Genomic DNA, 70,019 nt, shown 5'->3' on the forward strand with positions numbered 1-70,019 from the left:
TTTCAAGCCCAAGAGTAGCACCTCTACAAGTCATATCAGGTGTTTCAAATGCCAAGGGATGGGGCATTATTCCAGAGACTGTCCTAACAAGAAGATGTTTCTTCTTCAAGAAGGAGTAGAGATGTGCTTGTAGACAGTTCAGAGAGTGAACCAGAGTCTGATTTAGGTGAAGAAGGTGAACCAGCAGTCATGGGAGAGATGTTAGTAGCACGCAGAGCTTTAAGTGTTCAGACTCATCTAGATGATCGAGGGCAGCGTGAGAATCTCTTCCACACCCGGTGTATGGTTCAAGACAAGGTCTGCATCTTGATCGTTGATGGTGGTAGTTGTACTAATGCTGCTAGTGAAGAGATGATACAGAAGCTTAATCTCAAGACCACTTCACATCTAAGACCTTATCAGCTACAATGGTTGAATAACAAAGGATCTTTAACAGTTTCGCAGCAAGCGGTAGTGAAACTCACAATTGGGAAGTATGAAGATGAGCTGCTTTGTGATGTGATTCCGATGAAGTCCAGTCATATTCTTTTGGGAAGACCATGGCAGTTTGACAGAAGAGTGTTTCATGATGGCTACACCAACAGGCAGTCATTTGAGTTCAAAGGACGCAGGGTCACTCTTCTACCACTTACACCCAACGAGATATACAAGGATCAGCTTCACATAAACCGCAAGGATACAGAGAAAGTGTCTCACAGCCTGTACATCAATCACAGCGAGTTCAATAAGCTATTTGACCCAGAGATGACCACATTCATGTTTGTCTACAAAGAGACACTCGCTAGTACCAAGCCAGCAGAAGAGCTTCCACGCGAGATGATAGAGATTATAGAGGAGTACAAGGATGTATTTCCAGAAGAGATACCTCCAGGCTTGCCTCCAATACGTGGGATAGAGCATCAGATCGATTTGGTACCAGGTTCAGCTCTACCGAACAGACCAGCTTACAGAACCAATCCTGTAGAGACTAAAGAGCTGCAGAAACAAGTAGAAGAGTTGATGAACAAGGGACACATCAGAGAGAGCCTCAGTCCATGCGCAGTACCAGTCTTGCTCGTACCAAAGAAAGATGGTTCATGGAGGATGTGTGTTGACTGCAGAGCTATTAACAATATCACAGTGAAGTACAGACATCCGATCCCGAGATTAGATGACATGCTGGACGAGCTATGTGGGTCAACAGTCTTCTCAAAGATCGATTTGAAGAGTGGGTATCATCAGATCAGAATGAAGGAAGGAGATGAATGGAAAACAGCTTTCAAGACCAAGCAAGGGCTCTACGAATGGCTAGTCATGCCGTTTGGTCTCACCAATGCTCCTAGCACCTTCATGCGTTTAATGAATCATGCTCTCAGACCTTTCATTGGCGTCTTCGTGGTTGTGTACTTCGACGACATCCTCATCTACAGCAAAGGTCTAGAAGAACACTTAGAACACATCCGCCAAGTTCTAAATGTTCTTCGTTCTCAATCCCTCTTTGCTAATTTTTCTAAATGTTCGTTCTGTACTACTGAGGTTGTCTTTCTAGGCTTTGTTGTCAGTGCAGAAGGAGTTAGAGTGGACGATGAGAAGGTCAAGGCTATTAAGGAGTGGCCAACACCCAAAAACGTGGCAGAAGTCAGGAGCTTTCATGGACTAGCAGGGTTCTACAGGCGATTTGTCCAAGACTTCAGTACTATTGCAGCGCCACTTACAGAAGTTATCAAGAAGGATGTAGGATTCAGATGGGAGGAAGCACAAGAGAAGGCGTTTTCAGCCTTAAAAGAGAAGCTTATCACTGCCCCTATTCTCTTACTTCCTGATTTTATGAAAACTTTTGAGATTGAATGTGATGCCTCCGGAGTGGGTATAGGTGCTGTTTTGATACAGGATAGGAAGCCAGTAGCTTACTTCAGTGAGAAGCTAGGAGGATCGACGCTAAACTATCCTACATATGACAAGGAGCTGTACGCCTTGGTTCGGGCTCTTCAAACGTGGCAGCATTACCTGTGGCCAAAGGAGTTCGTTATTCATACTGATCATGAGTCCTTGAAGAATCTCAAAGGACAACAGAAGCTCAACAAAAGACATGCCAGATGGATGGAGTTCATAGAGACTTTTCCCTACACGGTTAAATACAAGAAAGGTAAGGATAATGTAATCGCAGATGCATTATCCAGGAGGTACACTCTCGTTTCTACCTTGTCTTCTAAGCTTGAAGGTTTTGATAAAATAGTAGAACTTTATGAGACTGACATCGATTTTGCTGAGAGCTATAGCAAATGCCATAAGTTTGCTTTTGAAAACTACTATAGGCAGGATGGATATCTATTTTATAAGGATCGATTGTGCATACCAAGAGGATCCATAAGGGAACTGTTGATTAGAGAAGCTCACGGAGGTGGACTAGCTGGACATTTCGGAGTGTCAAAGACTCTACTTGGACTGCAAGAACACTTCTATTGGCCTCAAATGAAGAAAGACGTTGAGAAAGTCTGTTCTAGGTGCCATATCTGCAAAATGGCCAAGGGTAAAGTACAGCCCAACGGCTTGTACACTCCTCTCCCTATCCCTTCTCAACCTTGGACTCATATTTCTATGGATTTTGTTCTTGGCTTACCTCGAACCAGAAATGGTAGAGATTCGATTTTCGTTGTGGTTGACAGGTTTAGCAAAATGGCTCACTTCATTGCCAGTCACAAGACGGATGATGCTGTTATTGTAGCTAACTTGTTTTTCAGGGAAGTAGTACGTCTGCATGGAATACCTCAAGTAATCGTTTTAGACCGAGATACTAAGTTTCTAGGACACTTCTAGAGAATGCTATGGGCTAAACTCGGAACCAAGCTATCATTCTCAACCACATGTCATCCGCAAACAGATGGGCAAACCGAAGTGGTGAACATGACGCTATCTACACTCCTCAGGACCTTAGTGAAAAGCAATCTCAAGTCATGGGAAGAATGTTTACCACACGTAGAGTTCGCATATAATCACGCTAAGCATTCTGCTACTCTATTCTCTCCTTTTGAAATTGTTTATGGTTTTAATCCACAATTACCTCTAGACTTGATTCCTTTTCCTTTAAGTGTGAAGTGTAGCTTTGATGGCAAAGAAAAGGCTGAACAGGTCATGAGGATACATGCTAAAGCTAAGGAGAACATAGAGAAAAGAACCAAGCAGTACGAGAAACATGCGAACAAGGGCAGAAAGGAGATCGTTTTCGAAGAAGGAGACTTGGTGTGGATTCATCTACGCAAGGATAGGTTCCCAGAAGAGAGGAAAAGCAAGCTTCTACCACGAGCTGATGGTCCATTTGAAGTCATCAAGAAGATCAACGACAACGCCTACCAGATTGATCTTCAAGGTAAGTATAATATATCTTCAACATTCAATGTTTCTGACTTGCTTCCTTATTATGCAGATCCCGATTTGAGGACAAATCCTTTTGAAGAGGGGGAGGATGATATGATCGTGGCCAGCAAGGAGACAGAAGCTGCAGAGAAACCGGAGATCGTGGGAAGGATCACTCGTTCAAGAGCTAAGGAGATGGCCAAGGAAGCTCATGCACTCATAGCTGACGGGTCATTCAATCTACCGAGGATCCAAGTCTTCAACATATCCACCCTGAAGACTTCACCCGGTAATGATAACTAGATAACTTAGGTGTGAAGTTTGTACTCTTTTTCCCATAGTTGAGTTTTGTCCCAATGGGTTTTCTCGGTATGGTTTTTAATGAGGCAAATGGATCACTACGTCGAGTTATTTAGAAGTCATTACCAATAGGGGATAATGTACAAGTCACCATGACTTCTGTACTAATACAAGTGACTTCTGTACTACTACAGATCACCTAGACGCTTCGTTGTTTTCTTATTTCCTTTACACGCCTTGTTGTTTTATTTTGAACTTCCTGTTGTTTGGAGTGTCAAGCCTTAGGGTTAATTATAAAACCCAAAAGTGACGCCTCCTTGTTGGGTAGCGACGAAGTTTTATGTAATAAGTATTGTTGAATCTTTCTTCTCTCAATCCGAACTCGTGAATGCGTTCATTATTCCGAGTTTCTAAACACTTTCTGATTAAGAAACTCTTCACTTTATTTTCGAATCCATCTAACACTTCTCACCATCGAATCATTGCTTTTCTCTCTCGAACATCACCTGCCGTCACTCGCAATCCACTTGTGCATCATCACCATCAATTCACGTCGCCTCTTACCTGTCATCAGCCTCCATCAGAGTTTCATCCTAGGGAGTTCGTATTAAACTTGATGATTGATGTGTAGTGATATGAAATGAGATTGTGTTTGGGGACACGAACATGGGATTTGTTTCGTGCCTCGTGATGGGCGGACCTGGGATTGGTTTGTACCTGGTAATTGGACGAACAGGATATTTGTTTCATACCTGGCGATTGGATGGGATTTGTTTCGTACCTCGCGATTGGATGGGATTTTTCTCCTGCCATGCTAAGCCGATGGGATTTTGGTAATGGGCTTAGTTTTGAAATTGTAATTAGGCTTGTTATTAGATCTTTCAGATTCATTTTTTGCCTATATTCTGTATATTTATTCTAATTCGGTTAAAATAAACCGAAATAGAAAAAAATCGGTTTAGTTCAGAAAACATTTTAGAGCAGATAACTAACCTGAATAAACCAATTATCGAATAACCCGAACCAAATTTTATTTCGGGTTAATTCGGCAAAATTTTGAAAACCGAAATTTTGAAAAACCGAATAACCCGATTAAACTAAACGCCCATGCCTAATAATAATTCTCAATAATATTTAGTAGGAAAAAAACAAAAAAAATGTTTCTAATGGCATTTTCATGTAATTTTCTACAAAATTAATGTCTATATTAACATTTTTACAGCAGTTTTATCAAAGTAGTCTTGAAGTTTGAAAGTATTTACAACCAATGCCATTATCATTAAAACATATTATTAAAAAATTAAAAGGTAAAATTGAAATATGCAAAAATAAGGTATGTGAATCGAGTATATCCTCCTATCCATCCAAAAATCTTGACTCATGTTCCTAAATTATCTCCACTTCCCAGCCTAATTTTCTGCAAAACTAAACAAATTTTTTGTCATTCCAATATTATAGGAAACTCTATATTTGCTCCAACCAATCCTATTTAATTATTTTAAAGTTTTAATTTTAAAATAAATTCCTCCAGATTTCCTGTCTTCAATATATAGAATTTTCTACATTATTAAAAATATAATATAGTTGTAGTTACATCATTATTCAATGACATCTAATTTGCACAAAGTTATTTAATTTCTATAACATTCTTCTTCAAGTTTAATTAGATTTAGAAAAACTAATCACTAATCGATTATGCTCGTGAATCTAATGGAAAGAAGCAAAGATTACATGCTCATGAATTTATATTCGTGGCCATGCCTTTTAGGTATGAAGTTAACTATCTTTTAATGTCTATATTTAAGATTTTTTTATATACAAATGGAATAGTAAATTATCGATTTAGTATGAAGTTAAGTCTTATGTTACCTATTTTACTCTGAATTTGTTATTTTCTATATAGTTAATAAAATTTTATAAAAGATTTAAAATATTATATTTAATAAACTTTAATAAATTTATTATGAGACAGGTCATGATCGATATTCTTATAAATTTAGAATATAATTACTCTATCACCACGACCTGCGCTGTATCGTTAAAAGAAGGTACTCATGGTTTTCATGGTTAAGTCTATGCAGATTAACAGTTGCAAAGTTTCCTTTGCAGTACAAATATGGTTCAGTCTATGCAGATTTATCAAATTTAAAATGGATTCGACCGCACTTTTTCAGTATAACTTTTTTTGGAATAAAAACTTGACCAAAGAAAAAGAATTAGGGGCTATAGGATTGGATCGGTGAAATTGGTCAGAAAACCAATGACATTTGATTGTAATTTTTTACAAAACTAATGTTAGTTTGATAACTGTGTTTACTATTAATAGGAGGGATAACATTAGTTATCAAAAAAAATAAAATACAAGTAAAACAAAATGATCTATTTGTTTGCCACGAGTGTAAATATTAAATACTACAAGTTCTAGGTGTGGATTGGGCTCTAGTTTTCTGTGTTTACTTTATTACTTTGTTTTTGCTGTCGTTAAATTAACATAACTTTATAATTGGTTAAGATAGAGTAACACAAAAAAAAATTGTTTCTTGTTAAATACTTAAATTAACAGATTTTAATAATTTTCACAAAAACATTTTTTTTTTTGATAAATTTTCCACAAAATAATATTCAGTTACTAAAATATTTAGAAAGTTATAAATAAGAATTTCAATTACGGGTTTGTTTCCTTTTAATTAATTTATTAAATAAATCAATTCGAGCCAAATTTTTAGAAATGGATTTGTTTAAACCGGTTCGTTTCACGCCCTAACTGACTAAAAAAATTATACAGTATTTCCTGAGAAACGACATCGATCAGTGTGTTTCACGCCGGCTTGGTACTGTAGGCATCTGATTCTCACTTACGCTCCTTTTTGTTCATCTTTCTCTAAACCAATCTGTGAACGAACTTGTTCGTCTCTGCAAGGAGGAGTCTCCACAGTTCCATCCATGTCTGGTGAAGGAGACACGACCCTCAAAGCTATCTGCTACAAGCCTGGCTCTCTCCAGTTGCTTGACCAGGTTCTCTAAACCCCTTTCACTTCTATAAAGTTTTCGAATTTTTTTACCTTTTCCCAATCTGTTTTGTTGAAAACGTATTTCAATTTGGTCTAAATTGATAACAGAGGAAGCTTCCTTTGGAGACAACTTACTTAGAGATCCGTGATGCTTCAGATGGATGGTTAAAGTCCTTACCTTTTTGATTTTTAGATTCTCTGAATTCTGCAGAAAAAAAGTTAGTAAATTTGATGTTTTTTTTAACAGGAGTGCTATACAGGAAATGGTTGTACGTGGTGCTCCTGCTATAGCCATTGCTGCAGCACTTGCTTTGGCTGTGGAAGTCTTCAACTTTAATGGTTTTGATGGATCATCTGCAGATGCTGTTGCGTTTCTTGAGAAGAAGTTGGATTATTTAGTTTCAAGGTACTGATTTGGAATGGATCATTTGATCAATTTTTAGTATCTTGGTGCTTGTTTCTTTGATTTCTAATTTCTTTGCTCTCTATATGCTTCTTTAGCCGGCCAACAGCAGTGAATCTTGCAGATGCTGCATTGAAACTTAAAAAAGTTATAGCAAATGCTTTGGCTATTTCGACTGAAACCAACTCTATTTTCAAGGTAACAGTCCGTAACACCAAGTTTTTATACACAAAGAGTGAGCCTTTTTTTTGCTTTTGTAAGTTTAGTTCATTCGATGTGCTTGTTGTTCTTCAGGCATATATTAAAGCTGCTGAGGATATGCTTGAGGATGATGTCGCTTCAAACAAAGCAATAGGAGCCTTTGGTTCTAGCTTGTTGAGGCAACAAGCCAAGAATCCTGACAAGCTTTCTATTCTGACCCATTGCAACACTGGCAGGTATGGATTTAGATAGATTCTGAATTGCATAGATACACAGACATGTATATCTATGTTCTGAAAAACTAACTCAAGTTGAGTAATAGCATGTTACTTACTACATATAAGCCTGCAGTTTCAACCAAATCGATTTGTGTCAGTCAGATAGTAACTAAGAATTTCCTTTTCTATGTAGCCTTGCTACTGCTGGATATGGAACTGCGCTCGGGGTCATTCGCGCACTCCACACTCAAGGATTCTTAGAAAGGGCATACTGCACAGAAACTCGTCCATTCAATCAAGTAAAACGCATTAGTTGATGCTCTTTCTTTTTGAATATTAATAATCATCAAAAGAGCCTTTTAAGAATAAGAATCCGTAGAAATGTAGAATATTATAAGTTGTTTGGGAAGATAAGTACCTGTAGTTTGACATTTGTATCAAGTACTTTAATACCTTGATCTATAGTAGATACTCCCCTGGATCCATTGTTTTATATGGTTTTCATATCTCTGTTGAACTGTTGTTGGAAAGTCTTTTGAATTACTAAAAATGACAATTGACAGGGATCGAGGCTTACAGCGTTTGAGTTGGTGCATGAGAAAATCCCTGCAACTCTCATTGCAGACTCAGCTGCAGCTGCACTGATGAAAGATGGTCGTGTGGATGGTGTCATCGTTGGAGCAGATCGCGTGGCTTCAAATGGTACACTCGAACACCTTAGATAATCCATTTTACTCTACCGAGTCTGATTCCTTTTGTATGAATCACTTCACTTTTAAACCAATTAAATTCATATATTTCAGGTGATACTGCTAACAAGATTGGGACTTACAGTCTTGCCCTGTGCGCAAAACATCACGGGATCCCATTTTACGTCGCTGCACCTCTTACCTCAGTTGATCTCTCACTTTCGTCTGGAAAAGAAATCGTGATAGAAGAAAGATCTCCGAAGGAGTTGCTGCACACACATGGAGGACTTGGTGAACGCATTGCAGCACCAGGGATCTCGGTTTGGAACCCAGCTTTTGATGCGACTCCAGCAGAGCTGATTGCGGGAATCATAACTGAGAAGGTTCGTTTTCCAAAAGCTTACTTGTTCTAAGTTTATTCTGAGGTTTGAACAAAACCGGAAGATTTTTATAATCATCTCAATCCTCAACGTGTCTTGTCTGCAGGGGGTCATAACTAAGAATAGCAATGATGCATTTGACATAAGCAGCTTTGCGCAGAAGATGACATGAAACTCATCTGGTTGAAGTAAAGAGTCGGCATTGCGATTTGCGGATGTTCCCCTTTCTGTATACTTGCATTAAAGCAAATTACTTTGTAATGTTTGAAGTTTGAACTACTAAAGTACACTGGTAAAAATTGTCTGAAAATAAGAAATAATCAACAAGGAAAACGTCATCTGCAGTCACTTTCTTCTGTATTTTAAATTTAGTAGTTCTTATAAACAAAAAGAAATAAATTTAAAATGTAGTTATCAAACATAAAACAGTGGGAACGAACACGAGAATTAGAGTACGAATATGAGATCAGGTATACTCACCCCATGTGCACAAGTAGTCAAGTATTACATGTTAACGAACCCCTAATACTTCGTTAAGTGTATACGTACTCCTTGTCTTGTGTCTTTATCTTTAATACGTACTATTATACACTAGACATGGAACACATATACACTAAACGGAGGACTCATATAAAGCAAAAAAGTGTTAACATGATAAATAGTGAGTGTACTGTTATGTGAACAAGTATTACGTGCTAATAACCGGCCCCTAGTACTTGGAATAATAGATAATTGTTGGACATCAAAAAGTACTGTGCACGCCAAAAAAAAATACGAAAACAAGTCTGGTGGTACCGACGCTAAAAAGAGAGAACGTATAAGCGATAGGATTTTGGTTATAGATTTGCAAAATCTAACAAAAATTTTCTCATTAATTCTCAAAAAAAATTTTAAAATAAAATCATACTGTAATAATTTTTTGGATGAAAAAATTGTAGTAAAATCAAATTAAAAGATTTAAGGGAAAAAAGAAAAAAAGTAAAGTTTTCTATTCTCCTAATTTAAATAGTGAATGGTTCTATACACCAAATAAAGTTTTTAAAACTGTCCAATTCTCCAATCAACCCTTGAATTTACATGTATAAGAAACTAGAAAATGTTCATATGGGCTTTCACATGCATGTTTTCTCAAATAAAATATGTTCACCAAGATTTGACTAGATATTTTTTAAAAAATATTTGTTAAAGACTAGATTTATTAAATAATTTTAACCTCTTACAAAAATTAAAAGGAAAAAATAATAAGAAATATTTTTTTCAAAATATAGAAAATAAATTATTTTATGCTAACTTTTATTGAATCCAATAATACACAGGTAATATAAGACTAAGCAAAAAAAATTAATAATCCAATGATGGAAAATATCTTAATTAATGTTGATATTGACTATAAAAATAGAATACATTGGATATACATTTATTAAAAGATAGTGACATAAGGACTAAGATAGGAAACATATCTACAGGTTTTTAATGTTTGAAACTTGGACGGTATAGATCTTTCAAACTTGATCTAACGGCCTTTATTTTCCATAAAAAAAGTAGAGCCCTTGCAAAACTCTTTAAATATGAGTTCATACTCTGTCATTTTCTTCACACTGAAAAGATAATAATAATATTCACTTGGTTTCAAACATTTGTTTTCATATATTCTCTCATCAGCATTTCTCCCCAGCCTCTTGTTTCTTCAAAATGTGAGTGATGTATCAATATATATATATTTTCAATATTTTACTCGTGTTTATGTTTGGATACATATTGTTTATGTGTGTATTTGCTTTGATTAGATCTTCACTGATTTACGTATTTAAAGTTTAATCTATTCCTGTCAAAAAGTTAGATATAGAATCTAGTTTCTCGCGTCGTTTATTAATGTTCACTAGGCTTATTATTACCATATTCTAGTATGAAATCTTACCAATCAAATTTATGTTGTTGATGCATGTCTTAATTTTGCTCAGATTGAAAGAGGACGTGGTCGACCAGTGAGTTCACAAATCTCGACAAAAAAAAAGGTTGAAGATGAGTGGTAGACGTAACGAATCAATTCCATACTTTCTAGGTGGAATCAGTGAGAAGGATCAAGAGACGGGAAACCATGCGCTAGTGACTAGTCTGATGACGCGCTTCGACGCAACAAGGAGACGTTTGAGCCAAAGTGGGAATGTGCATGGTGAGGTTGCAACAGCCATAAGTAATTTTAAGAGACTCAAACTGTGTACAAACACAAGAAAGCGATTCGGTTCCGTTCCCGGAGTTGATGTAGGAGACATCTTTTTCATCTGGGGTGAAATGGGTTTGGTCGGGCTCCATTCAGCCCCTGTTGGAGTTGAGTTAATAGGAGTCGAAGGCAGCGGAGAGAATACACCAATTGCTGTAAGTGTAGTCTCTTCAGGGGAAAATGCTGATAAAACTGATGATCCCGATTCATTAATATTTACAGGGTTTGGTGGTACAACCAAGTTTCATGATCATCAGCCATCAGACCAAAAGCTTGAGGGGTTGAATATCCCACTAGAGGCAGCTCTTCGGAAGAGAAGTGCCGTGAGAGTGATAAGAGGTATGAAGGTTGAAAAAAGGACAAATGGTAAGATTTACGTATACGATGGAATATATATCATTACAAGTATGTGGGAAGAGAAAGGTCAAAATGGGTTCAAGGTGTTCAAATTCAAATTGGTGAGGCAACCTCATCAAAAACATGCTTTTGGTATTTGGAAATCAGTACAACAATGGAAGAATGGTTTGACTACAAGACCAGGTCTTATTCTTGAAGATCTCTCTAATGGAGCTGAGAATCTAAAGGTATCTGTGGTGAATGAAGTTGATGAGGAGAAGAACGGTCCTGCCTTGTTTACTTATGTGACATCACTCAAACATGCAGTTATAAATATTCAACCGCTGGTTGATCGTTGCACTTGTCCACAGGGGTCATGTGCTTCGAGAAGTGGTAATTGTGCATGTGTTCAGAGAAATGTAGGCGGCTTACCTTGCGTTGAGAACGCTTTGGTCACTCGTGGACCCATGGTTTTCGAATGTGGTGGGTCGTGTGCTTGTTCTGATAAATGCAAAAATAAAATGATTCAGACCGAGTTGAACTTCAGTTTCGAAGTGTTTAAGACAATGCATTGTGGCTGGGGTTTAAGGTCATGGGATCCTATTCGAGCAGGAAGCTTCATTTGCGAATTTGCTGGTGACAAGATCATAGAAAAAGGTGAAGAAGAGGATGATTATATATTCGATACTTCAATGGTTTATAACTCGTTTAAGTGGAATTATGAACCTGAGCTTGTTGGTGAGGATGCTTCAAATAAAGTCTCTGAGGCGATTCGTGTTAACTTATCATTGCTGATTAGTGCAAAGAAGTCAGGAAATGTGGCTCGATTTATGAACCATAGTTGCTCACCCAACGTTTTCTGGCAGCCGATTGCTCGTGAACAAAATGGTTTATGGTGTATTTACATTGGATTTTTCGCAATGAAGCATATACCTCCATTAACAGAGTTAACATATGATTATGGAGCATCTCCAGGAGTTGGGAAGAAGATTTGTCTATGTCGATCAAAGACATGTTGTGGTTTATTTGGATAGCGATTTTTTGTATTATTGAGTCATCATCTTTGTCAGAATTTTTTTTCTTTCTACATTCTCTATAATCTTGTATTCCCTTTCTTTTACTAAATAAACTGAGCTCTTTTGTTATACATATATGATTTCCAACTTCTTGGATTCCCTTTTTCTTGAATAAAAAAAAATCCTGCGAAGGTAGAAGATTTTATATTATTAAGACTCTTTTATTTTTGAATTGTATTCCACATTGTAACAATGCATGTGCCGACACGAAACTCTATTTTTCCATATAAAGTCAAAACCCTCTTACAATAAAAGGAGTTAAATCTTACAATCTATCTCAAAACGGCATTGGTTAAAGATAGATTAATAGGATATAACATTGCTCGGATTCAAACTCTACATGTAAGCGGATAAAGAAAGAATCCAGCGCCAGCTCCTCAACCTTAGATGAATAATATGAATGCTTCAAACTAAATTTTAAGCAGTACCTCCTAGAAAACTCGAGGCAGCTTACCCAAGATCCATCAACTTGACAATCGAGTGAGTCGATGGCTTAGCTTTGGTTGGGTGATCCTAGTTGGTGTTATCTTTTTGATCTTCTAGAATCAATCACTTCTCAAAGGTTGGCTATCCGAAACTATTTCTCCTCTTATATTATCTACTATGGAAAGTCCACCGGATGAATGTCCATATTCTCAAAAGCTTTGGTATTATAGGTCATCTCCAAAGGGAGATCCATGTCAAAGATCCATCTATTTTTAACTATAAAAATGAAATCAATAATACAAAAAGAAAAAAGAATAGATACGGGTTTAACTTAGGAGCTTTTGGATTTTTTTTCTTTTTCTTTCAGAACACCATACGTGTCATTGTGTTGTTGGTGGGGCATGAAAGTTGGATAAAACTCCCTTCATAGATTCATTGATATACATGGCTTTATATATATAGAGAGAGAGAGAGTGAGAGTGAGAGTGAGAGTGAGAGTGAGAGTGAGAGTGAGAGTGAGAGTGAGTGGCGAGTCCTGAGGATGATGAGGACAACGCAGAAATGTTTAGACAATTCTGACTTTGAGATTCTTTCAAGACTCACCGTCAGATTGAGGCGAGTCTACGTGTCATCATCTGGCATGTTCAAACATTTGCCGCCATATTTCCCTCCTCAAAAACCAATCTTTTTAAACCGGATTGCGAATTAGAATACCTTTTCAAACATTTGATCCGAATGGACAATAAATTAACAATTTATATCATTATATATTTTACAAAAATAAATATTAAAAAACAATTCATACTTAAAATTATGTTGTCAGACAATAATCATGAAGTGATTAAATATTTTAAACTATTAAGATATAAATTTAATGATTGAACAAATTAAAAATGCATCATTATCTAATTTTAGTTATTTTTATCACTATTTTATACTATATGTATCCGCAGGCAATCCTAAAATCATCCACCGTGATATCAAGGCGTCAAACATATTGATTGATTTCTAATTTGAAACAAAGCTATGGTTTATCTTTTTTTTCTTCTTCCTTTTTAATATTCCATGCATAAAGGCATAATATGTAACTTCGTCTTTCTGATATTTTCGAGATGCATATATGTATTTTGTGTCTCTCTTGACTCTTTTAGGTTGCTGATTTTGGTCTTGCCAAGATTGCAATTCTGATACAAACACTCATGGGAACCTTTGGGTAAAGATAAATATTGAAGCTACTAAATATTTACATTTACGTTCGTAGTTTCATAGTTTGTGTGAATGTTTACATATTTTGAACTTTTTGGTGTTGGATTTTAGGTATTTGGCTCCAGAATATGCTTCAAGCGGAAAGCTCACAGAAAAAGCTGACGTCTTCTCATTTGGTGTTGTGCTTTTGGAGCTAATAACCGGGCGTCGCCCTATTGATGCAAATAATGTCCATGCAGATAACAGCTTGGTTGATTAGGTAATTAATATCACTAGAAACAATCTTAACCTACGTTACAATATCTATGTCTGTGGATAATTGGAACAGATCCAGACGACCTTTGCTTAACCAAGTATCCGAGGTAGGCAACTTTGAAGCAGTGGTTGATACGAAGCTGAATAATGAGTATGACAGAGAAGAAATGGCTCGCATGGTTGCTTGTGCAGCAGCTTGTGTCAGCTCGCCGTAGACCTCGCATGGACCAGGTAACTTATTAATCATTTTTTTTTAACTAAGGGTTGACATTTGGTTTTCCTGTTTTCAAATATTTATATTGAACTATAAACCTAAAATAAAAAGATTTGTTTTTTTTTGGCTTTGAATACAAAAAAATCTGTCAAAAAATATATATAAACTAGTAGTCACTCTGTGCTACACATGAATTTAATTTACATTGTTTTTAGATTTCTTTGTGACTGTAGAAATTATTTTTTTTTATTTGTTTATTGAGTAATGATTGTTAGTTAAGATAATATTAGTTAAATAAAAATATTATGTGAGATTTGAGATATGAGAGTTAGTAAAATATGTATCTTTTTATTTATAATAAAAATTGTAGTTAAAAGCGTATGAAAAATTATTATTTAATTGGGTAATAAATACACTAATTTTTATATCATTTTTTATTGGTCAAAATATTAAAACAGCAGGGATAAAACTGGAATATCACCAAACATTTTTATTGAAAACCACCTAAAATGACAACTAAATCAAAACGGAGGGAGTATTTAATTGTTATAGGAGTCACATAATTAAACTATGTGAGAGTTATAGATATGCTCATTACATATTATTATATTTTCTTATATATGTAATATTTCTAAATTTTATTATTAATTATTGATTGCAGTACTATAAATACTATGACAGTTACAAAAATAAGAGTGAGTACAAAATATTGGTTTGATGAGATGGAATAGAAAAGTGAATAAAAATGTGTCTGGTTTATAAAATACATTATTGTGAATTAATAACTAAAAATGTCTGTTTTTAAAATATATTCAATTCTCATTTAGTTATTTAGAATTTTTTTTTATTAAAATAGACTTTAGTTTATTTTAAATGGATTGCAAATGAAATAAATAATGTAATATCAAGATCATGTGAATTATTTATATTAAGGTGTGGAAATAAAACAACCATTTATTACTCGACATTATCCTATACAACCCAACTATATATATATATATATATATATATATATATATATATATATATATTAATCTTATATCTTTAAAGTATTTAATCATCAAATTATTTGTTAAGAGAAAATTTTATTATGTAAACTCAATTGAATAAATTTGTTACACTAAAAATTTAAAGAAAAAAAAATGACGCTTGTGAAAGAAGAGAGCATCAAATGACAACCTTTTAGAGCTTGCCAAAAAAAACTTTACTTTATTATTCAATGATATAATATAGTACGGCTTCTTTCAATTCTTACTCTAAGAATCTGACGCATGTGTCATTTTTTAAAACTTAATCAAATCATTATCTATTTAGTTGTATCTAATTATATCATTATATATTAAAATTCTTTTAAAATCAAATACACATGCAATTATTTATTTTCTTTTATAAATGTTTTAAAATGATTGCATAAATCATCACAAGATGAACAATAGTAAAGATAATTTGCATTTTTGGAAAACAAATTCAAGATTTAGTAAGATAATATTTCTTCTAAAGTTAGGAACTTCCCGAAAACTGATGATCCGAACAATGATATTATTGTTATCGATGTTTTGTTGTCTGTTGGAGATTGAATCGAGGATAGAATAGAAATTTAGTGTTTTAGTTTTCACAATAGCATTTGACCAAAAAATATGTTTCACAATAGTCTGAAGAGGATGTGTTTTAACCAAACATTTTTATTGAAAACCATCTAAAACGACAACTAAATCAAAACGGAGGGAGTATTTCATTGTTATAGGAGTCACATAAACTATGTGACAGTTATAGATATGCAATCATTACATAGTAATATATTTTCTTATATATGCAATATTTCTAAATGTTATTATTAATTATTGATTGCATTACTATAAATACTATGAAAGTAAAAAAATAAGAGTTAGTACAAAATATTGGTTTGGTGAGATGGAATAGAAAAGTGAATAAAAATGTGTCAGGTTTATAAAATACATCATTGTGAATTTATAACTAAAAATGTTTGTTGTTTAAATATATTCAATTCTCATTTAGTTATTTAGAACTTTTTTTTATTAAAATAGACTTTAGTTAATTTTAAATGGATTAAAAATGAAATAAATAATGTAATATCAAGATCATGTGAATTATTTATATTAAGGTGTGGAAATCAAACATCCATTTATTACTCGACATTATCCTATACAACCCAAATATATATATATGTATATATATATATTATAATCTTATATCTTTAAAGTATTTAATCATCAAATTATTTGTTAAGAGAAATTTTTATTATGTAAACTAAATTGAATAAATTTGTTACACTAAAAATTTAAAGAAACAAAATGACGCTTGTGAAAGAAGAGAGCATCAAATGACAACCTTTTAGAGCTTGCCAAAAAAAAACCTTACTTTATTATTAGATGATATAATATAGTACGGCTTCTTTCAATTCTTACTCTAAGAATCTTTGACGCATGTGTCATTTTTAAAAATTTAATCAAATCATTATCTATTTTAATTGTATCTATTGTTATCGGTGTTTTGTTGTCTGTTGGAGATTGAATCGAGGATAGAATAGAAATTTAGTGTTTTAGTTTTCACAATAGCGTTTGACCAAAAAATGTGTTTTCACAATAGTCTGAAAGAGGATGTGTTTGTACGGTAATAAGTTGTTTTTAGAAAACCAAGCTTTATAGAATGTTAGATCCTTTAAGAGAGAGAAGGAATTGAAATCAAATATTCATGATCATAAATTCGAAAGTGTTTCAAAATAATAAGTTAAAAATGAGAAGTAATATAAACAAAAATGAAAAACTGAGGAAAGTAATGGGTAGATATAAAGCAGTGTAAAAAATCATGGTATTATTTCAAATCAAAACATAACTGATTGTGTTCAGAGACCCCTTGTGTTCATAATATATTCTGAAATGTCTAATATGAAAACTTTTAAATTTTATGTAATTCAAAAATACCATAACGTTTGAAATAATAATTCTGAATCAAATAAAATAATTATAGAATTAGATCAAAACCATCTCACAATCTTACGTAATTTTTCCAGAAGTAAGCTCAAAATTTTAATTTTATATATATATATATATATATATATATATATATATATATTTTAAAAAGTTAAACTAATTGACTTAAATAATACCATCCCACCATCTTACTTAAATTTGATTATGCTTGTGACCGTGAAAATCAAGATTCAAATACAGAAATTAAACCCAAGAATTCAAACCCATAAATTTAATTCAGTGTTGGTAACCACAAACTAATATATATGGTGGTTATAGATTCTTGGAGACTGCATGTGTTTCTGATTGAAGAAGGGAGGAAGAAAATGTTGATGGTCCAAACTACAAATGAGTTTAGTTAATTAGGTCCAAACTAAAAAATACAGATGTCAGAAATATAGTAAGTCAAGTGTCATCTCCTTAGCTAAAGTTAAGAAAACCATTCTCATATATTATATAAGATACCTAATTTTAATTAAAAAAATATTTATATACGTTGTATAGTTATATTTGTTTATAGTATAAGAATAACAATATATAACAGTACATGTACGTAATACTAACTTCGATTTGGGTTCTGTTTTTTTTTTTTGCCTAGCTTAGTCTTCTCATATAACTTTGCAACACCACTTAATTAAAAACTGACTTGAAACTACAAATGTGCCAACATGCAATTTTTAGCTACATTATTTTGTAAAATCAATACAATAAAACTTCTTCGTTTTTCACCAAGTGCTGACAGCTCAGCTTTTGTATTGAAGGAGAGACTGACACATCTTAAAAAATCTGGAACCAATTAAATTATAACAATAATACAACTCATTTTTTTTTTGCCAAGAGGGACACATTGATATTTTCTTCTTTCTACTGATCGGTTTCTTCTTCTTCTTTCTATCGCCCAATTTTAGTATTGATTTCTTCTTTAGTCGGAAACGACGGTAGTAGCGGTGGAGGTCTTAGCGGATTCGTCGGGAAGATTAATTCAAGTATTCGTAACTCTTATATCGGCTTCTCGACAAAGCTGCCTCCTGGACTTCCTGCTCCTAGAAAGAAAGAACAGCCGTCGATTCGGTGTAGGAATGGGGAATTAATCGGTTGTGTGCTTCTGGGAGGGTTGACATAGGAATGAACCTCGATTCCGACGACATGAGACAACATGTGGAATCAAGTTTTCGCCCTAAGTGTAAAACATGTTAAACAGCTGGTGATTGAGTATGGAATTCTTGTACATTTGATTTGCCATTAAATGAATGTAATAGGAACCGACCATTTTGAAGGCATTCATCCTGCATTTTATGATGAGGTTGGCATTCAATAGCAAATCTAAGCACCCAAAGATGCCCGTGATTTGATCTATTTTATCTATTTCAACACGCTATGTTACTCAGATGCTATGTTCTATTTCTTCTGTTTTTACTAATCCATATTTGAAAGATATTAATATACATTTGATTAAAAATATTCTTGTTGCTTCATCTGTAGTTGACAACATGTGTAGTCGCTATCCAAATGCCACCGAAGTGAATATTTATGGTGCTCCTGCTGGTAACGCTCTGGCTAAGAAAGATGCTACCACTTTGAGGTATCTCTATTATTAAGCTTTCATATATCGTAATGATTTTGATTTGTTTCAGGTATCTTGAGGTCTAAAGTCTAAACTATAGGAAATGGTCGTATCAGTGAAAACTTTTTCAAGGCATTGGGGGAGTCTAATATGTTGAGGAGTGTGTGTAAATGAGGCTATTCTGGAAATGGTTCCTAGGAAATACACCTGAATCATGATAGGCTACGCAAACTTAAAATTACGAAATGCCGCGTTATGCGCTTGTCTATCAGGTGAATTTGTTTTTAGTAAATAATTTTCAATCTTAATCGTTTATGTGTATTCCATTCTTAATAAATATTATTTTTCTTTCTTTCGGGTGTCGACAACTCATGTCTTTATCATTAAAAAGAAGTAATATGTCACAGGCCATGATTAACTATCTACTCTTCTAACTTTTTGATATAGCCTCATGCCATAAGATTTTGGATGCTGCTATTCGTTCAACTGTCATTTTGTGTCCTTAGTTAGAGTCACTAGACGTTTCTAACTGTTCATGTGTCAGTGATGAAACTTTGCGCCATATAGCCCAAGCTTGTGCTAATCTGCATATTTTTAATGCTTCATACTACCAAATATATCTCTTTAGGTTGGTCCTGTTAGTTATCTTCTTCGCTCCCTCCCTTTTGTTGTCTCATTCTCTATTTTCTCCTGACTTGATTGCCCTTTTGTTCTTTGAAGTCAGCACATTTTCCATTGTTGACTGTTCATAGCTGTGAGGTTATAACATCCGCGTCTATGACTTGGATTGCTAATAGTCCTGCGCTAGAGGTCAATGATCGTTCTACAACCTTTAACTATTTTCTTTTGTTTTCCACACGGTGTGGACTATACCCAATAGCGTATTGTTCTACAATCTTTAAACGAAGACCACATTTTCAGTTGGGTTGGCCACATCCACATAATCTATTGCAGGTTTTGGAGCTTGACAATTGCATTATGTTGACCTATGTATCTTTGTTTCTCTCCTACTTTTATTGTATTGATTTCTCATTTTTTCTAGCTTTATCTCTGTCTTATACTTGTTGATTATAATCGTCTGGTTTGGTATCTATGCCACAAGTCACTATATTGTATGTATTGATTCAGGAAGTTTATATGGCTTAGACCTTAGATAGGCAAACACAATAAGGCCCAAAAAAAAATAAAAAAAAAAGTTCTATTAAACACAATCAAATACTTTATTAACTATAATATTTGATTCTAAACAACATGATCAAAAAAAAAAAACAACATAAAAATAATTATCTGAAAAATACAAAAAAAAAACAACCCCGCAGATAGGGACGAAGTTAAAGTCATCTTCAATCATAACTCATAACGATAAGACTTGTTCAAAATAAAAATATTACCAATGAACATCGTCAAAAACTATAGTAATAATTATTTTTAATTATAAACACCATACAAAAATTATCCAAAAACTAATTAATATAAAAATAAAATTAAAAACAATCTCGCGGCATAGCGCGGTTATTATCCTAGCATATATAGTAATTTGAAATGTTTATAATGCTAATGGAATGAGTGATAGGTGTAAAACAAAAACTAGCAGGTTGCACGTGTGCTAGAAGGAAACATATCACCGTCAGATCTCAACCATGGGATCACACCGGGTCACAGCAATGTGTACGGCTTATCAGGAGGAAGCACGGAATATGACTCGAGCCAAGACAATGAAGGCATGGAACAAGTTTAGGGAAGTGGGACTTGAGACTCAAAATTTCTATAGTAATCCAATTAGTGAATATGATTTGTACCCATCCTGGTGGAGCACCGAGATTCAGACCACACGGGAAATGGAGATGGGCAATGCTAAAAGACCCGGTCAAGGTTACGGTTAGTGAGGTAAGAAAAAAATTACTGGGGTTTTTTTTATTATTATCTGTTTTACTGTAAATATTTGGGTAAATGTCTTAATTAACTCTAATTGAATTACGATCTTATAATGATTTTTGTATTTTTGTATTTTTTTTGTTTCTTCCCCTAAAAGTTAATTGTAATATTAATATTCACTATTCAGATGAGGTTGGATTCTTGAAAGAAGACCAAAAAAAGATTAAGGTTTGAAGTTGAAATGTTATATTTGGGAATTGATCTCTAAATTAGCTGGTTGTGTTTGAAGAACTTATTTATTTGTGGGCTTCTCCTTAAGGCTCGAAATCGTCATCAACTTGACGTTATCTTAGTTCAGAACTATCTTGATAATTGGGTAGGATTCCCCAAACAAGATCCTTGATTGGAATATGATGTGTCAATCACCCACCAAGAAGTAAAAACAAACCCATAAGCAAACCTTCTTCACACATTAGAGTCTTATAGTCTAATCAACAACATGGTTTCTTTTTTTGTTTTTTTTTCTTATAGTCTTTACATGTCAATAAGATACGACAGAAAAAAAAGAACCATGTTGAAACTCTTTTAAAATCAATATTTTTACGCCACGAAGAAGAGGAAAATCATGAGAAATGCAATGAGTACGAAGAAAATTTTCATCATCAGCCATCGGTTTGACGATATGCTGTTGAGATACCTGGCCAGTTGGCTCTGTGCTCCTTCCACATTCGCCAATGTATCTTCCATGTTTTGATCGATCCTGTACAAAACCATCAACATATTATATTATACTTCCTGTCCAAAAAATGTGTGAAATGAATCATAAAACAGTTTGGTGTTTCCCTCATGAGGAAGACGAACCTGATAGCAATCTCCCCTTGCTGAGAAACCATGGTTGCTAGTTGTGTGAAGATACTGCCTAGCTCGTGGATTGTTGATTCGACGTTGTGTAGAGCTTCAGCACGGCTCTGCATATATTTGTCCTGCAATGGGACCATCTGTTGCTGCTGCTGTTGTTGTTGACTCTGTTGCAACAATGGTGAAGATTCGGCCTCTCCCTGCTTCCTGTAAATGTAGAGATTATAAACGGTCTCGAGTTCTTGACAAGCCAAACTCTAAAATGAGCAACGACAGACATGGTACAACTAATATTCTAGTAAATATATAGCAACTTTCTTGACTCCCATTAGACAAAATTCTTAGCCAGATTTCAAGAGGTAATATTAGGTTAATAGTACTTTACCACGGGACTAACTGAGATGACGATGAAGAAGCCCCATTTTCCCATGGAAGAGGAGCAGATTTACTAGCAGCAGCCAAAGGGCGCTGGCGAACGAATGGGTTTGTTGATTCTTTTGAAGCGTTTGAAGAGAAGGGTTGCCTTCGATTTTCATGGATCTTCATGTTCTGCAACACCATACAAGTAAATAATAGCTCAGTCTAGCATCATTACACTAGCAATAAGGTGTAAGAAATCCAAGGAAACAAAGAGAGAACCTCGGTGCTCATGGTAAGAACATCCTTAAACTCTTTGGTAGTATCCATCAGACGATTCTTTAGATCGTCAACAACAGTTGCTGCGAAGTTAGCTTTGTCCCTATCTCTAGAGCTGTTCCCTTCATCATTCTGAGAGTTTCAAAACACTTGAAGGTCGACCATAGCAGTATTTAGAGCAGAGACCTCTTGATTAAAGACTACTGCAAGCTCTTGCATCTCCCGAGTCGGATCATCAAATACTGATGTCTTCTTTGCAACTGATTAGTAACAAAATAACAAAATTATTCTGAAGTATTCTTGAGAAATTCACACAACATTCCTACTAGCCATGGTGGTCTCAATCTAGCTTTTGCTACCATAGTCTAAGCAAAGTCATATCTGCTGCTACGATTCAGATCAGCTATATATATATTCGTTTCAAAGGACCATTTCTACCTAACACCTTAAGCTAAAGCCATACACGAAGATTAACTTATTCAGATTCACAAGATCTTACTCTAAAATCAAAATGAACAACTTACGTTTCGTAAGCTTCACCACTTTCTGAGACGTCTGATAAATACCCAGACTAATCTGACCAGCTCTCTTGTTGAACTCAGATCGGTTATTCAGATCCTCTCTTCTCACACCATACGGTGCATTATTCGCCGCCGGGGCAATCGATCCCCTCAGGCTCTTGTAGAAACTAGGTTTCCACAATGAATTTGTTTAAGGAAGGAAACAAATTCAATAGAGTTATCTCTCTAGAAAATAGATCTAAGCCCTCGGATTGAAAGTAAAGAAGTAGAACTCAAAGGAATTAGGGTTTATTACTCTGAACAAGAGGAGAACTCGATTATTGTATTTTATTCTGGATGCCTTACAATGGAGAAGTCTCTCCTTCTTTATACATGTTCTAAGATTACAATATATTAACTTTCCTTATCCGACGAAGTGAGTTATGGAAAACTGCCTCATTGCTTCAGTCGGCCGCCGTGCCGAAGTGGAAGTCGGCTCCTTCTTCTTCAAGGCTACACTTTGGCCGACCTGACTTCTTGTTGACCTAATCGAGCCGTTAACCGGGAAACCGGTTAAGTAATCAATTAGTATTTCTGGTTTAGCTCGGTATGTCGGGGGTGCTGAATCCCGCACCAACAATTAGTCCCCCCCCAGTTCTGAATATTCGAGATTCAATTCGAATGTTTCGAACTATGGGAAGAGAATATCCGATCTAATCCATGAAAACTTAATTGATTTTACCCGGATTCTCGCGTCATTTCGCCGCGAATTGTTCGAACGACACGTGTCATTTGCATCACATCAGCTAGCCCGGAATTCGAAGAGTCGCATAGGTCATAATTGCTCTGCGTAGGGTTGCCACCCGCTCGACTCTATAAATACGCCTCCCCTTTCGTCATTTCTCATTTTCTGTCAACAACGAAAGGTAATCTGCTCCGATCTCTCTCCTATTTATTTTGTTAGTTCCGATTTTCTTCCGCACTCTCCGAACTCAGAATATGGCAAGCACATCAGAACCCATCTCTTCGCCAGAAGTCGAGGGCGAACAGCTAATTCGTCGATCTTCCAGGCGGAAAACTCTCGACCCAGAGCGTACCACGCAGATCGGTGAGTCGAGTAGATCGGCTTCCGAAGTCCCACCACACCTTGTTTGCTGTTCAGCAGGAACTTCATCTTCACAAGTATTGCCGTTACCATCAGTTCGTCCTGAAGAGGAAAGCACCGAACTGACTCAAGGCGTACTGTCACAAGAGGAAGATCGGTTTGTTCCCTTAGGACTCTTGATCGAGGATATCGATCCCTTGTTTGACCATAAAGGACAGATTGGTGGCGAAAAGAGTTTGAGTTCGTCCAAAACCATGAACGACATGCTGAACTCATGTGGTTTATTCAACAGCAAAGTCACAATTCTGATTCCTCGAGAGGATCAACGCCCTTGGAACCCTCCGGAAGGGTATATATGTCTATAGGAATGTTATTTTACCGAATGTCGCCTCTTATTCCCAATCCCTGCGTTGATATCGCTCTACGCCCAAAGACGCAGGATAGCGATCTGCCAGTTCGTCCCCGGAGCTATTTGTAACTTTATGGCTGCCCTCACTGTAGCAGCCGAAGTCGGGGTCAATATTGGAGTTCAATGTTTTGAACAACTATCCAATTTTAAGTTATCAAAGAGTCTACACCGCTGGGAAGTGAATATGAGGCCGGCGCACAATTTCCTTATCGGTAAAAGAGTGAGCAATTTCAAGAAGTGGATGAACGACTACTTCTACGTCCGCGTCGATCAGTACTCACTCGCTAACCCATTGGGTTTCCATCGGAGAGTGTGGAATGAAAATCCCGGTAGACTTTATATTTTTAGCACGTTTTAATTGACTTCGGCACCTCTAACCAGTTTTAACTTTTTTGTGGCATGTTTCCAGATCGTCCATTCTGCGCGACGCGGCTAGCTCCAAACTACCATCCCGTTAGAGACGCTCTATTAACCGGAAACAATCGTCAGTGGGAGTTCATCACCCGTATCCATGTTGAAACAGCGATGGGCAAACCCAGGACGACGTTCCCAAGTTTTGCTAGGTCACTAGGACGAACTGCGGAACCTACCGGAGTACGTGTCCTTGAATCGGACAGTCTCCAGATCGTTCGCCGTGACACTCAGGCTGCCATTGAAGCTGACATCGACCCATCTCAGGGTCGAACCGAAGTCGATCCCATCCCAGACCAGACCAACGTTGACCCTACTCAGGCTTCTGGAGAAAACGTCAACACAGTCGATGTCGCGGAAGAAGATATTCTCCCTTTGGCCTTAGAGAATGCAAATCTTTCGATCGTAGAACAGGATGTCCCGCAACTTGAAGCTGGATCCAAAAGAAGGAAGAAGAAAAAGAAGCAAACCAGAGATAACCCAGTCGCCGAGCCACAGCCGGTAGTGAACCGCAAACGCTCGGCGGAAGAAGACGGATTGGAATCTGCCGATCGATTTCGCCTGGAAAGGAGAAATGATAAGACAGATCGCTTCTCTTATCATTACTTCGGCGACTACCCTCTGGTGACCAATCGCAAAGCCTCAAGCGAGCTCTTCCGAACCTTGAAGACCTCCAGTTGAATCCTTCCGTCGGCGGATGAACTTGAATTTAAACAGGTGTTCCTTGATGTCGCCGAGTGCCACCTAATGCTATGCCGCCAAGATGAAATTTGCTTGAAATTCTAAACATCAAACTCCCATTTCACTCTTTTCACATTTTGTTTAATTTGCTTGAAATTTCAGCGGGTGAACTGACATATGTTCTTCGGGTTTGCAGACTGCCGCCAAGATGAACACGCTGACTCAATTATACGATAGGCGTGCCAAATCCAGTAAGAAGTCTGGATTGGAGCTCGAAAAGGTGAAAGAATGCGCAGAGCAAATCCGGATTGCCAGCGACGCCAAGGATGCGAGGATCAAAGAGCTCGAGGCGCTTGTTGCCGAGAAAGATGGTATCATTGCCAGCTCCGAGCTGAGGATTAGTGAACTGAACTCCCGAGCGCTTACTCTCGAGGAAGAGAAGAACGAACTGCAGGAATCATGCGACGGGTTAAAGGTTCAGCTCAACTTCGAAGTCAAGAGACTTCGGCGGGATCGTTGGGAGAAGGTGGAGCGAACAACAATGAAAGCGCAGACTCGACTGGATAAGGTCAAGGCCTATCTACTCGAATAGGAGAAAGTTCGTCCCCTGGAGGATCTGCTAAACCAAGCTTCCGGGATACATGAAACTGTACAATATCTGGTCGAAAATGGGGCCATCATTCCGGCGGAACGAATCAAGGAGATTGACGAGAAAAAGGCCGAAGCCGAGGAGACTGTCAAGGCGATCGATGTCCTTGATCTGAATGAAAAAGATCTCAACATGTCCCCGGATCAACTCGGCTATGGATTTCGCCCCCCCCCCGGAACGACGGCTCCAGACTCCGTCCAACATCCGTTCGGTTCTAATGCCGATAGCTTTCAGGCCGATTTGAGCGGTGCCTATGATACTTAGCTGTATTTTTGTTTCCTTCTCTTCTTTTTTCTTGTTGTTAATCCTACGGGTCTAAGTACCCTTGTAAAACATTGCCGACTTGTTCGGCCCATTTTCTCTTTAGGAACTTAATTACCGAAATTTTTCTTTTTATCATAAAAGGAAAAACTGATAAATTTGCATTCTTACCATTTTGCACGGAAAGTTGCCAATTTTGAAAAGGGGATTTTCCTCCCAATACTCGTATAAATCTATCCGGCGCTGCCTACGGATTAAACATCCCAAGAAGAACTCTCAATCAAGACAATGTCAAGCTCGGTTAGCAGCGTGGAATCCCCACTAGTTGGCAACGATGTGCCGACGTTCTCGAATGCCGAAGCTATCGAAAGGGGGATGGCGTACTACCCGAACATCCGAGCTCCCTGGATGTTGATGTTCCGCGTCAAACCGGAAGAAAGGCGCGAACTGGAAGAATTTCTTCATGAGGTGGAAGATCGCCATACGGAATATCGCGATCGTCTTGCCGCATCGGAACAAGTACAGCGAGATCTGCTACTCAAACTCGAGATGCTGGAATCTCACCCAAAGGATTGGATTAAGAATGGGTTCGACAAGATAGCTGCTTTGCCGCCATGTCTTGTTGCGTACTGCAACGAATGCCGAAGGGAATCAGATCGGAGACCGACGCATACGGACCCTGTCTTGATCGGTGACTTCATTCCCGGCAACGTTAAGCCGTTCTACATTAACCGGCGTGCAACCGGTGCCGAGCTTGCCGAGGCCGACGCCTTTTTCCGTCAGGTAGCCACTACCCTCTTTTCCTTTTTGCTTTCCTTATGAACGATCGAAATTTGTCTTCTTCGTACTAACCCGTTGTTGATTTTGCGTTTGCAGATTGAGGGTACGCACCAAGAACTGACTCAAGATCTTCAGTACTTTCATATAAAGAAAGGCAGGATCGATCGACGGCTGAGGACTCTGGAGTCCGAGATCGCCCTACTCAAGGCGAAAAGGAAAAGAACTACTGACCTGCTTGATGAATCCGAACAGAAGGCCAGAGCATTGGAGACTCGTCCCGAGGAATGGGAAAAGACTGGGTTGCAACTACTATGGCCAATGCCGAAGCGACTCAAGACGAGCATTCGCGAGATTGCTGCGAATGGTGCACCAGTTTGGAATTAGGATGTTTCGTTTGATAATTTAATAAAATGCAACTGCAATATAGCAGGCGAACTTGAACCTTGCTTGTCGTAAAATCTCAATAAAACTTTTTCAGTAATAATAAGAGATTTATTTTGCTACTTTATTCTCAAAAATGTGCCAGAAGCGAGACGTCTCCCGGCTTACGTCAGGCAATTTTTATTAAGTGACGGTAGACAAAATCGATTAGAGCCTCAAAAGCAGTCTATGAATTTTAAACGAAGTGTGTTTGGTCGGAGATTGAGATACTGGGCTCGGCTTATCTCCTTTTACTTTAGTTCGGTGGCCGGAGTGCGAAAATATTCTCTGGGTTTGGCTTACCATACCGTCCGAACTAAAGGTTGAGTACGAAATAAATACTCTGGGTTCGGCTTACCCCAACAATTAAGAGATTGGGCGCGGAATAAACGCTCTGGGTCCGGCTTATCCCGAAAAATAGTAGGTAGTTATACCAGCTGATCACCTGGCCAGGGTGTCAACAAGGGGTGAGTTCGGTACGAACTAATAGATACTTAGTCTCTGGCCGGAGTGTGAAATTATTCTCTGGTTCGGCTTACCATACCGTCCGAACTAAAGGTTGAGTGCGAAATAAATACTCTGGGTTCGGCTTACCCCAACAATTAAGAGATTGGGCGCGGAATAAACGCTCTGGGTCCGGCTTATCCCAATGATTGAAAGTTCGGGTGCGAAATAACGACTCTGGGTCCGGCTTATCCCGAAAAATAGTAGGTAGTTATACCAGCTGATCACCTGGCCAGGGTGTCAACAAGGGGTGAGTTCGGTACGAACTAATAGATACTTAGTCCCAGTCGGGCTAAGGTATACGTATGAGTATATAGTTTTTTTTTTTTTGTTTTTGAAGGAATTTCCTTTTTCCGTTCTGGAAATAATGAACGTGCTTTATTAAATGCGCTGCGCGGTCTTTGAGAATTATTCTCGGGACCTCGCGAAAATCACGCTGCACTCTAATTGGTGGATTCAGCGGCGGTTACTTCCCGTAATCCTGTATAAATAGGATTGAGAGTTTGGGAGATCATTCTAACTTCCACAACTTTCCAAAATATTGAGAGAAAGAGATGGTGACTACTCGATCTGCGTGGCTAAGACGGGCTCTGGAAAGGTTAGCCGCTTCGTCGAGCGGTTCCAACCAAACCGAACCGTCGGATGACTCCTCTGCCCAAGAGGGCGTAGAGACTTTCCGAGTACGCACACCTGTCCCACCTGTTGATATGGCGGGTGTAGAAGGGAGCCTCGTGTGTCAAGAACTCCGAAGGTATCGGGCTCGCCGCTATAGGCTGGGGGCTCACCTTATGGCGAGACGTTGTAGACTGGCCGAAGTCTGTCGGCTTTACCGTTTGGACGGGACTATTCGGGTCCTGAGCGAAATAATCGCCGAAGGCTTCTTCTTGGAGAAGTGGCGTATGACCGGGCTGCTTGCCGCGCGTGCGGCGTGCCAAGAACTGGTGGCGAGTATGGAGGTGCCGGTCCTTTTTGAGGATGACTGTCAGCCCCTCGAAGATAGGTTTGCCAAGGTGCCGGTCCTTTTTCCAATACAATAATCGATCCCCACAGACGGCGCCAATTGTAGAAACTAGGTTTCCACAATGAATTTGTTTAAGGAGGGAAACAAATTCAATAGAGTTATCTATCTAGAAAATAGATCTAAGCCCTCGGATTGAAAGTAAAGAAGTAGAACTCAAAGGAATTAGTGTTTATTGCTCTGAACAAGAGGAGAACTCGATTATTGTATTTTATTCTGGATGCCTTACAATGGAGAAGTCTCTCCTTCTTTATACATGTTCTAAGATTACAATATGTTAACTTTCCTTATCGGACGAAGTGAGTTATGGAAAACTGCCTCATTGCTTCAGTCGGCCGCCATGCCGAAGTGGAAGTCGGCTGCTTCTTCTTCAAGGCTACACTTTGGCCGAACTGACTTCTTGTTGACCTAATCGAGCTCTTAACCGGTTTCCCGGTTAACTAATCAATTAGTATTTCTGGTTTAGCTCGGTATGTCGGGGGTGCTGAATCCCGCACCAACAGCTCTCCACGATTTTTGAAAAACTCGGCCGTCCGATCTCGGTACGACGATTGCTCATGCCTCACTGACATTGTTCTTCGTCCTCAGAGAAGCTTCGGATCTGGTCTCTCTCAGAAGCAAAATCGACCAGAAACGAATTTGATGGATTCAAATCGGATGATTTTGATACAGTAAAAAACTGAACCAAAACTCAAAAGGAGAAGAGCTTAAACCGATCAACGCGTTGGCGGCAATGATAATATTTCTCCTTTTTTTTGTTTGTTTGTCCATTGTGTTTCTGACATGTCAACATGTGGCCCAATACTATTATTTGTTTTAAATGCGTTACAAAATCAAATGTTTTGAAAATTTTAAAACTCGAACTGATCCGGTGGTTAGTTTGATCCGGTGGAACCTAAACCCGGCGATAAAATAACTAGATTGTGACCGTGGAGTAAGTTTTTTTTTTTTTTTGTTAATGTACTATTTTAATACTAATTTTGTTAATATACTCTTTTGTTAGTTTTAGTAAATAAACTGTGATATAATGCACAATAATTTTATTTACTATAATTTTAATTAAATCAGTTTGATTTGACATATTTTATATTGGTGTTGTTAAAACATTAAAATGAGGATTTAACCCATACCGAAATATCATATTATTGATAGTTTATTTTTTAGTATTATCAATTCAATTCTGTAATGTCATATAACCTGTCATGTAATATAACTCGTTTGTGTAATTTTCAAAATTTAATATGTTTAAATATTTATAATTTTAAACTTTTTATTAAGTTTAGATTTATTAGTTATTAATTATAAACTTCTTAAAATTTTACAATCTACTATATACAGTAAACTTACTATATATGTATGTTGAACACACACTTTTTATATTAATTGAGTAATATATGTTTTAAAAAAAATTCAAATCACAAAAATATGCAGGAAAACTATACCTTTTTTTAATTAATTTTATGTATTATATGATGATTCACTACATTTAAATTTTAAAATCAAAAAGAGAAGATAGGAGAATAGTTTTTTTTTAATTTGGAATAAATCTTCTAAATATCTTTATTAATTATAAAACATTATATTTATGGATATTTAAAATATTTTAATTGTGTTTGGTTATAAAGATATTAGAGAAAATTAATGAATATAAACATTAAATAGCATTCAATGTAAAAACTTTCCAAAATATATTTTTGAGCAAAAACTGCTGTAAAAATACTAGTATATACATATATACTTGGTAACAACCCTCACATAGTGGGGGATAAATCTATGAAGATAAAATTAATGTTATGAGTAAAGTTATTATCGAGGATATAGAATTTGTTTGTGTAAAAATCAAATATATAACCAGTGAGATTATATTTAGATCAAACAACTATGTATCAACTAAATATATAATCCGCTCTTTCTTCAATCTATGCAAGATTTTTTATTTTGTTTAATTTTTTTGTATGTAAGAATATGTTTCACCCATGAAATATTATACCAATAGTATTAAATTAGTCAATTGCCTATAATAATGATTGTTATGATAGTTTATTTTGGAAATTTTAAATATGTGAATAGTAATCAGTTTTTTTTATTAGGTGAATAAATTCGGGTTTTGAAATTGTTTTAGATCTAATAATATTATAATAATTAAATATGTTGTAAAATAATTAAAATATATTTTAAAACTAATATGTTTGTTTTTTTGAAATTAATTGAAAATGAATATTCTTTTATCATTCAATAGCAATTATGTGTGAATATGCATAAAATGAGAGCAATAAATTCATTGATGTCTCGAGCTCTCTAACGACGACACATCAGCATTTTTTTGAAAATGCTTTTATATTAATATATAGGGGATGTTCTGAAATAAACTAGGATTTAACATGTGGTAGACCACGGGACAATTATTTAATTTTATTTATAATTATGTTTGATTTTAGCGGTATTTAATTTAGTAATAAAATTAAACAATTTTTAATTTTTAATATTTTTTATATTTAGTGATACAATTATTCTTAAAGTATTATAATTTTATCAGGATAAAACACTAAAATTATGAATTATAATTGTTTGTATAATGTATAATTAATCAGAATAATTAACTGTTTTATTTTTTTTAAATAATACTATTATTTTTTTGTTTGATATATAATTATTTGATTTAACTGATTGTTTATTTTTCAGTGTATACAGTTTAATGATTGATTTTTCTATTTTTTTTATTTTGGAACACATATAGAAAAGAAATTTACTATTAATAAGGAATTTAAGTAGAATTAATTAGTTTCTATTTAAAAATTGATTTTGTCAATTTACCATATTTTACTTATTGCTTTAGTTCAATTTTGTAGGGACTAAATTTTAAATAAGCAAAATTAAAAGGGTAGAACCCAAAATGTACTTCAAAAATTTCATTTTCGTGATATATATTATGTTCTAGATATTATAATTGGTTAAGAAATATGGTTCACGTCCGTTTCTTTGGCCATTGGCAGTTCCACGTCTTAGTGCCTTTTTCCACAAGTCTCTCGGTCGTTTCTCAACGTCTTTCTTTCTCCATCTTTATGACTTCTTTTCGAGTCCTTTTATTGCGTTTTCCTTATCTGGTCCGTACACCTTGATGCGGGTCACTACAGCCACCATCTCGCTCCATAACCCCCATATCTTTAGTGAGTTTTATTGTTACATCTCATTATGACTACTTGGTTTCATCACCAATGACTTCTCCCACCACATTCATGCATCCACTCGCGTGTCCTTAGCCGTTTTCGTCACTAGATAGAAACTCCTTTCACTTGGTCTGGTTACTCTATTTGCTCCTTTCAAATTGTTTCAATGGAACCTCACTGGTTCTTGCCACTTTGCATAGAGTTTGCTTTGCTTTCTTCTCCTCCATTATTTTTTTTTGCACCCTCTTTCTTTACTTAATAAATTCTTGCATCTGCCTAAATGCGCCACTTCGATTCTTAACCACTCCCTTTGTTTGATTTGGATTCTCCCCTTTGTTCTTATTCTTGAACTTTGTCGTAGCATTCTCTCTTTCCCAGTCTGATTGTCCCTCTCGGATCAATCGTTTCAACCTTTCCCAAATTTTGCCTAAGCAAATTTTTTTTTTATCACCATTCGCCCTTGTCTTGCCCAACCGATTCGAGTGTCCTCCTCGATCACTCTCGTGCTTTCTCTGGTTTGTCAGATCGCGCTCTTGCGGTGTTTAGGTGAATCCTCAATCAATCATGCCAACTCAAACACAAGCTCAAACATATGGTTAGTTATGCAACCTATATGCAATCTAAGCCATCATTCAAGCATTCACACATAGACAAACAATCGCACAAAGGGTTAGCAAGCAATCACACACAACAAAACCACAACAAGGCTAAAGACTTAGCACCAATTCCCTTAATATCTTATACCAAAAAGAATAAGGGTTCTGCTTGCTATCCGATTTCAATATCTAGTCCCCAAGACCTAGATAAAATATTACATACCAGAATAAGTTCTAACCTTTCCCCCAAAAAGTCTACATATAACCCTACACAGATGGCTAACAGTTGTCTAGGGTTCTCTCAGGAACTTACACATCCTAGTTACACTCACGACGTTCAGGCGGCTGGTCGGTACTTGGTTCAGCGGGTGCGATCCCAGAGGTTAAGGTCGCAGGCACTAGAGCTCCACCGTCGCTTGGTTCACTCTCTTTTGGTCTCATAGTTTGGTTCGAACAATTGTGTCCTTGATGCCCAAACGCACAACACTCCCAACATAAAACAACATCCCCCGGTCCTGGAGTGCACAACATTGCCTTCCAGAAATTGCGGACTTGATGCCCGTTCTCTTCACACGCCACACAATAGGCCGTGTTTCTCAACTGGACTCGGGAAGGATAGGTCACTCGCTTCCTAGGCTGAGCTCGGGTTCTCGACATTCCCCTCAACGGCCTCATCTCCTCATGTCTCATTGGCTCTATGACTTCATTCAAGTACTTTGTCCGTTTCTCACTCCCTTGCCCGTGTTCCAATCAGACAATCTCTTTACTCAACCTTCCCTTCTCGGCTAACTTCTCAACAAGCTCCATCATTGAGTCCCTTAGTTCATGGTTCACTCCCTCTACTTGATCACCTCTTGATTCTCGGTCAGGTACCATCTCCTGGTCTCCTCTAAGTTTGCTATCGGCGATGTCTGAATGGCTATCACTTGGTTCACATTCGGCGGTCATCTCTTGGTCCACTTCAGGTTCACCCCCGACTACTTGTTCTTGGTCCTTGGTCCTTGTTCTCATTTTCCTCTACTTTTTCTTGGTCCTCCCTTGGTTCAGTCTCAGCCATTGGTATAGGATCATTTTCCGCTTCAGCTTCGGCCATACCCTCATGCTCATCTTCTGGTTCTGTCTCGGCCACTCTCAAACGTATCATCAATTCCTTGTTATTTATCTCGACTTCGAGTAGCATCGGATCCCATCGGCCCATCCTCCTTGCCTCGTTTCTTTGGTTCTCAATCTCTTGTGCTTCCACACTCTGATCCTGCCCATCTCGAACTCGGCTTGCCCTTGGTACTGGGTCAGCCACTGACTCCTCATGATCCGGTATTGGTACTGGTACCGCCACTGACACCTTTGTTAGTATTTCTAGGATCAAATATGTTACAATCCAATGTATTTGACTAATTATAAGAGTTATAGTTGGATTAGAAGTGTTTAGACAACATTTATACCCATTTCGTCCAAAACAAACTAAAACAGAAAAATTAGGCTAAAACCGACAAAACTTGGCTTAGAAGTAGGAACAACTTTTTTAGTATTTCTAGGATCAAAATATGTTACAATCCAATGTATTTGACTGAGTGTTTAGACAACACTTATACCTGTTTTGTTCAAAACGTGCTAAAACCGAGAAAACAGGCTAAAACCGACAAAACTTAGCTTATAAGCAGTAAACAGCTTTGTTAATGTTTCTAGGGTCAATACATCTTACAATCAAATGTAATTGACTAATTATAAATGTTATAGTTGAATTAGGCTATCATTGAAAAATGCATTATGCATGAGTATTAATTTTCCATTTACATGTGTTTATGAAATCCATATATATATATAAATTTAAAATTGATTTTTTTAGATATAAGCAAGACACCATAAATGTAAACAATATTTTAAGCATAAATATAAAGAAATGATGACACCCTTTGACCAAATATATAGTCAAAATAACCAAATAATACTAAAAAATATATATTTGTAATGGAAACTCATTACATATTCTTCTATATAGAAGATTTTCGATATAATGTATATTTATGTGTATACACATCTAAATTATATATATATATATATACACACACAAAACCAAAAACACAATTCTCAATTCATCTACCCATATATCAAAAGCTAAAAGGTAAATGAAACCAAAATATGTTAAATTTCGTAAAAAAAAATCTTACCCTTTTTATGAAGAGGAAAACAAGTTTTTATCGTTCCAGGAAAACATTTTTGAGCAATCCATAAGTTTTTTTTTGTGGTAAAATGGTATATCCCGAACTTCTTTTTACATTGTTTACAATTTTTATTATGCAGATATTATTCTCCCTCGAGACTTGTTGGTATCCTCTAGAAACAAAACTAATGGCAGTCATAAATTTGTCATCTCTTCTATTACACTCGTTGTTCATGATCTCTGCTCTCATCCTTAAGCCCATGATTTCTGGTAAACACATTTATTTGTCAATGTTTATATTTTTTGTTTTTTGTTTTTTCAAAATTCGACATTTTTCACTTGGTAAATCTTCAAATTCATTACTTACAAAAGGTGTTTAAATTCCCGATTTAAATATTATTTATATTATTAAATTAATGAAAATATTACTAATGTATATGTTTATACATCAAATAGGCCAAACATGTCCTCTGATGGATAAAACATGTATGCTAGAGGAAAGGTGGATAGGCGCATCGAAATGCAATGCATCATGTAAATCTTTGGGTGGAAAATGGAAAGAAGGATATTGTAGGCAATTTGTTGGTATTGATTATTGTTGCTGCAAACACCATTTGAAATCTCTACATTCTCCCATGTCTAGTCCTCCTAATACTAATTAACTTATAACTTAATGTGCACTCTCAAAACTATATGAATAAAATATATCTAAATTAGACATATTTCATCATTTTATGCAAGCCTTTATGTAAATAAATTTATTCGTCCACTATCTAATGTACGACTCTTCATGAAGCACATCATCAAATTCGTTAATTAACTTCCATTTAGGCAGTGTTTGAAATGGCTCATAAGTAGTGAACAGTACCTTTAATGTGTAAGAAGCACAATTATTTTTCCATTTACTAAAAACAAAATAATGTATGTTGTTAATCTTTAAGAGAAAAAAATAGATATTGATTTCACTGATATTTTGCATGTGAGAATCTCCTCATATATGAGGGATTACATAGACAATTTATCTTTATTTTCTCAGTATTAAATTAATTATTTTATTTAATAAAATTATAAATCATATCAGTTATAATTTTTTTAATATTATTATTGTAGTCATTCAAAATATGAAATTTTATCCTTATTAACAAACTTATAGAGAATTCAGTAAATAATCTAATATATTAAAGAAAAAGTCAAGAGTACTCGCATTCACACCTCACATTCAGAGATTATCCCTCTACCCTTAAACTTAAATTTTCTATTTTTCAAGACATAAGTAGGACACCATAAATGTACACAATATTTCAAGCAGAAATGTCAAGAAATGATGATACTTTTTGACCAAATATATAGTCAAAATGAATTAATGAGAATTAAGATAAGCGTTCTTAGATATTCAAATTATCTTTAATGATATTAAAATAAATATTTTTTACCAGTAATTACCCAAATCTGATTCTTATTAACAAATTTATAGATAATTTAAAAATAATATAAAATAGGTTATACGGGGAAGTTGGCCACGACTTCGAGGGATTTTCATTCAATCCTCGATACTAAAGCATCTTATAAATTTATTATGATCACTTAACAATAATTTATTATTTTTAATATAATTTATAAATAAAATTTAAAAATTTTAGATATTAAATATAAAAGTATTACACTTAAAATATAACAATTAGTTATAGAATTTCTAATAAGTATCTGTGATGTTTTTGGTAAGAATTCATCTTGATTCTCTCTCATTTTTTTCTACCAATCTAAATTCACATTTCATTGTGAAACTCTTTTCTAGGGAGAGCCTAACAAGAGCCTTAGGTTACCTCCAACGGGGGTTCTAAGTGAGGTTCTAGTAGAGAAGAAAAATAAAAAATCAGATAAAACAAAAAAAATATAAGAGAGCCTCTTATTTCGCATACTCGTTTATAGAATAAGAGCTCATACGTGTCACATATTCGTTGGCCGAACAAAAAAAATAGAAGAAGGAAAAAAATTTATGCGACGATCAAAATTTTCTTTCTTTCCTCTCTCTCTTTCTCTTTCTCTCTCAATAGAAGTCCAGAATTGACAAAGGAAAGGAATCAAACACTACGGAATCAGAGGAGATTGGGGTCGGAGGAGATCCGAAGCGGAGGAGATTGAATCTAGGGAGGCCAATCGGAGGATATTGAATCGACTCCGAAATTGATTGGTTTGATATTTGAGTTTGAGTTAATTCATTCAGATGAGGTCGAAGCAATTTGAACCAGAGGGTACGTTTCTCCGTTTAGTAGTATGAATTCGCGATTAGTTAAACGGATTAGGGTTGTTTGGATTTTGTTCTCAAATTAGGGTTTAGGGTTGGTTGCTTGAAATTTTAGGGTTCTTGCTTGTTCATGCGTAGAGTTTGAAATCGGTAACAAGTAGGGTTTAGTGAGAAACTGATCTTGCGGTTTTTTGATATATGTGATTGCTGATTTGTGTTGTTTTAATCCTAGGATCAAGTCGTTTCTTATGTCAAATATTTTAGTCAATTCACATCAGAGCAATTCCCAGATGATATTGCTAATGTACTCTATTTGTGTGATGATGATGGTTTAATTAGTTTAAGATTATTTTATCAGTAGTGACGTTTTGATTGATTTGTAAATGTATATATGTATCAGTTGGTCCGGCATCAGAGTCCATCAGATGAGAAGCCTTGAAGCCATTCATGCCTTGAATGTTTGATCAGATTCATGCCTTGAAGCCATTCAAAGTTTCCGCTGATCTTTTGGTAGAGAAAGATAAATAACCTTCATTATATGATAGTTGCTACACTGAAAACTGACAAGGTATGTTTCTCTTACTCTGAATCTTCGCATGTTTTCTTTTTCTTAGACAATGTTCCATCTGTTTTGACATGTCACTTTCTTCTAGGTGCGTTTTGTCACTTTCTTGAAGATACATAACACAAGGAGCCAAGTGAAGAGCCTCCAGCTGATGTTTGTTCTGTTGACTGTTGGACTCGAGGGAAGAGGCTGCTTGCAGAGCAAAATTCAAAGGCTAAGGTTTGATTTTTTCCCTCTGTTTTTACAGGTTTTTATTTGTTTATGTTTTTGTTTACAATTTTTTTTTTGTTCCGTTTACAATTTTTGTCGTTTAATTGACATGTCTCTCGATTGAAGTCTTCATATGATCTTAGTCTTCATATGATCATTTCTCTTTTTTGTTTTTCTTGGGTTATTAATTTATATTGTATTAGTGTAGGTAAGTGTCGAATCAGTCATTGATGAATGCTTGTTGTTTGTTGGTTGTGATAAATACGGTTAGTACTTGATTAGGGTCTAGGGAGGTCGATATCAGACTTATTGTGTGATGGTTTAGGGTTTGTTGGTTGTTATAAGTGATAAATGTGTGGTTGTTGTAGTTTAGGTAAAAACTTAAATTTGAAAAATTAAACCCACTAGTTTAAAAAGTAAACTAGTCATAAACATTTTAAATAAAAGGGGAACACTTGATAGTGAAACAAAAAACACAAAACATTAATCGGCTAGCACAAAATACAAAACATTAACCCTTCCTTCTCCTTCTAACACACACACACATAGAAGTAAGCTATGGATTCAGATGATGTGATGCTTGTCAGCGCTTGGCTAAACACGAGCAAGGATCCTATAACTTCAAAAGAGCAAAGACGTGGAGCATTTTGGGGAAGGATTGCGGATTACGTTGCCAAATGTCCGAATGTTCTAGCCTGTAGGTTGACCAAAGAGAGAGTCAAGTCACTGTAAGCAGCGGTGGGGTAAGATCAACGACATTGTGTGCAAGTTCGTTGGATGCTATGAAGCGACAAGGGAGAAATCTAGTGGGCAGAATGAAGATGAAATTATGAAGCTAGCACACCAGATCTTCTTCAATGATCACAACATTAAATTCACCTTGGATCATGCTTGGCGAGAGCTTAGATATGATCAGAAGTGGTGTGCGTCCACATCTCCTAAAGGGACTAGAGTGAAAAGGACACGAGTGTGTGAGGATGGTTCTGCACATCCTTCAAGCTCTCAAGCTCCCATTGATGTCGAGGATGAACCAATGATGCATTGTCCTACTGGTGTTAAGGCTGTAAAGGTGTTGAGAGGAAAGGCTAAGAAGAACATCAACACTAAAGCGCATGTAGAGGGAGATGCTAAAGCTTTGTTGGAGTTTCAGATGCAAGAGGTTGAGAGGATGTATGAGATGAAGAAAAAAGATTTTGCTTTGAAAGAGATGAAGTTCGCTATGAAAGAGAAGCATAACAAGCATGTGATGCTTGAAAATCTAATTGCAAACAAAGATTCACTTACTGAATCGGAAAAAGCTTTAAAGGAACAATTTTTTGATAACATGTTGTCATCAGTTTGAATCGGTTTGGTGTTTAAAGTTTTGTTGAAAAAACTCACTTCCTTGTAATCAGTTTCTTTGATGGTTGTCTTATGTACTAGTAATATGTAATCGGTTTGATGTGACTTTGATGGTTAGCATGTACTCGGTCTTATGTAATCGTGAAGTCTTGTATTAGGTTCCTTATTTGGTTTTACTAATGTACTCGGTTTTAGTTTGTTCTCTTATGTAATTGGCTTCAGTTCGCTATGTTATGTAATTGGCTTCTCTTGTGTTTTCGGTTTGGTGATATGTTCTGTTCTCTTGTGTTTTTGGTTTGTTGAATAAATTGTTTGGTGTTGTGTTTACGGTTTAGGATAAAGGACAATGATGGTGCTTGTTGATCTAGACCACACACAACAGTCTCCACACAAGAGTCTCCACACACAAGCGTCTGCCATGAGCTTCACCACACAAAAGTCTCCCGTGAGCAAATAGCTTTTGTTAAAGCTGTCGAATCCTTATTTGTCAATTAAATTTTTGTTATATTTTTGCAATAATGGAACAAGAGCATAGTTTTTACCACATCTATTTTCAGAAGTACACTTCTTTTGTTTTTTTTTGACACACACCACAAGTTTGTAACAAGTACAGGTTTTGTTTTTTATCTCACCATACCACAAACTTTGTTACGATTGAACACACATATTTTTCCTTGTACAAGTCTACAAAATGAAGAGATGGACTTATCAAACACTCACCAATTCACAAACTTATTAAACACTCTCTATATTATCAAACACTCACCAATTCACAAACTTATCAAACACTCTCTATCTTTTCTTTCACTTTTCTCCTAAAATGGCATCTTCTTCTCACAATAATTTTGATGACACCATTGATAAATGCTTAAATCAAGTTTGTGACCAAATTTCCAATCAATTTTGACCATCTCTTCTCACTCCATCTGTTCAACATCAACAAACACCCAAACCAAAGAAGAAGCAAACTTACATTGAAATAAATCGTGAAGTCGGCCATGCCCACTTGTGGAACGATTATTTCAGTGAAGATGGAACATACACTCCCAAAAAATGTTGATGCCAAATTAGAATGAACAAGCCCTTGTTCATGCGTATCGTTGAGCGACTAGGAAATGAAATTCCATTCTTTCAACAACGAAGATATAATACAGGAAGGTTGGGGCTTTCAGCACTACAAAAGTGTACAACAGCAATTCGTATGATGGCATATGGTTCGACAGCTGATGCGGTTGACGAATACCTCCGACTTGCTGAAACCATAGCGTTCTCATGCTTGGGGTATTTTGTTGAAGCAATCATGATTTTTTTTGGAGATGAGTACTTACAAAGACTCACACCAGAAGATCATCAATGACTTCTCGATATTGGAGAGATATGCGGGTTTCCAGGGATGATAGGAAGCATCGATTATATGCATTGGGAGTGGAAAAATTGTCCAACCGCATGGAAATGTCAATATACACATGGTTCTGGCAAGCCAACAATCGTTTTAGAGGTTGTAGCATCATAAGATCTCTGGATCTGGCATGCTTTTTTTGGACCTTCGGGTACATTAAACGATATAAATATACTTGAGCGCTCTCCCGTTTTTGATGATATTTTAAACGGTCGAGCTCCGAATGTTAAATACATTGTCAACGGACACCAATACAAGTTGGCTTACTATCTCACGGATGGTATTTATCCAAAATGGTCTACTTTTATCCAATCTATTCCACTTCCGCAAACTCCAAAAGACTCTTTATTTGCTACACATCAAGAAGTTGTACGTAAAGATGTCGAGCGTGCTTTTGAAGTTTCGCAGGCTCGATTTGCTATAGTCAAAAATCCTACTCTTCTTTGGGATAAGATAAAAATTGGAAATATAATGATAGTGTGTATCATACTGCACAATATGATAGTAGAAGACGAACGAGATGGGTACACTCAGTTTGATCCATCCGAATTCACACACATGGAGTCCAACCGAACTTCAGAAGTGGACTTTACCTTACCAACAACCAGGCCTTCATGTGTCTCCACTATGATGAACATTCGTTTGAGTGTTCGTGATCGATAAAAACATAAATGGTTGCAAGATGATTTGGTTGAGAATATTTGGGTAAAATTTGGAGAAAAGAATTAATCATTTTCCTTTTTTATGAATTGTACTTCTATTTTATTATGTTTTAATGTTTTCTATGCTTAAAATTTTTTGAAATGCAATAATTTTATAAACATATATCTCAAATGCAATAATTTCATATTCTAGTTTAAAATTTTTTATTTTCAAAAAAAAAAAAAAAATCAAATTAATAGACTCAAAATTAAAACCCACCATTGGAGGGGAAAATTTTAATTAAAATTCTCAAAGTTCTTATTCTACTAAAAATACATAATATATTAATTGAAAATTTGAAGAAGCTCAAAAATATAACCCCCAATTGGGGTTTCCCTTACAACTTACATGGGTAAAAAATATAGAGAGTCACCAAATGCTATTTGCATAACTAACTGTAGAACCTAGACAAAGAAACAACAAACGAAATAGCTATTACTACAAAGTAAAAGGATAAAGGATTATAACAACCCAAGAGATAGAGAGAGTGTCCTCTCGACAGAAGACTAACTGGTCCAGCAAAAGGGTAACCTTTGACAAGCCTCCAATTGCTTTTTAATGTAATAGCTCTTTTAACCTGAGAAGGATATCACCTAGGTATATTAAGACTTAAAAAGAAAGTCTGAGAAGGATATCACCTAGGTAGTATATATCTCGAGCCAAGAAAATAATATCCCAGTTAAGCTAGGTCTTCATGTTGGCGAATTAGATTATTCGTAACTTCATACCATACATTGATAGAAAAGGGTCACACAAACAATAAATGATCTCGTGTCTCATCCTTTTCACCACACAACACACAAAGCTGATCATGTCCCCACAACCATGGTTGTGGGAAATTCATGGAAAGTAGATGGCTTCCTGATTACTAGCATTCATCTTGGATCTTCCCTCTTCAAGGATTGGGAGTATTTACACTTAAGAGACAAGTTGGGAATAGCAAGAGCTATCAAATTCTGAGAAGATTGTGGAATGCTACGATTTATAGCAGCGACTATACAACAATCCCCCCAAATGGTTAGGCATATCAAAAAGACTATGAGATGCAGCATTTGAACGAGTGTATGTAATACTTTAGATGAACAAAGCACTAGTTCAAGACTAGAGTAATGGGTTAGCTATGTCGGTTGACAACATGGAAGGATCCCGAAGCGGTAGAATTTGAAAAGGTTTAGAAGGCACATGGTACTTCTTGAGACATAAGAGTTTCCTATTTACAAAGAAAAAGGAAACATGAAAAAAGAGGAAAATTTTCTAATCCATAAAAAAAAAAAAAAATTATCTAAATCTTGTTAGATATAGAATAGGAAATTTGACAACATGGAACTGGAAGGATCCAGAAGCATGATACTTCTTTGCAAAGGCTTAGAAGGCACATGGTGCTTCTAAAAGACTGAAGAGTTTCCTATTTACAAATAAAAAAAGGAAACCTGAAGAAAGAGGAGAATTTCCTAATCCACAAAAAAAAATGAAATTGTTTGAATCCTATTAGAGATAAAATAGGGGATTTTCTTGTTGTATAACATATATCTAGTTTTATAAATATGGTGCAAAATTTGTTGTATGCTTTAGCACAAACAAGAAATATATAACCTAGTCATTATGTTTTAGCTTTAGAAGAAGAAGAGCTAAGAATTTAAAGAGGGCTTTAGGTTTCTGGAGAGTTTCTAAGATTTGTTGTAATATCTTATAAAGAGAGTTTTGAGAAAATAGAAAAATATTTATAACAAACTTGTAAACAGATTTTCTATTAATAAAAAAAGAGTTTAAAAAAACCATTGTTCTATTACTTTGATTGATACAAATCGGTAGTTCTCGCATTTACAGACTATCCAAAAAAGGATCACCTCTCTTGATTACATCTCAAAACCGTGATTAAAGAACTTGATGCGACGATGGTTTGCGACAACACCTTCATCATTGGGATGAAGCATATCAGAGTTGTCCATTGGCATTTGTTTTAAACTCTTGTTATATTTTCTTTATAACTTATTTTCCTTTTCACTCTAACATAGGTATAAAGATAGAAACACATTGTACATATTTATCTAGTAAATTAAAAGGAGCAAAACAACCAAGACTAAGTTTTTTTTTTTGTCAAACCACTTGCATTTCATTAATCAAGAGAGTTAAGGTTCATACAAGCATTACTTAAAATACAACATAAGAGGGCATTCCCCAATGCCAAAACAAAAAGAAGATAAAGCAAAGATAGGATTAATCGGCAATAGGTTCTTGAGAGCTTTGAGCCAATTTCTTGAAGAAACTTGGTACATGTGAGATCAAGATTGTCGACAAGCTCTTCAATGATCAAATCAATAGAAGAGGAGATAGCCATAGTCATTAGACGAGTTGGCGTTAAAGAAGTGGTCAAAGCTAAGCTTCTCACGGGATTGAGAAGGTCTACACGAAGTAGAGGCTTGACACTAGGACGAGCATGGGTTAGAGTGCTCTGAGGTTTGAAATTATCGCTAGGGTTGCCGCAGGATGTAGGTTGACATTGTTCAGGCCTAAGTCAGAGACAAAGCACAGGGGTTCAAACAACAAAGCCAAACAGGAAACTACCACCATGATTCTCGGGGAATCAAAGCAAAGCCAAAGCAACAATGAAGAATTACTTCTCAAATGGATACCATAGAGTACGTAATCTTGATCACACCGTTGGCTATAATTTAGCTTCAGCACATGGAAGAAATGATCATATCTGGACTTACATGGATTTGAAGTTGGAAGAAATGATCATATCTGGACTTACATGGATTTGAAGTTGGAGCAACAATTGAGTGGGAGACGACCCCGTGGGTTAGAGATGGAACAAGACTAGGCTCGGTGATCCCGGGGTATGAAGGCAAGGGACTGGGGAGGTGACGGTAACCATCGTTCCATGGAACCAAGGTCATAATGTCGTCCTTCCTCAACCCCTCGGTGTGGCTAGAGACTAGACGCGACAATCCCAGATGTCGTAATCTTTGATATGCAGAGTTCATCGATGACTTGCTTCGATCCCATATTTGCAAACGAAGAAAATAGCTGACCCAAATATGGGTTATCGATAGAGGATGCACATGTTGTACGCACTTACGGACACAATAGCGTATAAATCGTGGAAGTGGGTTTAGCAAAAGTTTAGAAGCTTTGGACCTGGATTTAGAGGATGTAGGCTTTGCTATTGGTGAGCATAGTGGGCCGACAAAAACGAGGCCCATTAGAAGGAAACCTAATTTCCCAAGCGGAAGCCAAGGAACTTGCAGAGATTTTTGCGCCGCTAGGGGGATCTCTGGTGAATGACAGATCGGCGGGACCAGCCGGTGGTCGTGGCTTGATTCAGGGTTTGAGACTAGGTCCAGTGGGAAAAACCCTAGTGTCACAATTGCTTTCCAAAGTAAGAGCTGAGTGTGATGTCTGTCCGAATTTGACGGAGAGGTTTGAAGCATCTCCAGTGCGTGAATGGTGGGCAGAAGCAGACGGTGGCCATGAGTTGAATCAATTTTCGAAACCAGATCCACTGGGGAAAATTCTGGTTTCATAAGTAAACGCCAATGTGATGGAAAGTTGGAGCGACTACCTGAGATTTGTAGAGATTTTTTCCAGATAAAAAGCATCTCCGATGAGCGCAAGTCCAGTGAGAGAAGGCAAAAGTCGGATTTTGGTTTGGAGGCAGGGGACAAAGGAGTGTGAAAAAGGTTAACCAAAGAGAAGAAATGGGGAAAAAATTGCTAAAAAGAACACTCATAGAATTAGATTGAAAGCAAGTAGAAGTTGAGACCATGAGGTCCCGACGCCGACGTGCAGCAGCGCCGCCGGCGTCGGAAAGCTTGGTTAAAGGTGGTTTTTCGAAAATCGTGTCTGGAAGGTTTTTATATTGATCTATATGCAAAAATTGTTTTTTTCACCAACACTATGTTTTGCTCACATATATTTAGCATAAACAACCATTACATAGTTAAATACTTAAATTAAACAAATTATATTATTACATAAAACAACACGAGTCTCTGAACTTTACAAGGTACAACATATTCAGGCTGAGTCTGGTAAACCGAAATGTGAAGATGATATGGCAAAGAGCGGATCAACAACTTGTAGATTCACCATAGATATAGTCAAGAACCGCGAGTACTCCAAAAACAAAAACTTTATCCACACTTGGTTTTATCACCACCTTATATATATCTCTGCTCCCAACCCATTCTTTAACCTGAGCAATGGCATTTCCCGTGGAATCAATGATGCTACAATCCCTATCCGGGAAATATCCTCTTACATCAAAGTAGCAATTCCCCGGTTGGACTGAGATTCGGATTGAACCGATTATGGAGAAGCAAGAGTGTTTGGGATCCCTTAATGTGAAAATCGGTTTAGGACTTCCTTGGTAGTCGTAACTATAACCTCTCCACTTGTTATGAATGCTCAAAGCCTGCACCACTCCTCCCTACACCAATCAACACATATATTATTCTATAAACCAATCATATTAACTTTTTCTCCTCTAAAGGCATATAGATTTATTTTTAAAAGGGTTGTTTTATCTTGACGCATTACGTTCATCTTTCTAAGATCTTTAACGTAATGCGTCAAGATAAAGTAAATCATTTATTAATTTGTCGTTGTTTAGATAGCTACTTCACCACTATGTTAAAAGATCATTAAAAGATCATTTTTACATTTGTTTTCTAATATTTAGAGGAATATAAACTTCTGCTTTCATGGGAATATTTTGAAATTTAATATACAAATTTGGAAAATCGATGATAATTTACTTTTTTGGGGTGTGAATGTTAGAATAATGATGAGATAGTTTGGGATAAAAACAAAAAAGGTACCTTTTTGTGGATGAGAAGCAAATCGTTGCCATCACCATCTCTGAGAACTAACTCGCCTTTGCTGCCAAGAACTCCACAACCGTCGATCTTGGAAACGATCTTCTCTTTGCAATCTGTGACTACGAAGCCACCACCGTTAACCACGTGTGGCCGCCGTCTCACAACCATCACCTCCTCCATCGAGGAACAATGCAACTTGCTCACCACTGCTTTCATTTTCTTTCTACTAACAAGCTAAACTCTTGTGTTATTCTTATATATATATAAGAAAGAAAAATGTAGTGGACCATTTCTTCTTCTTTCTTTTTTAGTTTCTTGACTCTAAAGAAAGCAAGAAAGAAGAAGAAATGGTCCACTACATTTTTCAGTTATTTCAAATGTTCGGCGACTTACGTTTTGACTTTTAACATATTTGAGCACCACGTCTCAACCTTATTTCTATTTCTTTTTGGTATCAATACAATATATACACAATATTAAACTATTAATAAGTATATACTGACGCAATAATTTGTTAAACCAAACCGTGTGGAATTATAAAAAAATCATCGAGTTTCTTGTGACACAAAAATTACAAATCTAAAAGTTTGCAGTTCATTGGTATTATAGAGGAATAAAACAAAATATTCCATGTGGAAAATGTGAAATGTTTAGTAACATACGTCTCCGTGTGGGAGATTGATTACTTGTGAAGGCGGAGGATAGTTGTGTGCAAGTCAAATTACCCTTTTTCATCTTCTTTTATTCTCTCTTACCCATTTCTAAATTATTGGCTTACTTTCATAGTAAGAAAAAGCTCTCATTTGTTTTAGCCACAAAATAATTACCCATGAGTGTAATTTAAACATTATCATTTTTTTACCTATTTCCCTACTTAAGAGATTATATATAAGTGTATATACGTACGCGCTTATAATTACTAATACTATTTTCTTATAAATGTGGATGCCAATATATATGACCTGAAAACAATCCTATTACTTGAAGTAACTTTCATTGTTTTTTCTTTTATAAGATGATTACTCATGAAACACACTACTCTTTGATTGTTGTTTATATTCAGTTGCTGAACAATTATATCCAATTGCGTCAACTCTATTGTCTTTTAGTTGTATAGCTTATGCCAAGTTGATGCATATATTATAACTTCTCCGTAAACATGGATGTTGCAAGAGACTCATAATATGTCATCAGTACTTGTTAGCTTCACGTGATTTTGTATTGCGCGCATGTCCTCCAACTCTTTGTCTAGACTCTTGAGTGATGTCACACATTACGACAACGTTTTCTTGTTGCTTATTTTTTAAAAAGACAATTTCATCAGTAAAATAGTTAAATGGAAAACTTGAAGCAACACAAATGACATCAACGTTCTTTTCCTGACAACATTTTCTTCTACCATCCCGAACTTTTTTTTTGGGATGCCATCTTCACCTACACACTCAATGACTCAAAAACCAAACATGAACACTTCCCACTACGTGATGATTATCATTACGGCTCTGGATGGGTTTTTGTTTAGCCTAAACCCAATCATCTAGATACCGAAATCATCCCAACAGGAAATTAACTTAAAATAAAAAACATCACTAGGGATGTTAGATTTGTGTTTCGTTGTTTTGTTTCAAAACCGGTTCCAAGAGAATGCAACGGGACTTCTTACTTCGTGCTGCGGATTGATCCAAGTGATGGATCCAAACTCAGCTTTGTTCGTCATACTCACTCCCTTCTTGCTAACAAACGTGACTGTGTACCTTTTCTTCTCTCCCACCCTTTTAAACGCAAGCTTTGTTGGTTTAACCGAGATCCCAACACTAGGAGCCCCATTAACCATCACTTTGTAAACCGAGCTTGCTGCACCAACATTTGTTACTTCCCTAGTGTACCGCACAACTCTTTTACCTCCAAACAAAACCGAGAAACTTGGGTAGTTGAGCTGACCAGGATCTGAGAACTTCTTTGAGCAGTTGACGCTTGGTCGCTTCACTATCGCAACAATGTGATCTACTGTGTACTCTAGAGAGCACAAGAACCTGATGTATTCCTCGGTTGAGATGTCGTAGACAAGACCCGGTGAGAGAGCCTTTTGGGGATCTACATGTCCCGAGCCGTGAGCATGTGGGTTAGAGAGCCTGTTGTCTGCAGCATCATGGAGTGGGGAGTTGGTGTTGTCAAGAACGTAAGCTGTGGTCATGAGGGCTGATTTGATAGCACTTGGACTCCACTCAGGGTGAGCTGCTTTTAAAAGACCAGCTAAACCACTGATGTGTGGGCATGACATTGACGTACCTAACAAAAATCAGACACGTTTCATGTCAAACAAAACAAATCCAAACTCCAATGATTGAATATGTAATCATATCAAGTTTTCAAGAATCAGATCAAAGGTAATATTAATGTTGTTCAAGGGTAAAATTCAAAACTTCTCAAGAATCAGACCCTTTTCATGTCAGATCAAAACAATCTCCCAAGATTTCATGACCATAGATAATCACTAATTTGAATATGCAACCAAAACCAAGTTTCAAAATTGAGCATCATTAACCTTTGAAGCGTAAGTAATAATACCTGACATGATGTTGAACTGAGTCCTCCTCGAGTCTTTCTCAAGACCAGTAGGACCAATAGCATCAGACCAACCAGCCAAGATGTTAACTCCAGGACCAATAACATCAGGTTTCAAGATCTCAGGAGTGACAGTATTTGGACCTCTCGAGCTAAATGCAGCAACCACAGGGGACGGCTTCACATCAAGAACCGTTCCTTTAAAAACAAGAACAGCAGTTGGATGAGAATCTGACTTAATATACTCCCTAAGTAAATCACCAGTCTTCTTCCCTACAGCAATCGCCGGAAGCAAATGACTATCTGCCACAAGCTCCTCCCCACTAGCCGCAGTATTCGCCATAATCATCCCTAAACCGCCAGCATCTCTCACCATAGCTCCTTTCTCAACTCTAGCATTCACACCTCTATCACAAACAACGATCTTACCACGAACTAGAGTCGAATCAAGCGAACCAGGTAAACAAAGATTACTAGAACTACTATTCCCTTGATTATAAACCAATTCAAGAGGCTTCGTTCCCATTCCTACACCACTATAAAGCGAAACGCCGGTAAGTCTCTTCCCGTTACCGAGATTCGCAAAAGCCGGGAAATCTCTATCTAACGTTCCAGCACCAACAGTCATAACCCAAGGCGCAACATTAGCAACCGAAGCTCTAGTCGGACCACTGTTACCAGCTGAGCAAGACACGAAAACACCTTTCTCCATAGCCGAAAACGACCCAATCGCAATGGTATCGCGATAGTACGGAGCGGAACCACCACCGAGAGATAACGAAAGCACATCGACACCATCAAGTATAGCTCGATCCATAGCAGCGAGGATATCAGATCCAAAACAACCAGTACTCCAACAAACCTTATAAGTAGCAACACGAGCACGACTCGCCATACCTCTGGCCGTACCGGCGGCGTAACCGAGGAAGCTAGCGTTTCTAACTGCGGATCCAGCGGCGGTGGTTGAAGTGTGAGTTCCGTGTCCGTCGACATCGCGAGGAGAAACAGATTCACGTTTACTAGAGAAACCACCGCCTGAAGCCATCTGAAAGCCTTTGGAGAAGCTTCTAGCTCCGATTAGCTTCTTGTTACACAATTTGGGATCGAAATCGGAACCAGATTCACATTCGCCTTTCCATTTAGAAGGAATCTCAGGCATATCAGTATCATCGAAACTTTTAGATTCAGGCCAAACACCGGTATCCAAAACTCCGATTACGACGCCGTTGGAAGCCGAGCCGAGATCTTGACCAGTGTAAACACCGAATTCGGAATTGAGACCGAGGAATTCAGGTGTGCGAGTGGTGTGCAGCGTGTAGACTGGATCTTCGAAGACGTCGAGGACCGAATCGGAGTCGCGGAGGAGAGAATCGGCTTCGTCGGAGTCGAGGTAAGCGGAGTAGCCATGGAAAGAGGTTGTGTAAGTGTAGAGGAGAGATGATTCCGATTGGAGTTGGGAAGTGTACCAGTCGTGGTGAGTTTGGAATGAGTCTGGTTTATCGGAGTGTTTGACTCGGACGATGTAGGTTTTTTTAGCGGAAGCGTGGTGGAGGAGGAGGAGGAAGAGGAAGGTGGTGGTGATGGTGATGGAGGAAGAGGCCATGACTGTGAATGAATGATAGAGAAGCAGAGAAGAGAGAGTGAGAGAATTAGGGAATAATAATAATAATAAGTAGAAGAAGATAAAGATAAAGAGAAAGAGAAAAAAAAAAAAAAGAAAGGGTGGCCACGTAAGGGACGTGTGACCGTTAGGATAGAAATAACGGGAATGCCATCGTCGGTGGGGGAGTTTTGAAAAGAGTGTGGGAACACACAGCTGGAGACACGATAGAGACTTACTTCATTGGCTCTGTTGGCCCATTCTTTTTCTTTTTTTTTTTATTGGTTTACTCAACGTTCCTTCTTTTGTTCCTTTTCTTTTTTTTTCAACGTTCTTTTTGTGTCTTTTTTTTTCTTCTTCTTCTTATTTTATTTTTCAATAGGTTTTAATTCCGATTAGATTTTGTTTTTCTCCATAAGAATTTTGGAGTTTTTTTACACGGGAAACATTTTCTTTTATTTTCACTCTGTCTTTAACTCTTAAGTCTTAACTAATTAAGAAAATGAAATGTTTATATTGGGCTTGCATTTGTTTGTATAGTTTGATGAAATGTTGTTGAAGATCTTTTAAGGGTAACTAATTAAGTTGTTGGACTGTCTTTTTGAGAATTAAGATCATTTAAGGATAGCAACTACTACAGTACTACTACTACAAATAAATAAATAAAACTATTCAATTACTTTTTTACAATTTTGCCTATCTTCAAAAAATATAATTTAATTCCAAAAAATCAGCAATAATTCTTTTATTATTAATATTACGGAAGTAGATAATAAAAATTATTCTTTATAAAAACAATTTATCAAATTTTCATTACAAATATAGATTTAAAGGAAAAAAATCAATAATCAATAATTGCTGAAAAAAAAAAGGGAAAAAAATCAATAATCGGTAGTCATTAAGAGTTAAAAGCGTCAAATACTAATCTCTGCAATTTAATTACTTTGTAAAACCAAAAAATGTTTTAATATATTTCAAAAATATTTCATAACCAATTCAAAATTAATAAGTAATATTTTACCTTTACCTTACCATATTAATTTGATATTAATCATATACTTTTTACCTCACATCTTCGATTGATAAAAAGTTAAAACAAAAATTTGTAATATTTTATTTTTAGTTAGAAGAAAAAAAAATAATAAGAATTCACAAGTCACACGATGAAATGAGTTAAGATAGACGACATATTAAATCAAAAGTGTTAAAATCATATGGTGATATAATATAAATAAGGTTTGATATCTCTAGATATTTGCAAATTTGATTATTCTACATATTGACAACTGCATTACGACATAAAGTCAATTGTAACTGTAATTTGCAATTGTATAATTAACTTAATTGAAATCTTCAAAACAAATTACATAATTATAACTATATTAATTTTATATAATAATATTTTCCCGAATCTAATTAAATTTACTTTTAATATAAGATTTTATAAAATCAACTCATATTCAAAAAAGATAATCTAACTATAATAGTTATTTAATAAAAATAAGACATAAATGTATTTTTCTATTATGATCACTTACTTTTTCAATAAAAAGTTATAATTTATAATTTTAAAAAGAAAAAAAAACATCAATTTGTGTTGTACCACTGACTATAATCTAGTCTATAATACACGAAACGGCGTCTTGCATGTTTAGATGACTTATTAGACCACAGATATTTAAATTATTCAAAAAAATTATATGATTGATCACAAAAATGGATAATAATAATAATAAGAAAAGAATAAAAAACAAATTAGAATTAGAAGTGTGATAAAAAATGATGTATAAATTAGTCAATTATTTTTTCTTGAATGTGAAAGATATGGAAACTAAAGATTCAGTATTTTTAGAGTTAGATCCGAAGATTTAAGTATTCCAACTAAATTACTGGACAAAAAACTGTATAATCATCTTTAAGTGTAGGCTTTGAATATTCGGGATCCTCTTACTTACTCTTTGAGATGGGAGCTTTTGTAAAGGATTTACTCGACTTAAGTTTAGGCTTGACGTTTGTTCAAAAAAAAAAAAAAATTAGGCTTGACATGTTAAGTTTAAATACCAGATTATTGAGTTCTCGAATCAAACTTGCTAGCTATAAAAACATAAACGAGTTATGTTGTTGACATGTTTGACATGGTAAAGCTAAGCATATGAGGTCTTATATTCGTGAGTTAAAATGTGCAAATAAATTCGACGTATGTGGTATAATGATGCACACTGGTATAATGATATATATATATATATATATATATATATATATTTTTTTTTTTCTTCAAGTCTGATTTTATATAACATGTACCAAAATTACAACTGTGGAAGCTTCCACTTTTCACCTATTACAAGGTTGGATTATCACATGAAGAAAGATAATCTCAGTCTTGCATAACTCAAAGTGGCCAACGCGTTTTCCTCCTAAAGTTAATTATAGAACAGTAAACAAACCGATTAAACAAAAAAGATGAAATAAAAATCAGTACACTGATCTGCAATTATTTCTTCATCTTCCATCTGCTGTAGATAAGCAGGATCCAAAAAATGCTAACCAAAAAGTAAACAAACGTTCCATTATTCGTGCTTTGAAGATACTGGAGGTTCCCAAAATAACATTGACAATGATTGGAGAATGATATTATCTCTTCTTTGGAGGTATCTGAATTCCTCCATCTTTGTATTCTTGAACCTTTTGCTTTAGTTTTCTTTCTCTATCTTTTGCTATCTCAGATCTTGGATGTTTGGATGATTCTCCTACTTTAAATTTGGATGCTTCTCCAATTCCTGCATTTTTTAAAACATTTGAAGTGCTTTCACGATAAGTGGATGAAGTTACATTAGAGCAGTTTGAGGATTGTATTCTGAGATTTGCCGCCCGTTTTGGTATTGGTACTTCAAAGTGCTGAACTTTTTCAGCTTTGAAATCTGGAAAGTAAGGAGAAGCAGCCGCTATTTCCTCTGGATTAAGTGGAGGAGTATCCACTCTTGGAAGTTGAGAAATTGGTGCTGGAAATGATATGTCTGATATCTGAGATTGTAAATTGATATCATCCCTGTTTAACACATCATTCTCAACAACTCTGTTCTGATTAAGTCTTTCTGAAATTGCAGGGTTAACTCTATTAGTCGGGATACGCTGAAGGAACGGACATTGGATCCTATTGTGATTCATTCTGTAACAGTTACTACAGATTTTCCTAAGACGCTCATACTGAAAGCGTATCATTGTTGTTTCTCCAGAACTAAACCTGATTCTTCGAAAGAAACGTAAACAATCAGTAATTCCAAACCTTATTCTAACTCTGATACAAGCTATCTGAGTAGATGTTGCTTCATGAAAATCCACTGTTACTATTCATCAGAGACATATGGTAGAGGGATGTCCCGAATTTGAACCCAGAGATCGATAGTAGTTAGAAAATCTAAGCTTGGAAAGTGTTCCCATCTTTGGAAAGCAACGAACCAATTATTGAAAACCCATGGTTCCCTTCTTTGCACTGAGATAAGATCTACTTCTGATTGAAAAAGAAACTGAATAAAAGTACCATCCAGTACTCTTCCATGAACTCGTGAAGCAAGACCCCATGACCTTGGTAAAGAAGATATCACAGTCTGAGGATTCTGAACACTTGGATTCAGTGGTCTAGCTATCAGACTTAACCTGTTGCGAGTTACCGCTGCTGCGTATGCAGAATGAGGGATGAGTATTTATGGATCATCACGTCCCAAAACCAAGTTTTGAATTTCATTCCACATCTTGTCAGCCATGAAAAGGTATGTAAAAGGAAAAGAAGAGAAGTTTGAGGTAAAAACCAGAAAGAAAGGAAGTAATAGGTAAAAAGGTTAACTAAAAGGGTATATAAGTAAAAGAGATATAAGAAAAGAATTAAGAGGATACTTAAGAGGAAGGTTTGCTAATATCTAAGATATAAAGAAAGATTTATAGAAATAGTAATAATGTTATAAGAAGTTAAAAGAAGAAAAAGTTAAAAATCAAAGATAACGTAGAAATTTTCACATTGATAAAATAACAGTCAAAAAAGACCAAATCTTATCAAGGAGAAAACTAAGGATAATATAATAAAAACAACCTCTTCATGCAAACTGCCAGACAAGAGGACAAAAGACAAACTTTTCACCTTAGATAACTTTGAATTGGATATACTTTTCCTCTTTCTGAAGTTTCTTTTGGTCAAAACCGATTCTAATGGTCTTAGAAGGTCAAGGAGGAAAATTTGCAACCTTCTACTTCAACTCCAGGTCAAACCTTGCTTGAGATACACTCTTGTCTATACCCAGTCTCCGTTTGTTTAAATGCTCTTTAGCAAATAACTCTGATAGCCACTTAGGATGACCACTAGCAACATAGGATTGTAGATGTAATCCTTTTATTACAATATTTGCTATTTCGAACGCTCCTCTGTTACAGCTTGGGGGTTCCATTATCATAAACCAATTAGATTTATCGATTGTAAAGCTTAACAATTATGCAATGTGACCTATCATAGCTGGCCAATCTTTCGGTTTATGGAGAGCTTGAATGATCTCAAAAGTCGATGCTCCAAAAGTAACTCTGTGCAGATGATGCTTATTCATGATGTCCAAAGCCCATGTCCAACTTTTTAACTTAGCTTCAGTAAGAGAATGTACCTGGGTATATGATCTTCGGCTGTGAATTAAGACCTTTCCATTTAATTCTCTGACCACCCATGATGCACCAGATAAAGCTTTTTTCTTATACCAATCAAATCCAATGTTGCATTTAAGATCTACGATCAAAGGAGGGGTCCAAACAGTTTGTTGAGGCTTATTTTGCTCCTTGTGAGTTTCATTGTTTTGAGCAATCCACCATGCTTGAGCATCTTCAAACGCCTTTTCCCCTATTTTATTTGCCCAGGCTCCTTCTCCTTCAAATAACATCTTGTTTCTATTTTTCCACAGAAACGACAAAATCTAAGGGTTGACAAATCTTATATCCTGCAGAATAGCTTTCACTTGCGATATTTGAATCAAATGATTCATGTTGGCATAGATTGAGTCACCAAAACCCTTCACTGGATAAGGCACATTGAATAAGGCACATACTTGTCTTGCTAATGGACACTGAAATAGAATGTGATTGACAGTTTCAATTTCTTCTTCACATAATTGGCAACCATTCTTTTTATGGATGTTTCTCGTTTTAGTCTGTCTTCAACTGCAAGAGCTCCTCTTAAAGCTTTCCACATAAAAACTTTAATTTTTGGGACAGTCTTAATCTTCCAAAGAGTTTCGAACAGTGGACTTAACGAAGGTTTTGCTTCAGCATCCTTGTAGAGGTTATGATGAACTTTTCTACTGCTTAGATCATAACCCGACTTCACAGAGTAACTACCACTACTTGTTTTTGCCCAGCAAACAGTTGCTTCTTGAGATATCAATGGTCTTTGTCTGGAAATGATTTTTATCTCTTCTTCAGGAAACAACTCTTTCAGTGTAGACAATTTCCAATTTCTAGTAAAAGGATCTATAAGATGAGAAACTTTCATGTCAATATTCACTAAGGAATGAAGACTTAAAGCTCTTATAGACTTCCCATCGCATATCCATTTATATATCCATACACTAGTTTGCTTACCTTTGCCAATGACACTTTTTAAACCTTCATTTAACAGTTCTCTACCATAGAGAATGCTTCTCCAAGCATAAGAAGGTCGAGTTCCATAAGTGGCATTAAGGAAATTTGTGTTGGAAAAATACCTGCTTTTAAAGATTTGCGAGAAAAGACTGGTCTTGTCATTAAGTAATCTCCATGCTTGTTTAGCTAACAGAGCCTGATTAAAATATTGAAGATCTTTGAAACCAATTCCTCCTAGCTTCTTAGGTATAGATAATTTCTGCCAGCTTAACCAATGAATTTTCTTTGTATGCCGAAGATTATTCCACCAGAAGTTCATCATGACGCTTGTCAGATTCTTATAAAGACTAACAGGCAGCTTAAAACATGTCATAGCATAAACTGGGAGAGCCATTGCTATAGAATTTAACATAATTTCTTTGTCGCCTTGAGAAAGTATTTTCGCATACCATCCATTCATTTTGGCGAAAATTTTGTCTTTAATAAACTCAAATAATTGCTGCTTCGATCCACTTAGACATTCCGGTAAGCCTAGATATTTCCCTGATCCACCCTCCGTCAAAATACCCGATTTCATCTTAATGCAGTTCTTAATCTCTGTTTTCACATTCACTCCAAAAGTAATTGCTGATTTATCTAAGTTGATCATCTGACCTGATATTCTTTCATACTTAGACAAGCACAACATCATCTCATCACATTCCTCTTTATTAGCTTTGCACATTAAAAGAGTATCATCAGCAAAAAGAAGGTAATTCACTGAAGGGCTTGTGTTGTTGAACTGAATGCATGTAACTTTTCCAATTTTTTGTGCTTGATCTAGGAGATGAATCAGAGCCTCCGTACATAGAACAAACCGAAGAGGTGATAGAGGATCTCCTTGTCTAATGCCTCTTTTTGGTTTAATGAATCCATGTGGTTGTCCATTAATCAACACAGCCCATGATCCAAGCTATCCACTTCTTATCAAAACCTAAAGCTATAAGAATTTCCTCCAAAAAAAGTTCATTCTACTCTATCATAGGCTTTGGACATGTCAGTTTTGAAAGCCATGAACTCTCTAGAAATCTGATCATTAGTTCTTAAGCTGTGCATTATTTCATGAGCAACTAAAATGTTGTCAGAGACTAACCTTTCAGCCACATACGCAGATTGTGTTGGAGAGACGATGTCTGAAAGATGCAACTTCAATCTCTTGAAATAATTTTGGAGATTATTTTGTATAAAACCGAGCACAGACTTATTGGTCTTAACTCTGTCATTTTGTGGGGATTGAGAATCTTTGGTATGAAGCAAAGATGAGTATGATTCCAGCCTTTAGGAAGGATTCCTGTGTTAAAGAATTCCAGAATCTCCTTTATAACCTGATCTTTCACCACTGACCAATATTTCTGAAAGAAAAGTCCTGTAAAACCATCAGGACCTGGAGTCTTTTCACTATTAATAGAGAAGACTGCATTGTAAATCTCCTGTTCAGTTACATCCTTGAGTAGGTCTTGATTCATTGCTATTGTGACTTTAGGTTGAAACCCCTCCAAATAAGAACTCAGATTGATTGGAGACGAAGTTCTAAATAGCTTTGTGAAAAAAAAAGAAGCAATCCATCCTTTTTCTTTGTTTAAATATCGCTCTACTCCAGTCTCATCCAATAAGAACTTCAACGAGTTTCCAATTTGCTTGGATTTAACCGATGCGTGAAAAAATTGAGTATTTTTATCACCATCTAGTAACCATTTCTCCGAGCTCTTTTGCCTTCAATAAATTTCTTTTTCATGAAAAGCAATGCTCAACTGTTCTTTTATATCATCAACTCTTTGCCAACAGGGGTACATGCAACTAACCTGATCATCTAACTCTTTTCTCAACCTCTGAATTCTTTCTTTAGTATTACAATCAGCTAATCGTTTCCACTTACTGATAGCTTTTCTACACTCTACAATACTAATCATGGAAGAATGCTTGTCGTCTGACCTTTAAGTATTCCAGGAGTTTTGAATAACCTTCATCAGAGAAGGATCATTTGCCATTCTTTTATCAAAACTGAAATGTTTCCGTATCAGCTCTGTATCATTGATGAATTTCACCAAAACTGCACGATGATCTGAACCTAGTTTCTCAAGAAACCATTGATGAGACTTAGGGAACATTGAAAACCAAGCTGAATTTCCAAAACATCTATCAAGCTTACATTGAATCCACTGATGATTTCTTGTTCCTGCCCAAGTAAAACTGTTTCCAGACTTGCCAACTTCTTGCATATCACATAAGCTTAGCATCTTTTTAAAAGTTCTAAAAGATGATAAGGGTCTAAGTGGACCACCTAATTTATCCTTATTAGAAAGGATATCATTGAAATCGCCTACCATACACCAAACCTCTTTCCTATCAACACCAATCTCACTCATTATTTTCCAGAACAGAGGTCTAAGATGTGAAGCTGGATTTCCATAAATACAAGAAACAAACCATCTTTGTTTACATGGAGATATATGTAAATCGAGCAGGTTCTTGTTACAAAAAGAAATTCAATATCCAGTTGATCTTTCCAGAAGATAGCTAATCCTCCACTATGACCATCTGGTTGCACTATATGAACTTTATCATAACCAAGCTCCCTAAAGATCATTAAAACAAAATCGTCAAAATTCTGAGTTTCCATGAGAAATATTATATCTGGGAAATGATCCTTTCTCATTTCCTTAAGATGCCGAATTGTCCAAGGATTCCTCAAACCTTGACAATTCCAACTTAATATGCCTTACTCATACATCGGCGGTTCTTCTGAAACCACCGTGTTTTTGTCCATCTTTAGGCATTTGTATGAAATATTTCTTGACATCGGAGCTTTCTCTTAACAACTTTATCCAACTGCTTCCCATTATTACTAACCTTTTCGACTGCAATCAAACCCAACCGACAAATCCTAATTTCCTTCTTCTTCTTCTGATTTCTTTCTTCTATGGTTGTTCTCTTCTCCGGTTGTTCTCTTCTCCTCTCTCTTTTTCCGGTGAAACCTTCTCCGACCCTTACTCCTCCTCTTCTCTCTTTTCCTTTGAATCTCTTGTCCGGTTAGTCTCCTCCTCTCCCTTTCTACCTCTATCTCCGGTGAGTCTCCTCCTCTCTTCTCTATCTCCGATTACTCTTCCTATTCTCTTTATCTGAAAGTCTTGTTATTTTAGGGTTTAGATTTTTATTTTAGGGTTATGATTTGGGGGTCAATTTTTAGTTTAGGATTCTAATTTCGAGTTTAGGGTTCTTATTTCGTGTTCAATTTCGATTATAGGGTTTCAATTTTAGGGGTTCAATTTTAGGGTTTCAATTTTAGGGTTTTGATTTTAGGTTTTTGATTTTAGGCTTTTGATTTTAGGATTCGAATTATAGGGTTTTGATTTTAGGAGTAAAATTTCGAGTTTAATTTGTTTTTTGTATAATTTTTTTGAATTTTGGTTTTAGTGTTTAAGTTTAATTTTAATTTTATTTGATTCAGATGTCTTCTCGAGACCAAAACGGGTTTGTAAACCAAAATGTTTACATCCAGTTCATATCATCTCAAGGTTTATCTCCTCCCATCTCTGCTCGAGGGATACGCTCTATTGGCCCTTCTCAAAGGTTACCTTCTCCTGCTTCTTCTCAGGGAACCTCACCGGCAAAACAAGATAACCATAATGCAGCCTTTGCGGGGGTGCAAAATGATCTTCCTCCTCAGCAATCAACTTTGTGTGTCAACAGTGTAAGTGCTTCAAACTTTTTTCACTTTGGAAGAGTTGCTTGCAAGTCCTGGGCGTGCTGGCTTAACAAAACTGGATCCTAATCGACCTCCGGGTACTATATGGTGAGAATGTTAATGATCTGACTTATAGTTTATCTTTATGTTTTGTATTTTCAATGATCCTCATTCATTTTATCTTATGTATGGTAGGTTTGACCAGGATTCTTCGGTTGGTGCTACTGTCCAGGCCATTTTTGAAAGAGATTTCAAATCAGCTCATGCCAATTGGACCCAAACACCAGGTCCGGTTGTAAACCGGTGGTTTGAAACTTTTGCGGTAAGTTACAGATTTGTTGATGTATTTAAATTACAGATTTTGTGTGTTTATCACTTGATTCTGGATCTGATTTTGATTGTGATTCATTTTATGTCTTTACAAGCAAACATATAACTGGGATGCGTCCATCAGTGGAAGAGTTAAAGCTGAGTTTGAAAAGAAGTTGAAGTCCCAGATGAGTGATCAAGTGTCTCGTTGGAAGGGTAAGTGGAAGAAGAAAGGTAATGACGCAATGCCGCAGTGGCTTGATCCTACTGTATGGGATGGTTTGGTCAAGTTTTGGTGTAAACAAAAATCAGAAGCAAAAAGTATCAATAGCCGTAATGCTCGCTATAGTGATCCAGATGGCACCGGAATACATAAGCATCGTTCTGGTCAGACCTCTTTTAAAGCCCGAGCACGAAAGCTTGTAAGTATCTCTGTTTAACACAAGTTCATTAATCATATCATATCTACAATAAAGTAATATAGTTCTTTCATTTCTCTGTTTTTAGTCTGAGAGGACTGGTGAGCCACTATCTGATTTCCTGCGAGTCCTAGAAGACACTCATAGGAAACCTGATGGGTCGTTTGTTGATGGACTGTCTGAGAAGGTATACAATGAAGTGTCGTCAAAGATAGCTGAAGCTGACTCTCAGCTATTATCAGCGGATAACATAGAGAGTAGTGCTTCCGGAGGGTTATCAGTCATTGTGAAGAACCAAATTTATGCCGAGGTAAAACATGCTTCATTGTTTATGTTAATGTTTGTGTTTGTGTTAATGTTTATGCTTCATTGTTTATGTTAATGTTTATGCTTCAATATTTATGTTAATGTTCCTGTTTGTGTTTGTGTAAACACTTATGGTGTGTATATGTTTTGTTGGTAGGTTGCTCCGAAGAAAAAGAACCGGATATATGGGGTTGGTAACATGCAAGCAGAACCATCTTCAGCTCAGATTGGTCAACCGCCTCCTACTTCTGAAGATCCACTCGTTCTAGCTGCGAAGCTTGCTGCTACCGAAGCTGCTCTTGAAACTCAGGCAACTCAACAACAAGAAAATTCGGAGAAGATGCATAGTTATGATGCATACTTCGAATATCTTGCAGAGAAAGATCCGGACTTTGCTGCTAGATTTCCCAGAGAAGATTCGGTGACCAGACCTGCGACCAGAGATGCAACCACCGGGGAACCTACCACCGGACAGTAATAAACACTCATGAACTCTCTTTTATCCTTTGAACCTCTCATATGTAATGAACTCTCTTTTATCTTTTGAACCTCTCATGTGTAGAACATAATCGGTTATTAGGATTTGTTAACTTATTTTGTAAACTTAGACTTATAATTACAGCTTTAATTTGCATAAGTTTTCAAGGTTTAATTTTAATTACAAGTTTAGTTTTAATTACAGAGTTTAATATTAATTAAGCTTACCAAAATCAAAATTTTAATTTCTTTTATACCGTTATTAGAATTTGCGACGGAAATATTAATTGCAAATGTATCGCAAATTTGCGAGGGATTTACTAGATACATAATTTGCGAGGATATTGCTAGACAAAAAGTTCCTCGCAATATGCGTGAGATTTGCGAGGGAAAATTATTCTTCGCAAAACTTGTGAGGGATTTGCAACGTTGACCAATTTGCGAGAAGCGATATGTGAGGAACGGACGTTCCTCGCAAATCTCTCGCTTTTGCCGATTTGCGAGGGATTCGCGATATATGTTCATCGCAAAAGACATGTTTTCTTGTAGTGTAGGTCTTAATGCATGTAGTCGCGAGAAATTCCGGCTAGCTTAGTAAGACTTGGTATGGCTGTCTTCATGTTTTCTGTACAGCATACAGCCGCGCACATGTAACCCATGTCGTGAGTTGTAGGGTCTGGGGACAAAGAGCTCGAAGGTTACTGGGCTCGCTACCCTGGCCGTAGCTGTCTACACGACGATGTAGCTCGAGTGATGTTCCGGTTGCGTGCCTTTGTGGCTGCAGCGCGGGTGTTCACAAGGTTATTGAAAGGAAGGAGGAAGCATACCGGGCCCATAACTAAAACTTGTTTAAAAGATTATTTATCTTTTATTCAAGTTTATTGTAGCTGTTATTATTGCTTGCTTGTTGCTTGTTTAATTGCTTTATTGCTTTTATTACTTGCTTGCTTGATTGTTTGATTGCTTGCTAGATTAGTTTGCTTAGCACACTATCTTCCGCATTGCTTTCTCTGATTGATTGTTGATAGCTTAGTCTTGCATGTTGATAGCTTAGTCTTGCATGTTTGTATAGCTTAGGCTTGCTTGTTTGCTTGCTTGCTTGCTGGGGTTGGGGTTGGGTTTTGGTTCTTGTTAGGTTCCCGAACTCACTGAGTTATTAGCACTCAAGACTCCATAATTTGTTTTGCAGGTAACCTTAGTAGGAAAAGCCTTAGGGGGAGCTCAGGACGTTAGGCCAGCCGGTGTAGAGTTGCATTGCCTTTGCAAGTTGTTTTTGTAATAATTTAAGTTAATCGTATTTTGGCCTTAGGCCTGGCGCCATTTTTATATTAATTTTTTCTGAACTTATTTTATGAATTAATAAAGTATGAAAGTTATTTTCTTTAAGTTGTATCATGCTACTCTTAGAAAGAATATCAAAAATCTTGTAACTTAATAACTTAATTTAATGGAGTGTTTGTTGACAAAAAAAAGAAGATAAAGTGACATGCATGATTTCTTGAAAAAAATAATAATTTTTTGCTAATCAATGAACTGTGTAGCTGACGGAGTCAGTTCTCTGTCTCCATATAAAGCTTTTGACAAGAACATGACCATATATTGTTACAAGAAAACTATGTTGACAAACTATATAGTTTTTTTTTTTAACGCAACTATATAGTTTTCAAAAAATGACTCTAAAAACCGAAAATTATCCGCTGCAAATATATTATTTGTAATATGATTACATTGCATCGTAATTTTGAGATCCATTTGAAAAGGAATATTTGTTGATGTAACAAAATTATCCGCCGCAAATATATGAATTTTTTTTACCTTGTTTCATGTAAAGTATTTCTAAGCAACAATGCATCAATACTTCATACCATTACTGTTTTATTCAGTTTTTACGTGAAGGACGATTTAAGAGAAACCATAAAGAGAAATAAGATTTAAATCTGTGGAGATGAGGAGTAGTAAAACAATTCGATACGTTTTTTCTTCTTTTAGTAACATAATTAAGTATTCCTTAATACTTAATTAAACTAACTAACCCATATTTCATCATTAAACCAACAATAATCAATACGCACAGTGTAAACATACCAACAACATAACCATCTCCAACATATTATCAATATATAAACATTTCTAATCATTCAATATAACAACCTAGCATATCTATGTACAAAGTTCCAACATCACTACAACATGTAACCAACAACACACAATCGAGATCCTAGATCTTTCTCCTCCTCATCGCCATGATTCCACGTCACATATCTACACCACAAACAACAATCGAGATGCATAAGTATTATCACAAATATTTTGTGAGGCGATCCTCTCATCTACTGGGCTATACCCACAAGCGAAAAAACAAACACAACCAATACACAAAAGCAAGCAAACCAGACAACTCTGAACATATGTGTCGAATCACACTCATTGTCGTGACGATCGACCTTGCGTCGTTCGACACACTCCTTGCATTGATCGACGCATCGCCTTTGCGTCGACTGATGCACTCCTTTCATCGATCGACGCAGCCTCGTGTCCCCACAGCGTATGTGATGCCTAAACCGACCTCAACAGGCCACGACAACCAAGCACCAACAAGAACACAAGTAATCAATCACCCAAAATAACACAAAACACACATCTAATCGTTTAGATCAGCCATAGTCACTCACTCACCTTTGTTTGATTAAAACAGACGAAGAACTGTAAGATCCAAGCCTCATAGCAACCTCCAAACGTCATGTCCACGCTCAAATCTTTTTCCCAACGCTCAGATTACACCAAAATATGTAAAAAAACTCTCTCCTTCGCTCACATAACATCTCTCAAAAAACTCTTCTTCTCTCAAACTTTTAGAACGACAAACGGCCAATGCTCACTCTAGGCGTCGACTTCTCTCTTTTTGATACATGAGCTCTAGGGTTCTCTCCTTAAACTGTACCGAACCAGGAAAACTAGAATTAACTCGCACACGAACCAACCACTAGTATTAATCGATGCCCTCTTCTGGTTTCGATCGATGCACGAACCAGAAATCCGGTTCGCATGTGTTACAAATCATTGTTTAAGATCATGAATTATGTTTCAATTGATATACATTATAGGTAAAATAGGTCCACCGCATGATCTTGTTGATTAAAGTCCCAAGTTAGTGGATATAAATATAATTAAATGCTTTTATGTGATTAATAGGAAAAATAAAAGAATGTAATTAGATTTTTAAATGCTTGACAACATTCATTTCAAGTTTACTAATTCCTTTCGAGACATCAAGGGTTCTATTTTCTTCAAACATAATGGAGTAATTAACATGATAGATGAGCAAAATATAAGGAATTTTAGATCCCCGATACAGGATCCAATTTAATTATATTCAAATATGAGAATAATTCAACTTTTTTATAACTGGATTTATATTTTAACTTTAAATTATATATGATATTTAGTTTCGATTTGGAACGGCTTACAAATATAATTTTCTTAAAATAAATGTAGACAAAATCTAATTTTCCAAAATATTTGTTGGTATCTAATTTTGAAAACATTTAATTTTCTTAAACGACCTTAGTAAAATTTTTTAAAAATATGAAAATTTAGTTGAAAATTCCATATGCCATTTTTTTTTTAATTTTTTTTTTGATATATATAAAATTTATTTGAAATAATTCTAATTTTATATTATTATTTGAAATTATTACTGATCCGGCAAGTATAGCAGATCCAAAAATTAAATAGCTTTTTAGAGATCTGAATCTATATATCCTGAACTTCTAAAAAAATCCTTTTCAAACATGATAGTATTGTCACCCTAGGCGTCGACTTCTCTCTTTGTTACATGCACGTTATGAATTTATTTCAATAATTTTCATGTGCATACGGACTTGCATTCATTTTATAAGTATAATTAGCTAAAGTTTTAGCTTTAAAAATAGCCATGTGTGGACTTGTGAATGAGTATGCATGTGCATTAGTAAAGATTACTTGACTTAATCTAGACTTGCACGCTAAGTCTTATTATACTATTTATGTATCACTAGATATGTTGCTTAGTTGCCAACAAAGACTATTACGTGTCATTACCTTTGTTGATTAACAAAAACCATGATATCCTCTCTTCTCATTTCGACAACCCATCTCTTTCTCTGTCTCACTTGTCTCTAATTTTTCACCACCTTCACCATCCAACCTACGTGGTTCGTAGACCTAATTAAATTGCCCATGCAAGCGAATATACATTTTGTGCTCATACATCATATATTTATATTCAATGGCATGTATAGGTGAGGTGAGCTAGACACCACCCTTATAAGCGTTGACCTTAGGCAGACACACTATCTCCCACGCATGTATGGGCTAATCTACACAACCACGCACGTCAAGATCAAAGTTTTCTGACTAGGAAATATGACTTGATCGAAGACCTAATAACTCGGTATTGAAATTTGGATCATGTAAACCGTAAATTCTTTCATTTCACAAAATATATAAGAGGACATTAAATCTTTTTCAACAATACTTAAATATGTATTTTAAGCATTTCCTTCATTTATTATAGTCTGATTTGAGATCTTCATCATCGGTTTAACTAATTTAAATTTATAGAAACCGTTGTTTTACGCCTCTCTGCAAAATTTCACCTTAAAATGCTTACAAAATGTTCCCTTGACTTCTTTTTTTTGGATTCCAATATTTTCTCACAAGTCGGATCACATCAACGTGCACTCGTGAAAACACCACATCGTAATGTACTCATGTTGGTAGTACTCTTACTAATATTCACATGTTACAGTCTTCTCTGTAGAGGTCGTTCTAATCGTCAAAGTCGCTTATAAAACATCGTCGAAAACTATAATAACGATATAAATTGACAGTTTCCGAGTTAGTGAATAAGATTTTTTCTCTTCTTCTTCTTTTGTCATCGTTTCATTTCACACAATTTAAAAAATTGAGGACGACGGATAGATGACCACGTAATGCTAGATTTTATTAGCATGATATTATTTTATATAATTTGTGTATAGATTTATAAATCGTTTTATCAATATATTAGTGATTGATAAAGAAAAAAAAATTGACAGTTCGAACAAGTGTGTGATGTTTCAAACAAAAAAAAAGTTTAATCACTAAATAAAATCAATGTTATTTAATGAAAGTCAACTACTTAATAATACTATATATTGATCTACATTGGTAGAAAAAAAGAGTAATGTAAAATCAATGATTTTTTGTTTTTTTAACGTTGAACAGTGATGCTATTTTGTTTTCCTTAATTCTGGATCGGAATAATGCACTTATTTATAAATCCATGATGTATGCATAATTCTACACTTCTAGTATATACATGTGATTAAGAAATTATTTTTATCTTTTTATATAACGATAAAATCAATGATAGATAAGAGCATGTAGGTACTTCCCCAAAATTTTCTTACTAAAAACTAATAAAAAAATATAAATAGGAGAGACCAAGAGAAGTTTGGTGAAAGTACTTAGACCATCTCCAATGATTTTTTCTATTTTTATCTTTAAAATAGAGAAACTTTATAATAGAGGTGACTTTTGTTATACCTCTATTTATTCCTCTAAAAAATAATATTCCGTAGAGATTCCTTTTTATTTTACTATTAATACATTTTACTTATAAAAGTTGCAAACTAATCCATTTATTTTAGTATTTGTGAAACTTTCATAAAATGATGATATTATTTAAATTTTTAACATTCATAAATATTATTTAAATATCACATTTATTAAAAGAAATACATTGCATCATATAAAATAATAAAACATAGTAGATTTTTTAACCATCGACATTAGTGTATTTTTCCCACAAATGCTCAATTAATGCATTTCGAAATGAGAAATAAGCTTCTTTATCTTTGATTTTTCTAAATCGACCTAGAAATTCTTGGAATCGGATATCATCATCTTCCAAATTAAAATTTTTCTATACGAAAACCTTTAAAATTTTTATAACTAAAATATTAAAATTAGTCAAATTTAACTTTATAATCAATTATCCTATTAATATACAAATCAAATTATTATTAAAATATGTAAATTATTATTAAAGTATTTAAATATATATATTTTATTTATGGGTTTTGTTAGCTTCCAAGGATCCAAGTGACTGATCCAATCGCAAGATACTTTGGACTAAAATGTGGGTAGGTCGTGAAGATCATTCATCCGAGTGAAACCGGTGGTCGTTATGTTACCTATCGTTATGTTGTATAAGCAAATCTTAGCTTTTGCGGATTGGATTGCGAATTGAACGCTTATAGTTGTGAAACATAAGAGTAATGCTTTTGTACCAAACTAAATTTTGACTGTTATTTTCGTTTATCTGATATGAGAACTGAATCTTACTACAAACTTTCAGTATTGTGTTGTTCAATACAAAACCTCCACTTCATTAAATTATTATTAAACTATTTAAATATATATTTTATTTATTTTGATCATAAATATAAAAGTGTTAAAAGTTCAAGGACCATTTTATAAATAAAAAAGTTCAACTCTATTATAGAGGAAAAAATAGAGTTTCTCTATGTAGAGGAAAAAATATAAATCTCTATTATAAAAGTAGAAATAGAGATGGGTTGGAGTAGATTTTACTCTAAACTAGAGTTAAAAAGCAAATATAGAGGTGTGTTAGAGATGCACTAAGGAATTCCGCGTTAATAAATAATAATGAATCGGCATCTAAAATCTCAAGTATCGTAATAAAATACTCCCTCGTATGCAGAATCTCAGACCCACAACAAATACATAAAAATTAACTATCTCGGGAAAGTAGTTGTTGCATATGTATATATAGTATCAGTGGAGCATGTCACACTGCACCAATTTACAAAATTCAACTTAATTGGTCTCATATTCGTGAATAAAGTACATTTTCAATGGGTTACTCTATATATCAAATCAAATTGAGAAGATATAAGATAGAGAGATTGGAAGACAGACTGGAGAGTGTCGAATTCAATGATTGTGACCTTAAATAGTGTAATGTTACACTTTCAACCCATTATATGCTCTCCAACCATCACTACTCCGTGTCTCACGCAATAGATTTTTCTATCAATATATATAACTATCCACTTACTTCTCTTTATATATGCACCTAAAAAGAAAATATATAAATAAAAATTCTGTTGGTTTTTATTTACAAAATTAAGATATGAATTACATAAGAACAGGACAAGAATCAAAGTGTAGTTAATAGAATATATTTGATATGATTCAGGCTCAGATAAATTTGATATGAGCATGGCTAGACTACCATGCACGCCAAGCTTTATAAAGTACGAGAGATATACATATGATGATCATTTAGTATAGTACTAGTTGTTTCTTTTAAATGAAAAACTTCGGCTTCATCATATTACCACTGACCAACCGTACTTGCTTACTTGTGAAAGTTGTGTTTCTTTCGTATTATTGGATGTTAACTGGTGCCCTAAATCGCATAGCATGATGGTTTTCTGCCTTTTTCATTTTTTTAATGTATACATTGTATGGACATGACATTAACACGCATGTTTAGAACCATAAAGCTTTTGTGGTAAAAAAATAAAAATAAAAAATGATCCCTACTGTGAATTACGGCTTGTTTCATGGAACACTATATATACACTTTTTAATCTTTTATTTTATTTTATTTCAAACTTGAGCTTGCTAACTTGAACACTTACTTTAGATATCAACTCATATAAGAAAATCTTATATACTTTTCACAGATTATGTTTCTAGGAAAACAATATTGTAAACAGACATTTGTGAATTGTGACACATATCACACTAGTACCTACAGCTACACTATTAATGTATTAATAATGATTTGATAAACTAGAACAAAACAATGATTTGAGATGACCATAGTAAGCGACGTTCCTTTGATGCAAACCATTGTTACGTACGTTCTAGTTTGCATCCCAAGAACTTTGATTGGTTGAGGGTTTTTTTTTTTTTTTTTTTTTGTATATATGCGGTTGTTGGACCATCTCTCCTTAGAACTAAATGGCACCAACTTTGACAATCTCCATAATATGAATCATTTTTTTTTTAATGTTAACTTCAGCTTGCTAACTTGAACACTCTTGAAATCAACTCGAATATTTATGTAAAAAAAACATATATTCTTCATACATTGTAAGCTAAAGAACGTAAACCACATATCCTATCACACAATTACAAATACAGGACTTTGGATATTAGCCCGGATAGAGTATATATACATGGCATCATAGAGTCAAACCCATTAAACTAAAAGGCCTGCCAATTACATCGTTATTTGTACCATTATCAATAACAAGTTAACATTTTTAACAATCTAGAAATATTGTGTGTTTTGCATCCATATTTCAATATCCTAAGAAAGTACAGATAACTTGAAAAGAATCAAATACAATCCAGTCGTATTTTCTTTATAATAAGTTGAAATAAAATTTAGAAACCACTGGTAAAAAATATCATATAGCCATTTCTCCGTCACGGTCACTTAGTGGCTTTTTTTTTTAATAATGACGAAATAATCACATAAAGTCACAGAAAATTAAAAGACAGTAAAAACGTGACTAAGATGTGGTCTAACCGTGGCAAAAATAGTCACGACACAGTCACATGAGTGATGTCACTAAACTAGTCACGAAATAGTCACTTTAAATTTATGATAACAAAGCCACAAAGTAAAAATGTGATAAAATAGTGACCAAACACCCACAATAAAATATGTTACAGCGTCAAAGCCACAAAGTAAAAATATGATCAAATGTGTTATCATGTTTTAATTTAATATCAGTTTTATAAGTTTAACTATACCATTTTCTTACAACATAATTTTATTTATTCATTGTTTTACACCTAATTAT

General features: G+C 35.6%; 5 protein-coding genes and 3 pseudogenes across 5 annotated transcripts; 4 read left to right on the forward strand and 4 right to left on the reverse strand.

Annotated features, from left to right (window-relative positions):
- LOC104699113 (methylthioribose-1-phosphate isomerase) lies at positions 6,420-8,883 on the forward strand. Its single transcript, XM_010414460.2, has 9 exons — positions 6,420-6,648; positions 6,753-6,808; positions 6,892-7,050; positions 7,146-7,245; positions 7,342-7,484; positions 7,660-7,765; positions 8,030-8,168; positions 8,270-8,538; positions 8,642-8,883. The coding sequence occupies exons 1-9, from the start codon at positions 6,577-6,579 to the stop codon at positions 8,705-8,707; spliced, it is 1,110 nt and encodes a 369-aa protein (XP_010412762.1). The 5' UTR covers positions 6,420-6,576; the 3' UTR covers positions 8,708-8,883.
- Positions 10,503-12,207, forward strand: LOC104699121 (putative inactive histone-lysine N-methyltransferase family member SUVH10). Its single transcript, XM_019243342.1, has one exon. It carries the CDS (start codon positions 10,558-10,560, stop codon positions 12,124-12,126), a length of 1,569 nt encoding a protein of 522 aa, XP_019098887.1. The 5' UTR covers positions 10,503-10,557; the 3' UTR covers positions 12,127-12,207.
- LOC104709706 lies at positions 13,794-20,706 on the forward strand (annotated as a pseudogene).
- On the reverse strand, positions 21,296-29,502 carry LOC104699130 (annotated as a pseudogene).
- Positions 38,433-39,216, forward strand: LOC104709715 (glutathione S-transferase T3-like). Its single transcript, XM_010426283.1, has 2 exons — positions 38,433-38,571; positions 38,663-39,216. Exons 1-2 carry the CDS (start codon positions 38,433-38,435, stop codon positions 39,214-39,216), a joined length of 693 nt encoding a protein of 230 aa, XP_010424585.1.
- Positions 45,257-46,389, reverse strand: LOC104699148 (protein LURP-one-related 6-like). The gene is made up of 2 exons (XM_010414490.2): positions 46,140-46,389; positions 45,257-45,748 (listed from the first exon to the last, which is right to left on the reverse strand). The coding sequence occupies exons 1-2, from the start codon at positions 46,353-46,355 to the stop codon at positions 45,389-45,391; spliced, it is 576 nt and encodes a 191-aa protein (XP_010412792.1). The 5' UTR covers positions 46,356-46,389; the 3' UTR covers positions 45,257-45,388.
- Positions 47,436-50,365, reverse strand: LOC104699157 (subtilisin-like protease SBT1.8). Its single transcript, XM_010414495.2, has 2 exons — positions 48,708-50,365; positions 47,436-48,428 (listed from the first exon to the last, which is right to left on the reverse strand). The coding sequence occupies exons 1-2, from the start codon at positions 50,305-50,307 to the stop codon at positions 47,764-47,766; spliced, it is 2,265 nt and encodes a 754-aa protein (XP_010412797.1). The 5' UTR covers positions 50,308-50,365; the 3' UTR covers positions 47,436-47,763.
- Positions 52,936-54,065, reverse strand: LOC104709723 (annotated as a pseudogene).

Source organism: Camelina sativa, chromosome 1, assembly GCF_000633955.1.
Source record: "Camelina sativa cultivar DH55 chromosome 1, Cs, whole genome shotgun sequence".
In the NCBI taxonomy this organism is placed as follows: domain Eukaryota; kingdom Viridiplantae; phylum Streptophyta; class Magnoliopsida; order Brassicales; family Brassicaceae; genus Camelina; species Camelina sativa.

Excerpts from the sequence above, each read along its gene's own strand:
- LOC104709715 (XM_010426283.1), top strand. The coding sequence starts at position 38,433 with ATGGATTCAGATGATGTGATGCTTGTCAGCGCTTGGCTAAACACGAGC. Across the intron at positions 38,572-38,662 it reads ATGTCCGAATGTTCTAGCCT|CGACAAGGGAGAAATCTAGT; the intron begins GTAGGTTGACCA and ends GATGCTATGAAG.
- LOC104699148 (XM_010414490.2), bottom strand. The coding sequence starts at position 46,355 with ATGAAAGCAGTGGTGAGCAAGTTGCATTGTTCCTCGATGGAGGAGGTG. Across the intron at positions 45,749-46,139 it reads TGCTTCTCATCCACAAAAAG|GGAGGAGTGGTGCAGGCTTT; the intron begins GTACCTTTTTTG and ends TGATTGGTGTAG.
- LOC104699121 (XM_019243342.1), top strand. The coding sequence starts at position 10,558 with ATGAGTGGTAGACGTAACGAATCAATTCCATACTTTCTAGGTGGAATC.
- LOC104699113 (XM_010414460.2), top strand. The coding sequence starts at position 6,577 with ATGTCTGGTGAAGGAGACACGACCCTCAAAGCTATCTGCTACAAGCCT. Across the intron at positions 7,766-8,029 it reads AAACTCGTCCATTCAATCAA|GGATCGAGGCTTACAGCGTT; the intron begins GTAAAACGCATT and ends GACAATTGACAG. Across the intron at positions 8,539-8,641 it reads CGGGAATCATAACTGAGAAG|GGGGTCATAACTAAGAATAG; the intron begins GTTCGTTTTCCA and ends TCTTGTCTGCAG.
- LOC104699157 (XM_010414495.2), bottom strand. The coding sequence starts at position 50,307 with ATGGCCTCTTCCTCCATCACCATCACCACCACCTTCCTCTTCCTCCTC. Across the intron at positions 48,429-48,707 it reads TCAGTTCAACATCATGTCAG|GTACGTCAATGTCATGCCCA; the intron begins GTATTATTACTT and ends GATTTTTGTTAG.